The sequence below is a fragment of the Zingiber officinale genome, chromosome 9B, assembly GCF_018446385.1.
Source record: "Zingiber officinale cultivar Zhangliang chromosome 9B, Zo_v1.1, whole genome shotgun sequence".
Classification (NCBI taxonomy): Eukaryota; Viridiplantae; Streptophyta; class Magnoliopsida; order Zingiberales; family Zingiberaceae; genus Zingiber; species Zingiber officinale.
The window spans coordinates 10842777-10913966 of NC_056003.1; the positions used below are offsets into that span (position 1 = coordinate 10842777).

At 40.1% G+C, this 71190-nt stretch overlaps 6 protein-coding genes across 9 annotated transcripts; 2 read left to right on the forward strand and 4 right to left on the reverse strand.

Annotated features, from left to right (window-relative positions):
• Positions 1–4232: 4232 nt before the first annotated feature.
• On the forward strand, positions 4233–5014 carry LOC122024128. The gene has a single exon (XM_042582679.1). The coding sequence runs from the start codon at positions 4283–4285 to the stop codon at positions 4724–4726; it is 444 nt and encodes a 147-aa protein (XP_042438613.1). The 5' UTR covers positions 4233–4282; the 3' UTR covers positions 4727–5014.
• A 4443-nt stretch (positions 5015–9457) lies between these two features.
• On the forward strand, positions 9458–16391 carry LOC122023475 (polyadenylate-binding protein-interacting protein 12-like). Of its 4 annotated transcripts, none has more exons than XM_042581594.1 (11): positions 9458–9632; positions 9729–10172; positions 10250–10357; positions 12367–12411; positions 12482–12554; positions 12638–12750; positions 12825–12884; positions 12976–13023; positions 13153–13221; positions 15981–16042; positions 16120–16391. In XM_042581594.1, exons 2-11 carry the CDS (start codon positions 9747–9749, stop codon positions 16193–16195), a joined length of 1080 nt encoding a protein of 359 aa, XP_042437528.1. In that variant the 5' UTR covers positions 9458–9632; positions 9729–9746; the 3' UTR covers positions 16196–16391. The 4 variants fall into 4 exon arrangements, with proteins under 4 accessions (XP_042437528.1, XP_042437529.1, XP_042437527.1 ...); XM_042581595.1 differs by having other exon boundaries at positions 9458–9615; XM_042581593.1 differs by having other exon boundaries at positions 9458–10172.
• Positions 16392–17956: 1565 nt separating this feature from the next.
• On the reverse strand, positions 17957–18426 carry LOC122023476. Its single transcript, XM_042581598.1, has one exon. The coding sequence runs from the start codon at positions 18309–18311 to the stop codon at positions 18027–18029; it is 285 nt and encodes a 94-aa protein (XP_042437532.1). The 5' UTR covers positions 18312–18426; the 3' UTR covers positions 17957–18026.
• Positions 18427–19249: 823 nt separating this feature from the next.
• LOC122023474 (bZIP transcription factor 29-like) lies at positions 19250–25115 on the reverse strand. Its single transcript, XM_042581592.1, has 4 exons — positions 23901–25115; positions 23668–23800; positions 23503–23587; positions 19250–19772 (listed from the first exon to the last, which is right to left on the reverse strand). The coding sequence occupies exons 1-4, from the start codon at positions 24923–24925 to the stop codon at positions 19525–19527; spliced, it is 1491 nt and encodes a 496-aa protein (XP_042437526.1). The 5' UTR covers positions 24926–25115; the 3' UTR covers positions 19250–19524.
• A 902-nt stretch (positions 25116–26017) lies between these two features.
• Positions 26018–28548, reverse strand: LOC122024821 (UDP-galactose/UDP-glucose transporter 4-like). The gene is made up of 7 exons (XM_042583534.1): positions 28219–28548; positions 27987–28015; positions 27704–27905; positions 27139–27381; positions 26929–27030; positions 26529–26636; positions 26018–26451 (listed from the first exon to the last, which is right to left on the reverse strand). Exons 1-7 carry the CDS (start codon positions 28342–28344, stop codon positions 26227–26229), a joined length of 1035 nt encoding a protein of 344 aa, XP_042439468.1. The 5' UTR covers positions 28345–28548; the 3' UTR covers positions 26018–26226.
• Positions 28549–29320: 772 nt separating this feature from the next.
• On the reverse strand, positions 29321–31925 carry LOC122025651 (60S ribosomal protein L24). Its single transcript, XM_042584488.1, has 5 exons — positions 31830–31925; positions 30809–30884; positions 30439–30540; positions 30223–30371; positions 29321–29640 (listed from the first exon to the last, which is right to left on the reverse strand). The coding sequence occupies exons 1-5, from the start codon at positions 31838–31840 to the stop codon at positions 29487–29489; spliced, it is 492 nt and encodes a 163-aa protein (XP_042440422.1). The 5' UTR covers positions 31841–31925; the 3' UTR covers positions 29321–29486.
• Between the last annotated feature and the right edge of the window lie 39265 nt (positions 31926–71190).

Here is a 71190-nt window from a genome sequence, read left to right on the forward strand (position 1 = left end):
CGAAGGACCATAATTATGGTTCGTACCTCTTCGCAAGCATCCTGGTCACTCTTGATATGCTCCGGACCTCCTCGTGAACATTCGGTTATCCTGACCTGCTTTTGGTCTTGCCCGCGAGCATTCGGTCACCCTAACCTACTCCAATCCTTCTCGTGAATATCCGGTTACCTTGACTTACTCCGAGATTTCTCGTAAACATCCGGTTATCTTAATCTACTCTAAACCTTCCTGCGACTTCATCCAAAGTCACCCCACATGGAATTTGGTCTAGACTATGACTCTGATACCATGTTGTGATCAGATGATATTCACATATCTTCATAATGACATTATATTATCCACTTTAGGCCTAGACCCTCATAACTTTACTCTTGGACTCTTCTTAAAATGTCTCATACCAATAAAGATATCTTATATTCTTTTAAATCCATAATGTTTGCTAAATTTTATCAATGTAAAACTTTGATTGAATCCCAACCGATTATATATTACTTAAGCAAATTAATAGATACTAATATATTTTTCAATAATAAATTTATTTCTTCTTCCTATATAACGACTCTTAAAATATCAAGTAAGATATTCTTCAACTACAAAACAAAAAATGTGAATTATCAACGACTAATCCGGGATGGTTGATTTGGCCGTAAGAAATTTTTTTATCAGCTATCTAAATAAATTAGAAAATTATACATAGAGATCCATCCTGACAATCAACGTTCTTAAGTTTATTATTTATTAAAGAGAAAATTCTCCATAATACATTGTAATTGAATTTCTAACTCCAGATATATAATCTATCATTAAAGGACTTAACTATGATACCCTATCTTCGGGGTATCCTCAAACTAGATTACTTTAGTATTATAGTTGAACTATTATATATATATATATATATATATATATATATATATATATATATATATATATATATATATATATTTATTTATTTATTTATTTATTTATTGTGTTTGATACTTCACCTCCTCAAGTTAACAATATTCATATCACCTCCATCATCTTTTGTGGATCAGATGATTTGAACTGCAGCAAGTTCCATTATGTGATTGCCTAGGGTGGGGTTAGGTGATCTATAGGGAAGTTGCATAACTTGATCTTCTTTAAAAACCACTGTGGACCACTACTCAATTAAATATTTTAAAGTGAGCAGTTGATATCTCTATCTATATATATATAAATAAAGGGGAAGTCTAAAGTCAAAATTCTCATACTGAGAATTAGCACTAAAGCTGAGGCTTGCAAATGAGCTGCATCTACGCAACCCTCCAAGGAAATCTATGTGAATCAACCATAATTAAAGTTGAAGTTAATGTTCGGACATTAGTGCGCGAAGCAACAGGCCGAAGAGAAGAAGTGCATGCCACAGTTTCATAGTTTATTCAACGTAACTAACTTACATACTTGCCTTTAATTTGATGCTCTAAATATAATATCGTTCTTCTTTGACGACTGCGACCTCCGAGTTTGCCCAGTCTTGTAGGCGGTGCCGCCCCACTTCAATCCCACATCATGATAATAGATCTAAACACTACGTTACGAATTGGGAGATCATCAAAAGTAATTTACTTTTCATACAATTAATTTAATTGGACTGCACGTCTGGAGGTAAATAAAGCTAAGAGAGATTGAATATATTGCGTCCAACAGACGTTAGTATGTAATCATCAGCATATATTTATGTATAATGAATAGATATCTCATTTGTGATTCACAGGAACGACTTAGGGTGACAAAGATTTGTCGAGCTGCAGTGATCACCCACCGCAACCAATTATTGATCGAAAATTTCAATCTCAATTATTTTAGTCGACGACATAATTTAGCAACAAGAATTTATTTCTAATGAAATTTAATTTCCGTCGCAAAAATATAATGACGAAATTTTAACTGTGTCGCTAATATTAGCTACGGAAATAAAAATATATTTTCATCGCTAAATTAGTGATAGAATATTTGTTTCTACCGATAATTTAGCGACAAAAAATTTCTTTGCTAATTTACAATAATTTAGCAATAGAATTAATTTCCATCACTGATTTCCGATAAAATTTTGAGAATCTTCTCTATTGGATAGATTTCATCCTATTTAGATACATTCACAATAATGATATATTCATATTCACCAATAACTAATATTTCAATAACAACAACGTTCACATTCAACAACCATACAATCAGATTCATTATAACAAAAAAGCATCGACACACGTACTATCAAATCCATTACCAACCACACAATTAACAAAGCAACATTCAAATTACATGATTCAAAACATCATGCAGGATTCCAAAAATAATATAATTCAAATTAATAATAAATGTCATTGTAACTTCGTTCTGAAAAATAATGTTCTATTTTAATGTTCAATAGCCTTGTAATAGCTCATAGTTGAGCATTACCAAAAAAAATATTTTCTCACACTTCTCTTGCATTATCTTTTAACATGTTATATAGTTTCTGAAGTTCAGATATTGATATTTCATCTATATTTGAATGATCAACTATATTCCTTGCGTCGTAAACCATTGATTATATTACATTATCATTAAATCATGAAGCAACAAAAGATCCAGATGATGAAGCAACAGAAGATCCAATTTACTCAAACAAATAAGGCTCTCCAAAAAAATTGTATTTCTACATTTACAATGATTACACGAACAACATAACTAGTCATTATTCATATAGTTTGGATGATGCTTAGCGAATTCCATAAGCTCTTCAGCTCTATCAAAATATTTTTTAATGATAAATCAATTTTCTAACCTATTATACATCCAAGTATTATTTACATACATTGTAACCTAATGAAAAATAAATTTACAACATTAATAAACGTGTACAACTAAAATATATTTTAGTTGCTAATTCAACGACTGGATACTATTTCGGTCTCAAATTCGAGACAAAATCATATTTTCTTTACTAATTAACGACTTAAATAGAAATATATTTTCTTTGCTAATTCCCTAATTCGGTCATTGATGGTAGGTTTTTCGTAGTGACCATGGTGCAGCGGCGATTTGTATACTGATCAGAAGTAAATGTTGATGGCAGCAAAATTAACTGTATACTGATGATTGATGTGTCTTTGTACGTTTGTTTTGAGATATTTTGCTGCCGCTTGCAGCATTACTAATTTAAGGCATGCATCGTCGATGAGTTCCCTTCAAAATATTTTGGAGATCGATCGATCAACCGACCGTCTGTTGCATGCATTTGGTTTTATGCACAGTTTTCAACAAAGAGAGAGCACGCAAAAACGGAAAAGATGATTACCATATGGCGTGGCTGCTGCCGAGTGATGGTGCTTTAAAATGTGAGTCTTTTTCTGGCTCCACTAGCATGAGTTTCTCTGCCATGCGTGTTGAATTGTGCGCTGACAACGCAACCCCACCACCCACTCAGACTCAATTGAACCGAGAGCCCTACAAATTCACCATGCGGATATACATCTCATGAGGTGAATATGAAACTCCTTGTCATTTTCTTGCTTGGAAGAATTGAAGGGATGATGAACTCTGCAAATTAATGGTGGCAAAAACCAAATTGCTCAGAGTCAGAAGGCAACGTGAGAAAGAGATCGGAAAGTGCATGCGCATCCATTTCCCTTCGATTGCGTATCAGAAATCCTGTGCATGCGCGTGTGGAAAATTAAGAATTTTCTATATCATCTGCCAGTAATTAATTAAAATGCAATTCTATACCAAGTTACAAACAGCTGTTTGATCTGCAGATCGCGAGTTACTTAGATTTAATTTGAACAAGTTTTGTTTGAAGTACCAGAGATGGCACAAGGATGTTTAATTATTTCGGTATGCAAAACATGTTCATGAAATGCTAGCTAATTACTTCAGAAATGGAATGAACAGGTCGGAAAGTTAAACTCTGTGATTGACTAGTTATCCCTAGTGCCTTTGTTCAACCCACTAGCTAGCCAACCATGCATTTCAGTGGCCCCTCCCACTCCAACAATCCAAACCACTAAACTAATAGTGGCAATATTTTGATCTCATTTTTCACCTTTCTCATTGGTTGGCTTTTTAGTGGAAGAAGAAAGCTTGGCCTACAAATTCTCTTTGCCTGTAGAATCTCAAGTCACAAGAAACAAAAGTTTAAGGGTGGGGACGAGTTGAGCACTTTGTCCAGGGTATGCTTGTGAATTGTGGCCGAGAGAGGGTCATTTGGCCAAACTCCCCCTTTTAAATACTGAGATCTCCCTCCTCCTTCCTACCTTTGCAATTAGGCCTCGCATTCAATATGGGGAATTGCATAGTCGTTGAGAAGAAGGAGGTGATCAAGATAATGAGGATAGATGGCCAGATCCTTCAGTACCAATCACCATTGAAGGTCCAGCAGGTGCTGAATGAGTTCCCCGGCCACGCAGTCTCCGATTCACTTCCGGTGATCACATACTTGGATCCGGCTGCTTCCATGAGGCACGGACAGCTCTACTATCTCCTACCACCTGAGAAACAGATCACAGAGGCTGATGGTGCAGTCGGAGTTGTCAGAATCAAGTTGGTTATTACCAAACAGCAACTCAAGGACATGCTAAGCAAGGGAGGAATTGCCGCCGCCGACATGCTATCTATTCTCCGAAGAGAACAGAGCAATAAACATGGTGCTTCGAGTGACAAGGAGAGATCTATAGAGTGGAGGCCTACTTTACAAAGCATACCAGAAGGCAGTGATTTCTGCTAGCTAGGCATAGAGAATAGAGATGTATCTATCTGAATGATATGTTAAGTTTGCAAGTTACAGTGACATATATATACACATGTAATCATAGGGGCTCTCTTTCTCTTCTCTTCTCTTCTTCTCTTTAGCAGAGAAGAGCAAGATAGCCCATGGACGCATGAACTACAATGAATTCTGTTGTACACCATAGTGTTTTCATGTGCAAGTTAACCACTCAACAGTTGATGAAGTGGATAATCATGCACATCCACCAGTTAAGTTGCAGTGATGATGATGAAGTTGGCTAGTGCAGATCTTCTTCGTTCAGAAAGGAAGAAATATGAGTTGACATTTACATAAACCTAACTTAATCCAGAAATTATTTAAAGCATCCAACATCATTAGTCGATATGCTAGTGCTTCAGATATGATCCAGTTTGTCTGGTAAGACTTGTTGTGCAGTGACTGGGATTCCAAGTTTTGTTCAGTGGAGCACTATAAGATGCATGAAAGATACGGGCATGTTCTGTTCCTACTGGTTGTTGTGCAAGATTAACTATACAAAAGAAGTTCCTAGGTGGCAAGGCTAAAGGCCAAACTCTTAACATTTTGCAACTTTTATTGAGTATTTGTGTTTTACAATATTTAATTTCTAGGGCCTATTTTATTGTGTTTTATGCCTAAGAAATCCCAACAAGCCAGCTATTGCAATTCATTTTTGACTTACAACAACTCATGAACCACAAATTCACAAGGAGAAGTTGGTTAGCTTATTTTTAACCTCTTTGGTGCTTTAATATATATATATATATATATATATGGTATGTACCTATTGTGATATTTCTCATGTAATAGCTCTTTTAGTATACATGATCATCCTAGAAAAATTCATTGAAAGAAGTAAAATGAATTTTAAGTTACAAGATATGTTCTTTGTTTGGCTAGGATTATATTGTGGTTAGTTGAAAATCTACTTTGTGGTCTAAAGTTGCACTTTATACTATAGATAGAAACTCAAAATATTATAATTATTATATTTTCTAACTTGTGATATTTCTTTCCTATTTTAATTTGTATTGAGTTTATAAAAGTGTAGTGTCTTTATTATTAAGGAAATTAAATGATGCTCTTAATTAATTAGTAGTCAGATTCAACTATATGGTTTTGATGTGTTTAACAAAGAGTGTAAGTTAGGTTTGATTTATATTTTTCATGTGTGCATTAAGTGTACAAGAACTTAGAATAGTGCATATAGTAGCTTTTAGAGTTAACTCAATATGGTCGGGTTAGTTTCATGTGATCATGCGATCATTGGTTTGATAGCTAAGAGGCGTGGTACAAGGTGGCAAGGGGAAAAGGATGACATGGAGTAATCTCGAAGAGTTTGGTGCATTCGAGGGACTAGAGATCTGGTGAAATAGACCTAGGACAAGAAACATTGAGTAGTTGCTAACTCGATGACTCAAAAATCCATGACTAGGTGGATTTGAAAGGCGAGAAGAATGGAGAGTGATGACATGGAGAAAACTTGTGAAATTTGATGCATGTGGAACTGAAGGCCTGATGAATTGGATTGAAACACAAGGATGAGGTGAAGATCTTGAAACATGAGAGTTTGATAGACTACCTATGTGAGTAAAATATAATCTTGAGGCTTGTTCTTTTGGGCAACATCATTGAGAATAATGTGTTTATTTAAATAAGGGAAGATTATCTAATGGCTTATTTTAAAAGCTTCCAGGAGGAGACTTTTGGTACAAAGTCATACTCTATAGCTCATGTTGGCCTTGGGACTTGACATAGAATTAGAGAGCGGGATGGTCAACAAATAAGACACAGAGTTGAGCTCCAAATATATTTTTTTATGCCATGTATAAAATTTTTCTACTCTCTAAACTATTAAAAAGTCTCCTTATAAAATTCAAATCTCAGCCAGGGGATTAATTTCGAGAGATTAAAAAGTAATTCTCCGGATTACAATACAACGGAAGGACGTCACACTATCATTTATATATTTATAGTTAAATTTCTAATTATATTTTTTTTTCTGAATAAGATGTACAACCATAGAATATTAAATTATTGGTACAATTTGTACTAATAATTTAACTTAAATTTTGATGAATGACAAGTAGATTAAAATTAGATAGTCTAATTGTTTTACCAAGTGTATAAGAGTTGACGAGTTTGAATGACCTGACACCAGGTTGAAATCTAATTAGGTTCATGAGATCTGATAACTGGTAGGAAGTTTAGATAGGTCTGCGGGACCTTATATTTGGCGGGAAGTCCAATTGGGTCCACAGAACCTGACAATCGGCCGAAGTCCAGTTGAGTCCGCGGGACCTAACAACTGGCGGGAAGACCAGGTGGGTCAAAGACAAGTTAAGTGACTCCAGTTGATAAGTAAGAGGTAAACAACTGGAAGAGTGATCCAATGAGGACGCGTCACGCGTTCCCCATTGAGGAAACTGTAGGCGTCAATTCAACTTAGGTCCATTTGGGAAAATTTAAGTTGAGACATTGACTAGATCCTAGCATCGAGGAGATATGATCTAATTACTACTACTATCCTGTTGTATTGTGTTGACTCTGTTTTACAAGATAACTATATATATTTTTAGTTTCCTGGACTAACCTTTTTTTTTTACAGGGAAGAATGCTAAAAAAAAAGAGAGTCTGGGTGCCCGAAAGGGATTCGAGCGCCCAGACCAGCCTCACTCAGATGGACACCAGGCACCCGAGCAGTCCGGGTGCCCGAAGCTAGTCCAGGTGCTCAAACTAGAATTTTTTATTCAGAAGCTGAGTTGGAGCGCATCGACTGACACAACCCACGTCAACGGTCCAAGCGTCCGGAGGGGGTTCGGGCGCTCGGATGTGAATAAAACTTCGCGGATGAAGTTTCGATGAAAGCTCGCTACGTCAGCATGGTTCAGGCACTCGGAGGGATTCCAGACGCCAGGAATGAGCCTATATAAGGGCCTTTGACCAGCAACTTCAGGACAACATTTGCTACGACTTTACTTCTTGCGCACTGCTTTAAAAAGACTCTTACAACGTTGTAACGCTCCACCGACAAGCAGACATCAAGCTTTACTTTGTTTTCTCTATTGTCGGTAACTTTTCATATATAGTTCTTGTACTAAATCTTTTGTAATACATTTTCGAACTGATAATGATTGTCCAACGAAAGCACTCGACGAGTACAGGTCTTGGAGTAGAAGTCGTCGAAAACTCTGAGCCAAGTAAAATTTAGATTTGTTAATCTTATTTTTTATTTTTTTCCGCTGCGTAATTTATTTTAGCTTATGATTTTTGAAGATTGTTAGTCCACCCCTTTAATGATTTTATGATCCAATATGAATTTTTGGGTCGTTTGTATAAATTTTTTTTTATAGGGTTAAACTGGTCGGCCTAGATTTGATATTGCATTATTTATTATTTTTTTAAGAGAAAAAAATAATTTTAAATTTGCACTGCTACTCACCTTAGACTACAAACCTTAAATTTCATACCGTCCAAAAATAATGTCCTTATTCGATTGGAGGTTAATATTAATTGATCGGAAAATCAATTAAATGTGCAGAGGCTTTCATGAATAGAAGTTGCCATTGGGGCAATAATCAGCATAAAATAATTGGTGAGCTAATGGTAATTTATATGTTAATTTGAGGCATTTCTAATTAAGTAAAGGCGGACAAAAAGAAATCATTAAATTGGTGCTCTAGGAGAGCTTTGAGCTCGTGAGACTTAGGATTCTAGATGAATCTTGAATTTATTTATATTTATTTAATACATAAGTTTAATTAATTGAATAAATTTAAATAATTTGTTAATATTTATAAATTACGTTCATCAATAATTAACAACATGTTAAATAAATAAAAAAAAATTAAAATATATAAAAAATTTATATTATCAAATTTAATAACTAATTAAAAATTTTAAAATATAAAAATTTTAAATATTATTTTAAATTTAAATTGAGAAGTTGATAATATACAAAACCCATAACAAATAAATTAAGTCAAATTTAAATAATTATTTAATATTTAATTTATTTTAACTTCGATTTGACTCAATGACTGTATGAAATAAATTTAAAAATTATAAGATTTGGCATGAGTTAGCTCATTTACTTAACAAAGTTTCATTAGTTTTTTTCTTAATCATCCGAGTGGTACGGTTACTTTAAGATCTTCTTCATATTGATATTTAGAATTTTTTTAAACGCTTCTGATATCGAAGAATGAAAATTTTTTATTGTGATCAGATGTTACCATACCTTAATCATTTTTTATATTGATATTTATATTAAAAAATCCCCTTAACTCAGTTTAAAACGCATAAAGCGGTCCCCCATCTTTCCCTCCCTCTGCATGCATGGCCCCAATTCCCGTCCTCCACGTGTCCTTATCGCCATCCGTCCGTCAGTGGGCATCAGGATGCATGCCAGCATCATTAATTCATCAGAGAAAAAGTGAAGCTCTACGATGACTAGTAACGTAAACAACCCGACATTCACCCCCTTCGCAGTGCCGGGTCCCATTGGTAGCCTTGGTCATCGCCACCCACCGTCCGATCAACGGACCTACCTTCCCCTGATTCTCACAGGACCAGAAGCCAAAGCGTAGCGTCGCGTCGCAAGTAGATGTAAGAAAGTCGGTTCTCCTCCGTCCGATCAAGAGGTTTTCGAAATACGAGGTAAATCCTACCGTCCGTAGGCATGTTAAAATAGAAAAAAAAAAGGGGAGGTACGAGACTGGTAGTAGTGGTGGCAGTGGACAGGGAAGAAGCGAGTAGGAGAAGGGTAAGGAGGAGACGGTGAGACGGTGACCATTCCGCTCCTGCTCTGCGCCTCTGCCATCAACCAAAACGGCTTCCCCTTCCCTGCATGGCCACTCCATACTCCGGTGAGCTTACCGTTCAGGTCGCCAGCTACTTTCTATCCCTTCTATATATAGAGCAGGCCGTACCTGCAGCATAAGCGGCGAAGTGGTTGAGCAAAGGGTGGCTTCTTTCTTAGGCCTCGTGAATCGGGATCATGGACATCGTTGATAGATCGAACGGCGTCGATCTGGCGATGGCAGGCAGATCGCCGGATTTCCGCAGGCCCAAGGATCTGGCGGCTTCCTCCTCAGCTGGTTTCTCCACCCTCCGTCCCATCTACGACCACCCCTCCCCAGGTTCCTTCCTTGCGAAGTCACTGCCGCTCGCCCAGCCACATGCCAAAGACGGGCTCTCCGATTCCGCGCCTGCGGGGTCGGAGAGTGAAGGGTTTAAGCAGGACATGCGGGATTTGGCGGAGCTGCTCTCGAAGCTGAACCCGATGGCGGAGGAATTCGTACCGCCGTCCCTTGGTAGGATGGCAAGCGGGTCCGTTGCTACTGGGGGAGGGTTTTTTGGGAATCGGTTTGTGGTGAGTGATGGGATGGCCAATGGCGTCTCTGCTGGGAATAGTGGGAGACGGGTAAGGGTTCCTTCTTTTGTTTGGATCCCTTTCTTTGATTGCCTTACTTACGCATTTGGGTGGTTTATGCCAAGAAGAAGAATGGATATGACCAGGAGAAACGTCGAATGAATAGCCGGACGAGTTTGGCGCAGCGAGAGGAAGTGATCAGGAGGACTGTGTATGTATCCGAAATTGATCATCAGGTATCAAAGATTTTCCACGACCTGAAAGTAATTTGTTTGTGTTTGTGTTTTTTGCTTGCTCAGAAACTTTTTCTACCATCTGAGTATGCTATTAGAGTTTAATTCAGCTGAGCTGTAACTGTCACTGTAAATTACTGCATTGTCTTTTTATGTTTCCCCTGTCCTTATAAGGGTTGTTGAAACTATGACATTTTTTATTGTGGGATAGTAGCATGTTGAAACTATATCTAGGAAATTCCAAGAATGCTAAAATCCGGAAGTGTGTGTGCATATATGTTATCTATAACCATACTTTTCAATTGAGAGCTGAGAATGTTGTTACGTTGTTTGAGTAGTATACTTTAGGCAATCATCAAAATTTATTAATCTTTTAGGAAAGCAAGATAAACTTGAACCATATTTAACATCTGAATTCAACAATTCTTGAGCACTGGTCTGGAACCTCTCCCAACTTCAAAGAGAGAAGGGGTTTTCTAGGTAGTTTTGCCTTTTTATGGTAGTGATGAATTTTGAGATGCTAAAAGATATAATATTATTATTTTGTTGGAGATTTATTTGATTGAAAATGCTTTTTGTTCGCCAAACTTTTGTATTTTTCTCCATGGATTATGTTTGCAGTTGCCTGAACTGTCTAATTAATTTTTGGCATAAAATAAGTGATATTTAAACCTTTTCAAGTTAAACAATTTGTCATTATTTGTGAAAATTTACAAAGAACTATCTCATGTGTCTTCATGAGCACTTGAATGCCAATTTTTTAATAGTAAAAAATATGATATTTTTCTTGTTTTCTTTTGTAATTATGTTGTTTCAATTAATCAAGTAAGTTAGTTGTTCTTACTATGTTATGATTTGGGAGTTGGAGTAGAGGAAGTGTAATGATTGGTGCTAGGTGGCAAACACAAGTGGCAGAGGCAACTGTAGGTAATGGAGTATGATTGTGCATAGTGATTACATGGAAATGATATGGGAGTATGAAAATTTAAGTGTTATTGGCAACTTCTCATCCACCTTCAAGGGTCTTGAAAAGAAGTCTCCTGCTGCACTGGTGAATGATATGGGAGGAATACAATGTACCAGTTAGTGTCGTTTTTTTTTACCTGGGTCTTGTTGGGTTCAAACAATTGAATATGTAGAGAGTTGTACCATTTACTATTTTGTTGGAAGTTACTTTGGCATCTGATCTGGACGATATCCTACCTCATTGGAAATTGCTAGCCCTTGGTTGTCATGTTAAAGGAGTGCATTTTCAAGAAAATAGAAAAATGGATAGCATCATCTCTGTATTTCGCTGAAATACATATCACATTTCAAAATTTAAATAACCTTACATGCCTTTTAACTCTTGAATTCCGTGATTCATTTCATACCTCTATTTAAGATGTATCAAGAAGAGTGCAGTAACTAACAGTGAGCCAAATATTAATGATTCTCCAAATATACCTTTGTCAATTATTATATTTTTATAAGCTCCAGCAGATGTCTATGATGAAGTCCATGAATTTTATCATACAAAACTTCGTGTGTCAGATACATCTAGTATTATTGCAGGTTTGAACCTGGTTAATGGGTAGTTAGGTACTAGAAAAATCTTGACCTTTTCTCTCCCACAAAATAATCCTGATTCTGTATCACGTGTATGATCACTCTTTGTAAATAATAACTGTCTTTTGGTAGTAATGAAATTATCTGCAGAAATGCCCTGAGGATTTACGTGAAATTACCAGCAGTTATGTTTAAGCCGTATATGGAATATACTGCGCTTGTTTTTTAGCTTGTGGTATTCTTTTATTGTTAGGGAAATAAAATTTAGTAGACAAAGTCTAATTTTAAAACATGAAGCTGCAATGTAAAATAATTGGTAAGCGAGTATTATCTTGTAGTATAGTAGTGACAACCATTTTGAGCTTGATGCACTAAAGAGAATAATTGATCTATTGCAGATGAGAGGAGTCTAGTCTTTCTCAAATCTCATAATCTAGCTGCATTAACCTTTTCCTGTTTTCTAGGTCACAGAAGAACAGCTTGCAATACTTTTTATCCATTGTGGGCAGGTGCATTGCCTTTGTTTCTCGTCTCTCAGTGCTTATTGCTTTTTGATTAGTAATCCATGAGCTGTTTCAGGTTGTTGACTGTCGCATGTGTGGGGATCCAAATTCCGTCCTTCGTTTTGCTTTTATAGAGTTCACCGATGAGGGTATACTGTTTCTATTGTTGTTTCTTGAATATAGTGTCTTTCTGAGCATAATGGATCAATGCTTTGGGCTAATTCCAAAACAGAGGGTGCCCGAGCTGCTTTAGATCTCTCAGGAACTGTGTTGGGTTATTATCCAGTACGGGTGCTGCCTTCGAAGACTGCAATTGCACCAGTTAATCCAACATTTTTGCCGAGGGTAGGATAATTTTTAAATTGGAAGATTTATCATTCAGCTGAATATTTTTCTTTACTTGTATTGTTTCTGTACAGTCAAATGATGAACGTGAGATGTGCTCAAGGACTGTGTACTGTACAAATATTGACAAAAAGGTGGAATATAATTAATTATTTAACTCTTAGTTTTCAGTATTTTGATTTCTACCTTTGATTGCATTGTGTGCCTAAGACATCTTTTCTTTAGATTTCTCAAGCAGATCTTAAACTCTTCTTTGAATCTGTATGTGGAGAGGTTGGTTGGCTACTCTTTGGGTCGTCTTTCAACTCTATCATTTATTTTTTCTAACTACTATAAGCTGCAATGCTGATTTTTCAGAAATAAATGATTACACTTTTTAAGCAATTTAATAATATGGCACAGGTGTACCGGCTCAGATTACTTGGCGATTATCATCATTCAACGAGGATTGCTTTTGTTGAATTTGTGATGGTTTGACTCTTCCTGTACTAATATAGAATAAATTTTCATGTTTTAACTCTTTTGCTATTTCTATATAATGAATATTCTTAATGATGATATTGCTCCCAGAATAAGTTTTCATGCTAAAATATGAACGTGCATATCCAATAATCATGTAATGTTTAGCTTAGTCACCTAAATTCCTGCTTATGTATATCTGATACACAAACCTAACATGATGTCATGTGATAACAAAGTTAATTCGATTATCTCTAATCCTCCCCTCTTAAATTCGAGAATATATTTCAACAAAGCCCAGATTGTCACTTACAAACATAAATGGGGTTCCACTGAGTGGCCAGATAAAATAATATTAACAATCTCTTCTTTGCAAGAAGTGAACAATATGTCTATTTTTTTTAATGGATATGGCATCTGTTGAAGTCGCTGTGAATTTCAATATGTTTAGTGTTTCATGAAGGGGAAAGAGACATTTATAGAATAGCTAAAGTGAGAGAAAGAAAAATAAGAGATCTTAGCCAAATAAAATGTATTAAAGATGAATGTAATAGGGTATTAGTAAGCGATGGAGAAATAAAAGAACGGTGGAAGAGGTATTTTCATCAACTTTTTAATGAAGGTTTAGGAGACCAACTTAACTTGGGTAATTTAATTAGGTCAAATGAGCATCGAAATTTTAATTTTTATCGTAGAATTCAAACTTCAGAAGTAAAACAAACTTTAAATGAGAAGTATAATGGAAAAGTCGTTGGACCAGATGATATTCCAAAAGAGGTATGGAAGTGCTTAGGGAAACAAGGTATTGAATGACTTACAAAATTATTTAACATGATATTGAAAACGAAAAAAATGTCTGATCAATGGAGGATAAGTACTCTAGTTCCCTTATATAAGAATAAGGGAGACGTACAAAATTGTGCAAACTATAGGGGTATTAAACTAATGAGTCATACTATGAAACTTTGGAAAAAAGTAATAGAAAAAAGATTAAGGAAGGAGACAACAGTGACAGAAAATCAATTTGGGTTCATGCCTGGAAGGTCGACAATAGAAGCTATACATCTTCTTAGACAATTAATTGAAAAATATCGGGAGCAAAAACAAGATCTACACATGGTATTCATTGACTTAGAAAAAGCGTATGATAGAGTCCCAAGAGAAATTATATGGCGAATTTTAGAAAAGAGAGGTGTTAGCGTAACATATATTGAACTAATTAAGGATATGTATGAGGATGTAACGACCAGAGTAAAGACTTCAGGCGGAGTAACTGAAGCATTTCCAATAAAGATAGGGTTACATCAAGGATCAGCTCTAAGTCCCTATCTTTTTACACTAATTATGGACGAACTCACTGCGCACATTCAAGACACAGTACCGTGGTGCATGTTGTTTGCAGATGATATTATTTTGGTAGATGAGACACGTGAAGGAGTAAATGCTAAGCTAGAATCTTGGAGGGAAACACTAGAAGGGAAAGGTTTTAAGGTTAGTAGATTAAAGACAGAATATATGGAATTTAAGTTTAGCAATATTAGAAGTAATGAAACAATTGTTAAGATAGGAGAGGACGAGTTGCCTGGAACCGAGCGATTTAAATATTTAGGATCATTTTTACAAAATGATGGAGGGATTGAGAGAGATGTCTTACATAGAATACAAGCAGGATGAGTGAAATGGAGGGGAGCGTCGAGTGTTTTATGTGACCGTAAAGTACCTCTTAAACTTAAAGGTAAGTTCTATAAAATCGCAGTTAGACCTGCTATGTTATATGGAGCTGAATGTTGGGCTATGACTCGAGCACACGAGCAGAAGATGAGAGTTGCAGAGATGAGGATGTTAAGGTGGATGTGTGGGTATACGAAGATGGACAAAATAAGAAATGAGAGCATTAGAGAGAAAGTCGGAGTTGCATCTATTGAGGAAAAACTCCGAGAGACACGTTTAAGATGGTACGGACATGTACTTAGACGACCAATAAATGCTCCAGTTAGGCGATGTGAAACTATGATAAACATGCATATCAAACGAGGAAGAGGAAGACAAAAAAAAAACTTGGTTAGCAACAATAAAACAAGATAAAATTTATTTAAATATAGATGATGATATAATAGGAGATAGAGCTCAATGGCTGTAAAAGGATTCATACAGCCGACCCCACCTAGTGGGAAAATGCTTGGTTGTTGTTGTTGTTGTTGTTAGTGTTTCATGAATGCTTTGTTTGGACACTGAACTTCATGCCATATAAACAATTGTTTGAGTTTTTCACAATGCATTCCTTTAGAATTAAGGTTATAAATATATAGTTAGTCTTTTAGTAATCGCTTGAGTTTTGAGACAAGCAGTTAGCTAACCAACTACAACACAACGGCTGATGTTGGACATGATCATCACTTTCCCGATGTCATTTCTTAAACTTCTACATGAATTGAGGAGATACCGCGTGTGGTAATTATGTGGTAGATAAGTATTCTAATTTCTGTAATATTTGCAAACTACTGCTTATTTAAAAAAAAATATTGCCAAAATAAAATATTAAAATTACTATTTAGACGGCATTGGATTGAATAAGCATTACATGATTTGTTTTGGTGCACTTAAGGCCAAGATTGGTGGTGGTTTTGATAAATTCTTCAAATGTATAACAACTTCATTGGAGGTTGCATACTGCTTTAAATTTGCACATGTTAGAGATTTGTAGATTTTTACAATTTGAATTCCATAAATTTCAAATGAAACCTTCTTAACTTAGAATCCTCTCGTTCCAGGCTGAGAGTGCAACTTCAGCACTGAACTGTAGTGGTGTGGTTCTGGGATCCTTGCCCATAAGGTATGATCTTATGTGTCTCTAGCACCTTTATTTCTGTTTGCGCAATGCAACCTGAAACTAAACACCTGTTTTCGCAGGGTAAGCCCCTCTAAGACTCCTGTGCGTCCCCGTACGCCTCGCGCATCCATGCGGTTGAATCTTGGAGTTCCGTGAGATGCATAACTGCAGTCAGTCAGTATATATACAGATTTGCCATATTTGCCTTTTGGTTAATTTGAGAACAATTAGTGTTAGGAATTAGAATGCACAGAGATGGTAACTAGGCTTTGATCTTTACATATGATTGCTAACACAAACTAACTATGATCTATTACTTCCATTTAAATTGGATGCCTAGCGTTTAGATCTATCTATCTTTATAATGTAAAATTGTAGTATGTATTGTACTCAGAGGCTGTGCAGATATAAGAGGTCTAGCAAATCATAGTTATGGAGGTTTCGGGTGAGACATTGCCCTTCTTTAGGTTTGTGACAGGAGCAGGTCGAGCTGACATCAATCTTATTGGATGAGTTGGCCAGACCAGATGGTCTAGATTCGATCGAACTTGATGTGTTAGTTGAGCTGGATTAGCTAGTTGGCTATGTGAACCAGTTGGTCCCATTGAACAACATGATCTAGTATGTCCTGGAATCAGCATAGGCTTGCTTGTTGGTCGTGTAGTTGTTCAATCATTGCTTGACTTATTTTTTTTCAGTGATTTTAGACTATGTTGATATAAAAACTAAAACTTTGTTTATTCATAACCCTACCACTAATAACTCAACAACTCATCTTAATTATATATTTTCTTGATACAAACTCCTTCAATGAAGTTAAAAAAAATTCATCTCTTGTCCACTAGGAATCTGTCCCACAAATCTTCATGACATCTCCAAAAAATCGCTTTGATGGGTTAATTGATATTATATATAAATATATATAATTTGTTAATTTCATCAAATTATGCCCCTAGAACTTCATTTTCCTACACTACACCTTGTTTAAAAAAAACATTTTATTGTTCATGTTCAAGAGATTTGCCTTTAAAAATATGATATTTGTGACTTGGTAATATTTTGAATGTGTGCTTCTTAATCAACAAGTTTTGAATGACAACTTATGATTACTCTAGGTTGAATCTTTTACAATAGAGTCGCGCTAATTTTCAACCCTAACCTTTTGATGCGAAGACTTTTACATTATTGATGATGGATTACAAGATCAATTACGCATCTAATCACGTGAAGACGTACTCCTCTTACAACTACATAATTAATCACATGATTCGAGAAATTCTCCTTGACCTTGACTTAACCAATATTGATTAAGCTTCTAATTAATTCAATTCACCATTTATATTCCAATTTTAATTAATTAAACTATTAATTCTCACAGTCGTATCTACGAGTGACGACACACGGAAGTAACTACATCCATTAATCCCTTTCACAATTAGCTAGTTACTCGATTAAACAATAATAAATTTTAAGTACATGATCATAAATATTATTTATTTGTTATTTAATTATTCTTAAAGATCCAAAAGTAACCTACCTTGGATAATCGAAATAGATTATATGCATTCTACTGGCCAGCTCTATCTCGGGAATGCCACAAGTGGAGAAGATTTTACTTTGCTTCTTCATGAAATTATTAATTCCATTTGTTTCTCAAATCGGCTCTACGAGTTTAAAATACTTGGAGATCTAAGAATTCTTTGTCGTGTTAGGGCTCCTTGCCACTCAAGAGGAAATTGCTATGAATATAATATTCCTAAGAAACATGGACTATTTTAATTAGAATATACAAACCCTTTTCATGTATATCATATGCATTCTTTTTAAAAAAAAAAAACCGAAAATTTGTGAAACTTTTTCAATTTTCCCTTTATGCAAATTTCAAGTTCTAACACTATTATCAAAGAAATCAAAAGAAACATTTCAAAAGAAGATTTAAAAGATGAAGATGATTATATTTAAGCAACAGCTTAATTAATTTTCTGGTTTATTTTTCAGGGTCGTCGGGGAGGACGGAGTCGGAGAAGAGGAGGCTGAACCGCCGGCGGCAGGAGGAGGCAGAGAGGGAGAGGCACACGAAGAGCGGCGTTCCGACCATGATTAAGCCGACCGGCACCATCCACAGCTGCGAGTTGCTGGGGTGGAACACCACGCCCCACCACGCCAAGATACCAACGCCGGCGAGGCCAGTCAGCGCCAAACAGGCATTGGACGCCGCCGGCAAAGACCGATCCTCCTCCGCAGCAGGATCATTCGGGGTATCGCTGGGCATGTTCCGGTGGCCGGAGGAGGGATTGATCGTGGCCTGGGTTGGAGAGGCTCTGCAGATGAATTATTTATAGTGGTTATTTGGGGAAATCATTTTTTAAGATTAGTAATTTTAAATTGGAAATTAAAATATTTGGAAGTAATTTAAGATTTAGCGAAAAGATAAGAATGCATATTTTAGTTTTTGTGATACAAGTTACAATTATTTCAATATGAAAATTCTCTCACAAGAAATTATCATATTTTAAACTATATCACAAGAGAATTTTGAAGAATATGTTTTAAAAAAATATTATGAAAAATTATTATGTGATTGAAATCATGTTGGATCTTTAAAATTCAAATATTTTCCAAGAGTCCTCATATTTCTCTTTAAAATTCAAAATTTTCTCTAAAGGACATTCCAAAGTCGCTAGAATGGCAATATTGTTCAATACAAAATTTAATTAACATAAAGAAAACATTTAAAACTAATATATATATATTACTATTTTATTAAAAATCTTCTCCCTTTACTAACTAACTTCAGTGAAGCCTAAAATGCATTTACGTTAATGTCCTTTTTTCTATTCATACTAAAAATAATTTCAAGATTTATTAGTAATTTCAAAACAATTGATCTAGAGTTCGAGATTCAGCTATAACATATTATTATGAATTTTTCTTATCATTAATTTTCTCTGGTTGTTTTATATAAAAAAATATAATTCTCTTTAGTCCCATATCTTAGAATCGATAACACTATGATCAAAAAAACCTTTATAAATATTTTAGGCTGACGATGTTAAAAAATATACTCTTCTTAATTTTTTTTACTAAGACAAGTATAATATTAAATTAAAATAATTTTTTTCATAAGGAAACCCGTTATAGTAATTGTTGCAACGCGTGTGCACGATCACACTAGTATATATATATAAAAAATTATAGAAACTTTTGCCTTTATACATATAAAATTCAAGCAATGCCAATGATATACAGGACACTTTGCTTTGCTAGGGAAAACAATAGCATGTGCCAAGCAAATTTTTATAGAAACAATCCAAAAGAATAGAGAAAAATCATTGTCAAACTGTTGTAAAGTTTATTGATCTATACTTGAGTGTGATCATGTGTTATTTCGCTTCAATATCATAGTTATTGCCTTATTGGAACCCCCCAAGTAGACGAAACCAGCGCCTTTTCCACGGTCGAGCCGTCAAAGCCTTGATTGATGGCTAGCATTTGCTGGATTCTAGCTTGGCTGCCAAGTTGGTTTGATTTTGTTGTGGCACTGGCAATTGATATGGAGAAACCTGAGGAGTTTGCTGCTTTTGCTCCTGCTGCTGCAGCAGCGACTGCAACTGAAACATTTGAGGACTCAATTGCATTTGTTGGTTCATGTTTTTTGGGGGCGGAGTTTCACTGATCTCTCCGGTGGCAAGTTTTAGACGCTGGACTTCAGCACTCAGTGCCTCGTTCAGGACTGGATAATACATGGCGATCACAAGGAATGGATTAGTTGGATAGCAACATAATAAGAAAACCTAGATAGTAAGAGAACATGATAGTAAGAGTGATCAAAACACCAATACTAGATTGAGAATTGTGTTGGGTCTGGACAACAAACCTTAAAATTTATCCAAAACTTCTCAGATAAATAGGATCCCAAAAAACAACAATTAGCAATTAGAACTAACCGGCCATCAGCTAACAAAATCAAAGTTGTTATTTGCATATAACAAATCAAATTTTATGGGCTAATGTTCGTATCGAATTCATCAAATAGACAACATGTAGAAGGAACCCACTGTATGGGACACCATCATACATCAATTTTTGGTTCAATGATGTTCAGCTGACATTTCAGAATTTAGTTCAGTAATGCACTTGAATATTTAAACAAAACACAGCCTAAGAAGAAGCTTTAGAAATCAAATGATAGACTAAAATAACATCGAAATAAAAAAGAAATCAAAGTTGTTTGTGTCCAAGTTTGATATAACTACAAAAAGGCAGGAATAGAGTAGGTACAAATCCTCCCACAAATAACTCCCTAGTCATTCAACTTTTAGATAAATTTGCCAGACAAATAGAATGGAACATCCTGAACTGATGTTATAACTTTAACTTGTAGTTGTGACTCCGCAAATAAGTTTTAGTCAAAGAAAAACCGAACTTAACTAGAGGATAGAATACAATTACTAAAGGACAGTTCGGTGCACGAAACTCTCGTCAATACGGAGTACCTTGCTTTGCAAGAGGCTGTTTACGAGACTTAAACTCGTGACGTCTAGGTCAGCAACAACTTTACCATTGCACTAAGATCCGCTCCGCTTCATAGAATACAATTACTAAAGTAAATAAAAAATCTCCAAATTAAAGGTGAATTGCCCAAGACAGATTCCTTTTTGACCAAAGCCTAAGACATTGATTTGTCAATTAACTTATAGAGAAACTACTATCTGAGAAGGATAAAACAAATTTAAAGGAAAAGAACAATAAAAAGGGCAGGAAAGATACATTGAAACTTGATCATGCCATGAATCTCAAGAGTGGGAAAAAGAAAACAAAATAAACATATGTTAAACTTCTTTGAAGCTCCTACGATGATCTATGTAAATATAGATCGTAGCCCTTTCTTTGACCTTGAGAAATTCATGCTGACACAGTTAAATCAGCAGGAAAAGAACCAGCCCAACATTCTAATCTAATGGCATTCCATTAAAGGACCAAGAGCAAAAAAAATAAAAATAAAATGGGAAATCGTATATCACATGTGTCCACTTAGTTAATCTGAACCTACTGATGTGAAAAGAAAAGCTTAAAACTTTAAGTTGGACATATATCCTCAACAATAAAGTCGTTCCACCCTACCGTAAAAATATATAGATTTTACTAAAAGAATACAAACTCAAATAACGCAATAAGTATAAATCACGAACTATTCTACATTAACCAACTCGAGCCGAAGTAGAAATCCAAAGAAACCAATGAGGCCAAGGAACTTGGCAAGACTTGTGTCCCAAAAAGATTTAACTGGAAAGCGGGCATGAGCAAGTCCAATCTACTAAATCATGCATCTACCAAAGATAAATTGACTGCATAAATGAAAAAAAGTAGTCATGATTTAAGAGGAAAGGTATTTGTTTTCAAAGTAGCATAGCAAATTGGAATTGCACATTTATTTTCTCAACAAATTCTATAGCATGAAGGAAACAAACAAGAGCAGCCCCATATCACGATGCATAAATTATCACAGAGTATATCTATCCACTATGGCATAGATGAATCTATTACAGAGAACTTGAAAACAACTACACAGAAACATGGGCTTGAACTTAGAAAAATGAATACTATTATAAGCAACTTTATTAAATTGTTAAATATTTCATTTCAAAACTAAAATTAGAGCAAATTTTGAGTCAGCAAATGACAATAGAAAAAAGGAAAAATAGAAGAAAAAAAAGTAATATACAGGCACACTGAACAGATTGTCCTCACCAGAGAAAAGCGCATACACTATAATCCATACAGAAAACAAGAAACCCATGTAGATTATTTCAAGATATCTAGAAACCAATTTGTTCAGAACCAAATCATTAGTACTCAAAACCAAAACATTCACCTTTTTTGTTCTTGAATACTAACCTTACTGCAAATGAGTTTCCAAATTATTACTTATGGCTACAGCAGCAAGTATGTGAGCATCAATAGTCTGGAGGGATAGTTCTTTGCGACTATGATTAAGAAGATAGGTAACTTATTTCATAGAATTTTTACCATAAAATGGAATGAATATGTTTGGAAATGTGACGAACAGACTGTAATACCCAAAAAAAAAACACGACTAAATTGTATAGTCATTACTCCATCATCAAACTTCTAGTTCTTATTCATGTCAAAACATGGACGAGATATCCAAATGATAAGTAGATAAAACTCAAGACAAGACCATCATTGAGCATTTCCTCTCCAAGTGAATTATAGTTATTACTCCATCTAACTTCTAGGTTCTTATTCGTGTCAAAACATGGGCCAGATATCCAATAATAAGCAGATAAAACTCAAGACAAGACCATTAGAAATCAGATCCTCTGTCCCAAGATTCCCGTGTCCTTGTGTCCCCTCGCCGATCAGACGGTCATGACATCCTCATAATGTGCACTGCATCCTTGAGATGTGATCTAACCCGTCCAATTGGCGAGGGGACATGAAGACATGGAAATCTTGGGACAGAGGATCTGATTTCAGACCATCATTGAGCATTTCTCTCCAAGTGAACTCACTCATGAAGAGGGGGGAAAATGATAACGAACACAATGGGAGTTGATGTTGGTTTGGCGACAGGAAGAACCATACTCATGTACTGAAACAATTAAAAAAAATACACAGGTCTCAGCACCAAAAAAACATGTTAATCATATTTTGTCGTATATGAAGCAGCAATTTAGATAATCAATCACCCCACATGACACAGAGAATAAGTACCTAATCGAGGAATACAACATGGGAAAACTATTGGTAAATTTTTGTGTCCATGCTTGATGATGGTATTAAAATATTTAATTGGTTCAAGCCAATAAAAACTGAAATGTGAATTATTGTCAAATGCAGAAATCATTTTGTAGCCAGCTAAAATTAGACATACATTATTGGGTGATATAGATAATGATACATTCAATTGTACAGACCACAGAACTTGCATTAATAGATAGTGCCCATCAGTCCATCTCATCCCAACCAGAAACAAACATATTCCAGATAGAAGATGTGTCTTTTGAGTACTATGCAGATGGCATATGCCAGCTTTGGATTTTGGGTCAATGAAATCACCATCAGCCCATGCAAATTTGAGATTTTTTGCAGATTCTATTGAAAAGATTCTCTTAGAATGCTTAGAATTTAAAGATTATAGGTTAATTGAGTGTCATAAGTGTTCTGGAAGCAAAAAAATCACAATTTAGAATTACAGAATCACTGTCTAATTTGCCATTGAGGAAAAAAACAAGAGAAAAACAGACTTTAATGTATCTATAATGCACATGATTTCATTCAATAGGAAACATAGATGAAAGTGATATCACAACCACTACATGAGCCTCTAATTCTACGTTGATGGAAAGGTTTTTTTCCTAATAATTTTGTCTTCCCTCGTGATTTACTTTCACATGGAATGAAACGTTGAAGCAAAAATAGTTTGACATAAAAGTTACCATTTTTCAGATGTGCTTGTTGCTCCATGGCTTGAAGACGTAATTTCAACTCATTGTTTTGACTTGCAAGTCCAGCCAAGTCCCTCTGCAAGCAGATGGTACTACAACCCATCAAGCATTTTAGAACATATACAGATGTTTATCAAGAAGTACTAGAAACCAAACCTGTAGAATGATCAATTGTGCTGATAACTTAGTGGCATCGTTTTGCAAGATGTGCACCTTATGCTCCAATTCTGAAATATAATGCATTTTCCGCTCCTTCGAGCGAGCAGCTGAAAGGCGATTGGCCAAAATTCTGAAATTCAAAGCATAGAAGTTGGTAAAAATTCTGAAAATCAGCAAATGAGTTTAGATAGTTAAGCTCAAAACTAGAACTTTGAGCTATAGAAAAGCACCTCTTCACTTTTTTAGGATCTGCTAAAGCAATCTCTGCAAGTTTCTCATCTGCCATAATCTTCTTCATCTCAATGCTGTTAAACTCGCCATTACCCAACTCCAAATTGAACGTGTTCATTGTCTTGTCCATCGAATCACCACGTGATAGTTGCCCCATATGATTTCCAGACGAGGTGGGAAACTTGGGCGACTCATCCCCAAACTGTAGCATGGAGAAACTCCTTCGATGCCGGAAACTAATTGGCGTCAGATCCCCTGCGGCGCTTCTCAAGTTCCCTTCCTTCCTCTCCCTGCTGCAACCTCCATCACCGCAGTTCTCGTTGACGCTGCTCTCCGCCTCATTCTCGCTGCTGTCAGCCCCGCTCGTCCTCGTTCCGCTCATCCTGCTGCACTCCACCAGATCCTCGTGCTTCTCCTCCGTTCCGGAAGAGTTCAACGTGTCCAAGCTGTCCATGTAAGCAATGATCAAATCGTCCACAGCTGCTATTTCGGATTTGCAGCGGTCGCCTACGCGGACTACCTCCGCGATGCCGTTGTCTACTAGCTTCGGGGAGGGCATAGGCCGGAGCGCCGGGTGCGAAGGTAAGGGGAGGCCGAAGGCTACATCACTGTGGGAGCGGCGGTGCGCGCTGCGAGGCGGCAGGCCATCACGCGGTGCCGGGGTACGAGAAGCAGGCGTCCTGTCGTCGATTAGCATGGAGTCCACTATCAAGGACCGAGGCGGAGGAGTACGGGTAGCCAGGTGGGGCAATGAATCAAAGCCAAGGGGTTGGGAAAGAGACCGTGAGTGAAATGGGAGCGCCACCGTTGAGGAGGAGGTCGGAGAAGGAAGGATCGGCGGAATGCCTGGCCTTTTGGACGAGTCGACGGCTTCTAGGCTGAAGCAGGGAGCAAAGTGGCGAAACTGCTGAGTGAAATTGGGTGGATCCAATGGACTGGGAGGCAGAGATGACGATGTAACGGCGGAGGAGGAGGCTGAGGAATGGTGGAGGAGTTGCGTCAATTCGGTGCGCCTCTCCTCCATGTCTCCTTTTTACAGTTCTCGCGGTTTCTTTTGCAGTCGGACGAGGAAGAGAAGGAGGAAGGAATATATACAATGGTGGTAGAAGGAGAATCCGACAAGAGGACGGCCGGCGGGCGGCGGAGGAGAGGCCCAGTCCACGGCGGAAGAGCCAAAGTGACAGAGGGAAGGAAACAAAGTGGAGAGAGCGCAGTTCTACTTTTTTGTCGTCGCTTTTATCGCTGCGCGAGTCGTGTCCCCTCCCGATTTCTCCCGTGCGCAATCTTCCACGACACGGTCCGGTTAACTCAACTGGAACCCACCAAAAAACCTCACGCCCAACGCCATCAGCTGCTTCCCGCTGGTGGAAAAATCCGTATCCTGATCTTAACTAAGCAGCGACTCCGTGCCCACGATCCCCTCGCCTTTTGTTCCGTGCGCAGAAGCTCCGCGGGGCACCGCCTGCGTGTGCCGCTTCTTAAAGAAACAATAAAACATACCCCACTAGACTCACCCACCCCACGTACACTCCCAGGTCCCACATTTATTCGCCTCATATTCGACATACCTGATCTGGTTAATGCCGGGTTCCACATTTATAACCCAGGTAACAACGGGAGTAAGAGTTAATCCAGTTGGCGCCTTTACCGCACGCGCAACTTACGGCCCGTGCAAAATAAACCCGGCCCGACCGGTGAAAACCATTTCATTTCATTATTTATTGTGAATACTACCATCTATTAAATAATAAATGCAAAATAGTAATGGTTTTGATCATAATGATTCCTTGCTTTTATTTTTCATTGAGGATTTCTATTTATTATATTTCCAATTTCAGCATTTGAATTTTCTCAAAGTGTCGATTTCAGATCTTTACTTCAGTATTTTGCCAATAAACTGAATTGATTTTATCATCAATTTATACAGTCTTTTTTAAACATACATTGCTCACTTAAACATGTTCGCTAACCATCAAAATCCCTCAGTAAAAACACTCTCTTCTCCCTGATTTATGCAATCAATTAAAAGTAGACAACGAGATGGTCGCGCATTGTATTCTTCCACAACTAAACTGAAGAGATGTAAAGATCCTTCTTATCATTCCTCTATGCATGATTGATTCAAATAAAGAATATAAAAAAACACTTTGTGCCAATCTCAACTATCTAGAATTAGTTGGCGAAGGACTTGAAGCCTAACCAAAAAATCAACGAGGAACAAATCGAAAGAAACATCTTATGCAATGCTTCAAACTAGTGAAATCTTCATATGGGGGTCGACACTATAAGTGCATATAAGCAACATTTTGTGCCTACCTTCACAGTTCATACTAGTGAACTCACTTCGGCATCTTTCTCGGAATCCTCCAGCGGGTACTGCTGCTGCTTCTGTTTCTGTTTCGACGAAACCGGATCTTTGCATTGGGGAATCAGCTTCAAAATGATTCCCATGGAGATCAACAGAAGTCCAGTAGCATGCTGCTCTGTCAAAGGTTTTGTGAATATTATGTAAGACAGCAGAAGTGTGACGGCCTTTCTTGCTGTAGTCACCTAAGAAACACATCAATTTTACGCGATTAAGTTTTTCCAATATCAACGAGGAGAAGCTGCTGAGTGATCAGACATACCAAGGCAGTTGTTGCAGCACCAAATATCGCGACGAGTGATAACACCGATACTTGACCAATGAAAGTTGCCATGGCTTCGAAGACTAACACCGCATAAACATACAGATGCTGCACTCAGAGATGGGAATAAAAACAATCGCAACTCAAATGACAGATTCTTTTCAAGTAATTTGAAGTAATACAGAACATATTAACTTATGTCTTTTTCGTGTTAAGCTGAATGATCCTTCCAACTTACGCTTCATGTTTTTTCGAGCTTTAGTTAATAATATGGAAATTACAGAACTCCATCAAAGAACCTACTAGATGAACTAAGATTTCACATGCACAATGCAACAGCACATGATTTAATCTAACTAATAGCGAAAAGGATTCAAATTGTGGATGCCGAACACCTCACCTTATTGCAAGAGTTCCAGGCCTTGAAGAGTTCCCCAGTTAAAAGCATCGGTGGAATCAGTAATGGGAGTCCCACCACAGTTGAGCAGAAGAGCATCTCCATCTATCACATATTTGAAAGAAACCAATTCAGGTCAGAAAGGCAAATTTTAGCAGATACCAAGAAATACCTCATTAATACAGGATACAAGAGCATAGAATATGGAGTCACCTGAGTGGTTTCTGGATTCATGGTAAATATAGCCTCCTGCAAGTTGCCCACAAATGAGTCCATCACAAGGGCACTGCTGACCATCACCACTCCTATCACACTAAAGTTGGGAGACGTCTGGGCATCAGCCAAGGTGAAGAGGATGAGGCCTGCAACAAGAAGCACTGCTGAGATGTATTCTTGCGCTGGATATTTGCGTCTAAGACCTGGAATGAAGGCGCCCATTACCATAACCGGCAACACCTGAGACGCACCACAAGACTTGTTCATAGATCGTACTTTCAGTTTCACAATGAATACATCTTCTACTCCAACAAGTTATCTTATGCTAATGAACAAGAAAAGCAATGTCGTTAAACTCGAAAGCATGTCGAACTAATTTAACTATGGACTCCAATGGAAACCATATGTTTTCAAATTCTAATAGTATCGGATGCAGGTAGTTGACATAAATCAAATTTCAATGGCATCAGCATCAAACATTCAGACCATTAAACAGACAAACACTACAATTGCATCAAATCTGAAGGATAATCAAACAGCCGAAAGAAGTATGAAAACAGACCTTGGTAGATTTAAACATCAGCTGTGCTGGGTAATTCAAGAAGGCCAGGGACCCTTTGGTTAATCCATGCGAGCCCATAAGAACAGTGGACAACTTAACATAAGTCTTCCATGGATTCGCCATCTGAGTCGTGGTGAAGCCTTGCAGGTGAATTAGGGCAAGATACACAAATCCTTGCACAAACGTGAAGTACCAACCGTAGCTGCAAGTAAATAGTAGAGAATCAATTTAAGAAACTTAATCAAGATCAGGAGTAAACTGAAATGGCTACTGAGAACGATACCTGAATTGCAATCGATTGTAAACATATTCCTGAAACAAATAAACAAGGAAGAATTGAGCAAAATTTAGCACAAATTTGGTTGGGTGAGGTAAGCGATCTCAATAAGATCAGATTATATTCATGAAAAAAGAATCGAAGTAGCGGAATAAGAATCGCATTAGAAAGAGAAGAGATTGCATGTAGTAGAAAAAACCTTGGACAGCACCCGATTCATGAAAAGAAATCGAAGTACCTCACAAACGCCATTAACAAGGTACCCGAAGAAGAAACCAGAGGAACACAGAAGGAACTGCTGCCACTTCGGCCTCCCGGTCAATGAGATCCCAAACAAAGACCTAGTTTGCTCTTCTCCCTTCATCTCTCTTCCGAAGACTTGGAGAACAGAGTAGCAAATGGCAGCAACACAGCGCTTCCCGCCTTCAAGAACACCAAAATAAGATCGAAAACACGAAGGAAGAGAAGAATCGCGCCGCTTTTTCCACCGTAAAGAACCGGCGATCCAATCCGAATGGCGTTCTTCTTCTCTCCTCGCCTCTCCTCTCTGTCCTGTTCAATGCATTTAAGGAAGAGAGCGAGCTTTCGGTTCATGGAAAATAACCAAAAAAGGAAAATATAAAAAAGGAAAAATGAGCACGATATTTGCTATTTACGAACGGTTGCGATCGGATGGGGCAGGGGATCGACGGCTGCATCAAAACACCGCCGCATCGTTTCTCTCTGGAATCTGAACCGTCCACGTCGTGTTCGACGGACGGCATTTACTGCGAGATATCGTAACTCTTTCCCCCGTAACAGGGGCATGTCTCGCACGGGAGATGAGACACGTGTGGAGCGGCGCGGCATTTGTCACGTTAAGACGTTAACCCACTTTCTCCCCCCTGGTATTGTTTCCTAGGGTCCCGTGTTTTTGTCCAGTAATGCAGAGGTATGAATGGAAGCGATTTTGTAAATTTGTCCCGGTAATGTTGCATGTTCGCTGGTGTCGGAAATTGAGTTTTATTTAATTAATGTAGAATTAATTTGGGTTCATTAAATGGAAATGGAAATTAAATGTGTCATTAACGGCAACTATGAGCTTATAGCAGGGTTACAAGTCGCCAGCTACGCAGTCAACGGCCAAGTCCTCAAGCTCACCGGCCGTGAGTCGCAGCCTAACAATAGGCAGGGCTTGTTGGCAGTTCATGCGCTCAACACCAAACATGAAGGAAGCTTGCGAGCATGCCATGAGCTTGCGACCAGTTGTTAGACTAAGAGGTAGAAGAAAAGGGCGGTGCACGAGAGCCGGTTGGGAGAAAGGTGCGACTGGTGCTCAAGTTGGAAGATTGTCTAACAGATTGAACTTTGAAACTTCAAGCCTTGAATACGACCAATCCAAAAATCAAACTTTTAAGGTCAATTAGCTCGCTTAATAGTGAAAAAAAATATGCAATAATGTTGCACTGACAAGATCTGTTAAACTAAATTGGCAGCAGGGTGGACAGTTCGATAAGCGAGTAGGAATCAACGTTTTCCTCCACCACCTCCGAGCTTAGGTCCTTTCGAAGCTTGACCTCTTGGTGCACTTCTTGTCTGCGTCTTCTGTGTCTTTGCAGCCAATTCAACCTTCTTTGCGTTCTTCTCATCTTTAGTTTTCTTGATTCGCTCTTTGATTTCGCTGCAAAATTATCACATACACAGCATATTGTTTTAACAGTTGCATAAACGAACAAACCTTTGAAAGTTCATACCGATCAAAGATTTATCCAAAAATATTTCATTAGTTTGCTAATTATAATGCATTCATACAGTTGAACTCTAACATGGAACAAAAAAGTTCTTATATTTCAAATGGCAAAATCGGACAGTTGCTAGTTTTTAGTAAAATTTTGGGCTAAAATATGAACTGTAAAATCTAACATGCAGTCTCTGATTTCCTCATATATAATGCTTTTAATAACTAGCTAATTGACTTTAAATCATAGTTGTCAAAATGACGCTAAGTTACTAAGTTCAAACTTGTTCGAGTGCATTCCTTAGTAACATTATGCCAATTCACTTATTTTTAGGGTATCCAGGAAAGGTTATGTCAGTAACTATGAAAACAGTACTAGTTTAGGCCTCTGCAAGTATGCATAAAATTTAAAAAAGCTACTATAACTAAACATCAATTAAAAAAGTGTAATTAAGATTTCTGACAGTAAGAAACGAACAGCCAACAAGAACTTAGTAGAAGAAGATAGTAACAAGGTCTGCATACCGCAACGCAGCTTCCCTTGCAGCATTTCGTACCTCTGGCTTCTCAGACCTCTTCTTCTGAATTACCTCTAGAGTAGCACCAACAATAGACCTAGAATAAGGCTTTTTTGTGGTCCGGCGCTTCTTCTTCACAGCTTCAGCATGAATATCCTAAAATGTAGAAATAAGTGATCAGCTTCTTTTAAGCATCATACAAACATAAAATATATTAAATCACCTTCTTATGCTGCTTTCGGTACATTGCTGTCCAGCAGAGCTTTGCAGGCTTAAGTCGGTTGTGAAAGTACCTCTTGCATTTTGAATTGGAAAAAAGAAAGACCTGCAGTAACAAGTAGATAAACGTTGGAAAACAATTTCATTATCCTTCACGTGGGAGCTAATTAGTAATTTTAAATTCAGCATTCACAGCCATACTTAAGTAGGATTTTTTTTCATACTGGATTCAGGCAATAAACCCAGCCTAATTGTTAGGCAAGGAAGTTGATAATCAAAGAAGATTTATCCATTTAGAATGTTGCAGAGGTGACTTATATTATGTTGCATGGATGATGATGAACAACTACATAATAATGATACAAGTGGTTCACCTGAGAATCTGAACGCACGAAACGAATACCCTTTCCAGGATATATCTTGGCACCACTGAAGCGGCAGAGCTCAGTTCTGTGCATAAATCAGAGAGAAAAAACCATGAGTATGTCAGCAAGTTTCACATAATAGGAACAACCAGATGCTACATCTTATGAAGGCACAAACAAGAAACATAAACACAGTCAAAAAATGCTAGATATCATCTGTTGTAAGGTGCAATTAGATCACTAAAACTAACGAGTAATCCTTCTCTAACATAACAATTTTTTCCGAGTACCTTTTGAAAGAGTTGAGGAATTGAAAATCTTAAAGTACCTCAATTCTGGAAAATTACAAGGGCCTAAATGAACAGAAGTACCATGAGCAGAAAATAAGAGGAACATATTTTCTCTTATCCGTGCAAATATTGTTCTATTTCATTCTTTTCGATTAGATAATATACTGTTTCTTTGCTTATAATTCAAGCACTATGCATCTTCCATCGGGATCCAGAAGAAAACTAACATGATATAGCAATTCATAACTCTAATACATGTTTCAACATAAAAGTATCTGCCTCACATTCCTACTATCAACGCAACTAAAATGTAAAAACAGTCAAAGGAAGAAGTTTTAAACTTTCATGAACTCTTCCTTGTCATCAGAATAATACATTTTGTTCAAACATCACGAATTACGAGGGAAGTGCTATCCTTTCGTGTTAGAGCGTCGTCCATTTCCTCACGCATACATGCAAGTCAGAGACTCTAGAATTTTTTTATACTCGAAATGCCGCTACAACAATGAAAAGCTGGATAATGCAATGCTAACGCTTCTTATATTAATCAAATCAACCAACAAGAGCTCAAATGCTACCAAAAAAAAGGTTGCATCTCAAAGATCTAATAAAAGCCTTCCGAAACGAATCAAAAAAGCAATACTTTTGACGACTCCCATAAACCAGATCACGCTAGCTCAGAAAAAAAAAAAGAAACCGTATACTGTAATCGAAAAGAGTAAGAGAAGAAAGAATCGTACTTAAGAACCATGGCTGCCGCGGCTCTGCTGCCCCCCGCTCACAAGACGGAAACCCTAATGAGACCCATTTATAGTAAACTTAGGACCAAGCCGAGTAGAGAGTTTTAGCGCCTCTGTGCTAAATTTACTAGAATGCCATTGTGGACCTTGGGCCGTTGGACCTCTTGCCGGCCCAATCTAATGATTAAAAAAAGGATTTTAGAGTATTTTCTATTAATTTCCCTAACAAATATAAATTAAAAGATTTTTTTTTATTTAAGAGGGGTTATGATAATAAGTAGATGTTTAAGAGTAAAGCTATTTGCTCGAACTAATATATATCTAATTAGTAAAATTTGTAAAGAATTTTGAAGAATCTATCTAGTCTTTTTTTTTTTTAATTAGTGTCTTATAATTTAACATTTTTTTATATATTTATAATGGTGCATATTCAAGTAAGATAACTTAAGATAATATTGCAAATCATGTTAAATGGAATCATAAAGTGACATAATAGAATCATTAAATTAGTTTACATAATTAATCTCAGACAATATAAGTTTGGATCTCTAATGATAATGCAATAGTTTTTCAATGGCTTCTCCAATCTCTTGAGCAGTAACAGCTTGAGGAGGAGGTGGGCGAGGATTGCGAAGGCAGTCTGTAAACCTTTGAGCAAAATCAGCAGCCGATTGGAAGCGAAAGAAAATGAGAGCAATTTGTCCAAGGACTCCGCCTGTGAGTGTCAGTATCGAAAGAGGTTCCATTGTAAATGTAATGAAAATGTATGTCTTTAGGATAGTCTATCGGAAAGAAAAGTAATGAATCTTGTGTGATTGTAAAGAGGATGCCCAAGTGCTGCTCTTATAGTGTTATAAAAGGCTAAAAGAGAAAGGAAGAAGCTAATTTTAAGCAATTATGTAAGAACAAACTTGTTTGATTAGATTGTAGATATCAACTAAAATTGTAAGAAAATAGGAGTTAGTTAAGAGATTTCCCCCCGTTTTTAGTCTATTAATAATTAATTATCACATCACTTTCTATAAAATCATATTGATGGGCAAGAATATGATTAGTAGCCCAAGTCAGTCCATTCACCCCTCACTCTTATACAACCAAAATTGTCAAATAGATCGGTTCATGGTGAGATGGGATAAACCAATCCGTCAAAAATCCATCATCTGATGAGATGGGCACGAAATCTCTAACCTAACTCAATATGAGTTACAGTTATATGGTCAACCCATTAAAAAAATATAAATATAATAAAATATATAGAAAAATTTATAAATTCATACCATTGAATTTGATCATTTCAAAACTAAATATTTTTCAAAATTTAATAAAATTTCTAATTTTTAATTTTAACTTTCACTATAAAATATATATAATCATAAATCCATATATTATAATCCAATTTTAAAATTTATTTTTCCATCTCAATCCTTAGGCCAACGTGTGTAGTAGAAAAGTCCTTCTGAGAGACTTTAGCAAAGATCAAAGCTGAGACTTGAAGTCGAAATGTTGAACTCGAGATAATCTAAAGCGTATAATCACTTTTCTTAAAGAGTTTATTGCCCCTACTATTTTGCTAGACCGAGTTATAATGGGCAATCTCTTCTAAATTACAATAGATTCTCAAACAATAAAATAACAAGTTCTTTAGTTGTTTGCACAAGAATAGAGAATGATTGTAATTAGTTTAACATGATCAAGAACACTTATTTATAGAGTTCTTTCAATTAGCCATGAAAGGATACAATCATTCATTAGTCATGTTGGTTCACAAAAGGACACAACCATTCATAATACAATCATTGGTCACAAAGGGATACAATTGTTCATATGTTAAACATTGTTTACAATGAAAATCGTTGATCATAAAAGGATGCAACTTTTCAAAATGCAAACTAAACCTCAACATTCTCCCACTTAGTTTGCAATGTAACTCCAAACTAACACTTACTAATATCATACATAAAAGAAAGTGACTTTCATCTTAAACTCTCTTATAGGGTAAATAAGTCACAAGTCAATGGCAAATGATTGGTGACTCATTGCTTAAACTAATATTCAATCATGCCATAAACTTATCACACATATGAACCATCAAACACATTCTCTTATTCACACACTTTTAAGCATGTTTACTGGCTATGTGCTCATCCTAGTTTCATAATCATTTACAAAACTTTACCCCATAAGTTTATTAAATGCGACACCACTTCTTATAATTATATAGGTGGATATTGTCTCAAGTCTTATTAATTAACCTAATAAAACACTTCTGATATAATTCCATTAAGAACCTAAATTCAACATACTCACTTAAGAGTAACAAAATATGCACCTTGAACTTAGAATCATATACATGGACTAGGTGCTCACAATCATTTAATAACTTGTTTTTACCCTTTAAACCTCTCAATCTAGGATGTACTAGAAGGAGGTTGGGTTCTCATCATTAAATAACTTTAGATTAGGGGTTTCAATCCTATTCTGGGTGTTGTCAAACTCACCAAATCTCTTGCTAGAGGTTTGGTAAACAGATCCGCTAAATTCTTATGTGTTCTAACAAACACAATAGAGACAACATCATTATTAAGCATTTCTCTAATAAATGCATGTCTCAAACTAATATGTCTAGATTTTTCATTATACATTTTGTTCAATGCTCTAAGCATAGTAACTTCACTGTCACAATACATGGTTATAGACGACATTAGCTTAGGCCAAAAATCTATATCAAGTAATAGATCTCTCAATCACTCGGCTTCTTTACAAGTTGAGGCTAACGCTACAAACTGAGATTCTATTGTGGAATGAGTTATTAGTATTTGTTTCTTTGAGACCCAAGAAACAACTCCACCACCAAGTAAAAAGACAAAATCACTGGTAGGTTTTTGATCACTTATGCTAGTGATCCAATAGCATCCGAAAATTCCTCTAGAACATAAGGAAAACTATTACAGAAAAGGTTTAAATCTCTTGTCCGTTTGAGATAACCAAATACTCTAGTTATTGCTTTCCAATGTTCTTTACTTGAGTTCTTTATATATCTAGCTATAGCAAGTCTACACATCACATAAGATATAGCAGGTCTTGTACAACTCATAGCATACATGAGACTTCCAACGACACTAGCATACTCAAGTTGTGCTACTAGATTACCATCATTATCACAAATTTTGAGGTTTGGATCAAAATGTGTACTTTCTTCTTTCACATTCAAATGTTGACATTTCTTTAAAATCTTATCAACATAGTGAGTTTGAGAAAGAGCAAAACCCCCACTATATCTATTAACTTTTATTCCTAAGATAGTATCAACTTCACCAAGAGCTTTCATTTTAAACTTAGAAGATAGATACTCCTTAGTTTTAACTATGCCCTTTGTAGTGTCGTTACAATCAGCATATCATCAACATAGAGACAAATTACAATTATACTTTTACTAGTAAATTTAGAGTAAATGCACTTATCTGCATTATTATATCTAAAACCATTAGAAAGTAGAATACTCTTAAACTTTTCATGCCACTATTTTGGGAGTCGTTTTAGACCATACAAAGATTTAACTAGTTTACACACTTTAGTCTCATTTTTGGGAAGCACAAAGCCTTCTGGTTGATCCATATACACCTTTTCATCTAAATCACTATTTAGTAATGCTGTTTTCATATCCATTTGGTGAACATGAAGGTTCAAGATGGAAGCTAAAGCTAAAATTACTCTTATTGAGGTTATTCTAGCTACAAGTGCATATGTATCAAAGTAATCAATTCTTTTCTTTTGTCTAAACCCTTTAGCTACTAACTTAGCTTTGTAGGTGAGAATGGTTCCATTGGTAACTAGTTTCTTTTAAAACACCCACTTGCAACAAATAGGCTTAGAGCCTTGTGGTAGATTAACTAGAACCCAAGTACCATTAGATAGTATTGAGTCCATTTCATTATTTATAGCCTCTTTCCAAAAAGCAGCATCCATAGAGTCCATGACTTCTTTATAGGTCATAGGATCTTCCTCTACACTAAACAAAAATAGAATTTTGTTTAGTAGAGAATCCCTAGTACCTTCCGCAAGAAACACACTATTTTATGATCATATAAAATCGAAAGAAAGATGTCATTCTTTCTTTATCTTTGACTTCTTCTAGGTTCACTAGAGGTGTCAATTTAATTGGTTCTTGACTCACTAGAAGCTTTTCCATAAAAAGAATTTGATGCACTAGCCGGGGTCATTCCCACTTTTAAGTCCTTAAGAAATTGACTTTCTGAAAATTACACATCTCTTGATTCCACTATGACATTGTTCTCAATGTCAAGTAATCTATATGCCTTTGAATTTTCAACATAGCCTACTAGCACACTTTTAAGTGCTCTAGGTCTTAATTTTGTTCTTTTGTTATCTAGAACTCTATAGTAAGTCACACATCCCCAAACCCTTAAGTATGATAGGTTTGGTTTTCATCCTTTCCATAACTCATAAAGACACATTTTAGTCTTTAAGGAAGGAACTCTGTTTTAGACATGACAAGTAGCCAACAAGGCCTCACCCCACAAATTAGTTAGCAATTCTGAACTTAATAACATGGCATTAAACATATCAATTAAAGTTCTATTCTTTCTTTCAGCTAAGCCATTTTGTTGTGGTGTGTATGGTGCACTAGTTTGGTGCACTATACCATTTCCTTCATAAAATTTTGAGAATTCATTTGAAAGATATTCACCTCCTCTATCACTTCTCAAAATTTTAAGCTTTTGGTTTATTTGGTTTTCGGCAAGAGCTTTATAGGTCTTAAAAAGGTTAAATGCTTCATCCTTTGATTTCATCAAGTACACATATGTAAATCTTGAAAAATCATCTATCAATGTAATGAAGTATTTATTACCTCCTCTTGTTAGTAAACCATTAAGTTCGCATACATCTGAATGAATTAACTCAAGAACTTGATTTATTTTTTCAACTTTAGGAAAAGACAATCTAATTATTTTTGCTTGTATGCATGTTTCACACTTATTTGATGTTCTATGATCACTATAGTTGATTAGCCCATTTTTAGACATAAATTTTAACACTTTATGACTAACATGTCATAATCTACCATGCCATAGATAATAAGAAGAATCAAGTGTTGGAGCAATCTAGGTGCCCTAGATTTTGATGTTTGGGCAAAGATTTAAGTTAGATTTATTGTTGTATTTGATATGCATTGTGAGTGTGCAAGATATAGGTACAATAAGGAAATCCAAGTGTGATCTTGGCAAAGAAGAAAAATCCAAGTGTGAGTCTTGGCAGCGTAAGTCCAAGCATATAGTCTTGACAATGTAAATCCAAGTGTGACTTGACAATGGATGAAGTCCTGCAGGCGCTGCCTCTTGACAAATGAAGACTCGACAATAATGACAAGGTCGATGGAAGCTCTAGAAGACAAGACGTAAAGGATGGAAGGCATTCGAGAGACGCGAGACTGATGGAGGAGGCTAGAAGGCTAGCTTTAGGTTGTGCGGATAAAGACGAGTGCATGAGAGATTGTACTCAGGGTAAAATCCTAGGTATAGGATTTCACTGTAGCAGTCATTGTATCACTACTGTAGCAATTACTATAGTAGTATTGTAGTAGTCGACTAGTATTTTCATTAGTCGACTAGTGCAGTCGACTGGGAGCTAACAGAATACCTCTATTCGTTTAGCTAATGTGGAGCAATCGACTGGTACTTTTATCAATCGACTGGTATCGAGCTATTGGAATGTAACGGTCAAATTTTCACAGAGGGTAGTCGACTGACATATTTACTAGTCGACTGGTAGACGAAGTTTTCCAACCCGTGGCATATATAACCACGGCCTGGGAGCTTGGTTAAGGTTGACGAAATAGAGGTGGTTAACCCTTATTAATAGTCTTCCAAGCGCCCTAGCTTCTCAAAAGTTCTTGTTGTTAGTTAGAGCCCTAGAGCCAATCATTTGATGATTGTATGGACTCATGTATATCATATTCTTGTATATTAATAAAGGCATTTGTTTGGTTATTATACTTATTTATATTAGTGCCAAATAGACTAAGTATAATAGCGTCCTTGAGTAGAAGGTTCATACCTATATCAATCGATTAGTTGAATCGATAGTGAGATGATATAGGGAACACTACTCTAAATCATTCCTAGTCGAGTATTAGCATTCAGGGACAATGTTAATACAATAAGACTAGCATGTAGGTCAGCTCGATGACTTGATCTCACAAGTCATGGATATAGAGATATCAAGCTGACACATGGGTATGCATTTGAGAATGTATACTGAATGACCCGCCATGAGAAAGTATCATGGATCGTTATATGAGTGTCATATACTTTCTCATGTGGCTATTAGTATGACTATTAGTCCTTAGACCTGAAGTCACCATGGATCCCTACATAAGGAGTTATGTACTTTAGTTTCGTCAAACGTCACCCGTAACTGGGTGGACTATAAAGGCGATTACTGGGTATATAACGAATTATGTAGAGGGATGTGAGTGATGTAGATGGAATCTATCCCTCCCATATGACGGGAGCGACATCGGTATTCTTGATAGAGTGAGACCACTAAGTGCATGACCATGCCCAAATGAGTCAACATTAGATGTTGAGCTCATTTGATCGAGTGAGTCTACTTGGAGTTCAAGATTTAGATTGATTAGAGGATGACACGGTCTATGCCTCATATTGATCAATCTAGATGTCTAGGATAGAAGGACACTTGTCATTATTTTGTGAGTAGTCACAATTGGTAGTCACAAGGTGATGTCGGATCTCGACATTCTTGTAACTTGGGTAGTAATGATGTGTTGCTAGATACCGCTCATTACTTATGCTCCTAAATGGGTTTAGGGCATTGCCAACGTTACAAGAACCTATAGGGTCACACACTTAGGACAATTAGGTGGAGATTAGGTTCATATGATGAACCAAGAGGATTAGATTCATTTGATGAATCAAATTGGATTAAGAGTAATCCTAATTGGGCTAACTTGAGTTCGACTCAAGTTGGTTCATGTGTTAAATGAGTCTAATTTAGATTTTGACTCATTGAATCAATTTAATTTAATGAATTAGATTCATTATATTAAGTTGGCTCGAATCAAATGGTTGGATTAGATCCACCATGGTAGAGATTGAGTCAAGTTTGACTTGACTTGAGAAGGAAGACCAAAGGTCAATTTTGACTTGACCTTTTGCCACCTCATTGGTGAGTTGGCATTAGGTGGACCAATAATGATGTTCCACATCATCATGGGTGCCACCTCATGGAAGTGACAAAGCCACTCTCTTAATGGTTTCATATTAATTACAATTAATACAATTAATGTGATTTTATGGTTTCATATTAATTGCAATTAATGCAATTAATGTGAATTTTGAAATGTGGCCGGCCACTTTGTTTTGGGTGAAGAAATTCATTTTTCATTCACTTGTGTGCATCTTCCTCCTTCTCCCTCTCAAGCTCTCCCTCTCCCTCTCCTCCCTTGGCCGAACCACATAGGTGCTAGCACACCTTGGTTTTTGGTCATTTCCATCTAGTGTGTCCGTGTGGATACTTCTAGAGGACCGGCGCTTGACGGTCTTGAGATCCGGCATCATTTGGACGAGCGGGAACGCGAAGGGCATCGCATCAAAGGTATAAATGGTTTATCCTTATGTAGATCTACTGTAGATTAAAGTTTTTCAAACTCGTACTCGTATTTTCGTTCGGTTTTACCTTGCACGAGATCCGTGGCTTGGGCGATTCGGGGTTTCCGCGACGCGAAAAGCGATTTTCACAGTGGTATCGAGCCACGTGCAAGGCTTGTGCTTTTATTTTTATTTTATGAAAAATAAAACCTTTTGTGATTTTCTGTAAAATTAGTTTTTATGATTTTATGGGTAATTTTTCCGTAGAAGCGAAGCACAAGTGTCTCGGCACTTGTAGGCCTATCGGAAAGATCTTTCAAAACCGGCTTCGTTTTGCCCCAAATCCTTTTGGGACAGCGAGCTTGGGTGCCATTAGATCGCAAAGGAGCAACTCACGATGGTTAGATCGTGGGTAGGGGTACTGCCCCTAACCCCGCAAGGGGATTTGCTCCGCGATTGCACTCGAAATCGCTAAAAACGAACCCGCCGGAAAGATTTTTCCGAAACGGCAATATCTCGACCCAAATCGTTTTGGGACAGCGGGTTTAGGCGCTGTTGGATCGCAAAGGAACCCTCGCGATGGTTAGATCGCGGGTAGGGGCGATGCCCCTGGGCCCCCCAAGGGGATCCGTTCCGCGATTGCGCCCAAAACCGCTAAACGGGACCGCCGGGAAATTTTATTCGTAAAATTGTAAAAATTAATTTTAAAATTATAGAAAATTATGAAAATATATAATTTTGAATTATATATATTAATTTGTGATAGTCATGGCCCAAAGCCCAATATGATTGGTTGTGTTGTAATTCATAATACGGCCTGCGTTATGTGTTTGCGAGTGTTGTATTATATTCGCGACCTGCGTGTCGTGCCTTCTCATATTTTCTTGTTGTAAATTAGATTTAGACTCGAATGTAACTCGAGTTTCAAATTGTAATGTACAAATTGGAGCGGTGGAGGGTCCACATGAGACGGAGTTCCGAGGCGGGCACGAGCAACACAAGGTGGTCAAAGGGAGGCGCTTGGAGAAGCTGTTGACCCTAGGTTGACCAATCGATCTTCTCATTGGCTTGAGAAGATCGTAGTAGGGCCATGACTAAATCACAAATAGATTAATTAATTAATTATTATGTATTTGATGCATGTTTAATAATTAATTAATTAATTAGTGCCTTAACGATTAGATCAGATCTAAGTCGTGCACATGATGCACCCTTGCGATTAGATTAGATCTAAGTCATGCACAAGATGCATTCTTCTCGATTAGATTAGATCTAGATCGAACCAACTCTAAAATGCCTAACCGTGCCGTGATATCTATCACTACCTCGATCACATGTATTGTTGAATCTGCCAAAGCAGAGCAATACATATTATCTTGGTAGGGTACGGAGGGACAATCTTGGTCCCGTCTATCAACGCATGGGTGAATACAAACTCAATTAGATTGAGTATTCATAGTTACTCGGTTGGATCGAGTCAACTATAGGCATTCTTCCAATAGTTGGAAAGATAGGTCAATATCACATCTATATTAACTCTCGGGCGTATTAGCCAAAGCTAACTCGAGTTTTAATATAAATGCGGATATTGATTCTATAAACAAGAGTTGCATAGAGATGTAATTGGTAATCGTTACCTACCGATCATACTAAGCCTTGGGCGTATTAGCCAAAGCTAACTCAAGGGTTAGTATGATGTGGATCTTGTCCCACAGAATTATAGAATTCAATGGGAGCATCATTTAATTAAAAGGCCTAATTAAATGATTTTTAAGAATATGATATTTATTTCTGCAAATTTTCTGTTGTAGATAACCATGACGTCAAACACGAATTCCTTCTCCCTGCGATCTGTCCTTGAGAAGGACAAGCTCAACGGAGCGAATTTCCTGGACTGGTACAGGAACTTGAGAATAGTTCTCACCTAGGAGCGTAAGCTGTACGTTCTGGAGCAGCCCATTCCGGAGGCTCCTCCTGCCAATGCCCCGCGAGCCGACAAAGATGCTTACAAGAAGCATCAAGACGACGCATTAGATGTGTCCTGTCTTATGCTCGCAACCATGAACTCTGAGCTTCAGAAGCAACATGAGTTGATGAACGCTTACGATATGGTTGAACATCTTTGTCACCTATATCAAGGACAAGCAAGGCACTGGAAGAGGAACTCTAAAGAATACCTGGAAGATCTTAAGAAGAAGAGAAATAAGATTTCTACTTCAGGTATAAATGTTATAGAAGTCAACCTCTCTATTTCTTCATCGTGGGTATTAGATACCGGATGTGCTTCGCACATTTGTACTAATGTACAAGCGCTGAGGAATAGCAGGGCATTGACGAAGGGTGAGATAGACCTACGAGTAGGCAATGGAGCACGAGTTGCTGCTATTGTTGTAGGAACTTATCATCTATCTCTTCCCTCTGGGCTTGTACTAGAATTAGATGATTGTTGTTATGTGCCTGCCTTGACTAAGAACATAATTTCTGTTTCTTGTTTGGACAAGAAAGGATTTTCGTTTATAATAAAGAACAAATGTTGTTCCGTCTATTTAAACGATATGTTCTATTGTAGTGCACCTCTGATAAACGGACTCTATATTCTAGATCTAGAGAGCCCTATCTATAACGTAAATACCAAGAGATTCAAGTCAAATGACATGAACCAAACATACCTCTGGCACTGTCGCTTAGGTCATATAAATGACAAGCGCTTATCCCAGCTCCATAAGGATGGTTTGCTGGACTCATTTGATTTTGAATCATATGAGATATGCGAGTCATGCCTACGAGGCAAGATGACCAAGACGCCCTTTAGTGGGCATAGCGAGAGAGCAACTGATTTGTTAGGACTCATACATAGTGATGTATGTGGCCCTTTCAATGTTGCTGCTAGAGGCGGTTATAGGTACTTCATCACATTTACTGATGATTTCAGTAGATACGGTTATGTGTACTTGATGACACATAAGTCTGAATCCTTTGAAAAGTTCAAAGAATTCAAGAATGAAGTACAGAACCAGCTTGGCAAGAGTATTAAGATACTTCGATCAGATCGAGGTGGTGAATACTTAAGCCATGAGTTTCGTGACTACTTAGCTGAGTGTGGGATTTTATCTCAACTCACTCCTCCTGGAACACCACAGTGGAATGGTGTATCCGAAAGGAGGAATCGTACCTTATTAGATATGGTGCGATCTATGATGAGTCACACGGATCTTCCGGCATATCTATGGGGATATGCTCTAGAGCGGCTTTCATACTCAACCGAGTTCCATCAAAGGTCGTGATAAAGACACCATATAGGATATGGATGGGAGAGATGCCCGGTGTCTTTCATGAGGATTTGGGGTTGTGAGGCTTACGTTCGACGTCAAGTCTCGACAAGTTAGGACCCAAATCGACAAGTGCTATTTCATCGGATAGCCCAAGGAAACTAAGGGATATTACTTCTACATTCCCAGTCAGCACAAGGCAGTTGTGGCAAAGACTGGGGTCTTTCTAGAAAGGGACTTTGTTTCTAGAAAGACTAGTGGGAGCGCGTTCGATCTTGAAGAAGTTCAAGATGCGAACAATAGCACTGATGCCTCGATGGAAATTGAACTGGAACCACAAAGTGTTGTGGATGATGTTGTTCCACAAGGAGTTGAGGAACAACAACCGGTTCAAGTAGACATACCTCTTCGCAGGTCTGATAGGGTACGTCGTCAGCCTGAGAGATACTCATTTCTCTTGTCTGACCATGATGACGTTATGCTCATAGAGGATGAGCCTACCACCTATCAGGAAGCTGTGATGAGACCAGATTCCGAGAAATGGCTAGAAGCCATGAGATCCGAGATGGAATCCATGTACACCAACCAAGTATGGACTTTGGTTGATCCACCTGAAGGGGTAAAACCCATTGGGTGCAAGTGGGTCTTTAAGAGAAAGACTGACATGGATGGACTTATCTATAAGGGTCGCTTGGTAGCTAAAGGTTTCAAGCAGATTGATGGTATTGACTATGATGAAACCTTTTCTCCAGTGGCGATGTTTAACTCCATTCGGATCATGCTTGCTATTGCAGCCTACCATGACTATGAGATATGGCAGATGGATGTCAAAACCGCATTTCTGAATGGAAACCTACTCGAGGATGTGTACATGACACAACCTGAGGGTTTTATAGATCCACAGCATACTAGTAGAGTATGCAAGCTGCATAGGTCCATTTATGGACTAAAGCAAGCTTCTCGGAGCTGGAATCTTCGATTCGATGATGCGATCAAACAGTTTGGTTTCATCAAGAACGAAGATGAGCCTTGTGTCTACAAGAAGGTTGTAGGGGACATAGTTGTCTTCCTCATATTATATGTGGATGACATACTACTCATTGGGAAGGACATCCCTATGCTTCAGTCTGTCAAGACCTGGCTAGGGAGTTGCTTCTCAATGAAGGACTTAGGTGAGGCATCCCGCATTCTAGGGATACAGATCTATAGAGATAGATCTAAGAGATTGCTTGACCTAAGTCAGAGTACATATATTGACAAGGTACTCCTTCGGTTTGCCATGCAGAACTCTAAGAAGGGATTTCTGCCGATGGCACAGAGGAAGCATGATGGTCACACTAGGTCTTTAGGCCTTAGAGCCTATACTGATTGGCACTAGTGCTAGTGGGAGATTGTTAGTTAGAGCCCTAGAGCCAATCATTTGATGATTGTATGGACTCATGTATATCATATTCTTGTATATTAATAAAGGCATTTGTTTGGTTATTATACTTATTTATATTAGTGCCAAATAGACTAAGTATAATAGCGTCCTTGAGTAGAAGGTTCATACCTATATCAATCGATTAGTTGAATCGATAGTGAGATGATATAGGGAACACTACTCTAAATCATTCCTAGTCGAGTATTAGCATTCAGGGACAATGTTAATACAATAAGACTAGCATGTAGGTCAGCTCGATGACTTGATCTCACAAGTCATGGATATAGAGATATCAAGCTGACACATGGGTATGCATTAGAGAATGTATATTGAATGACCCGCCATGAGAAAGTATCATGGATCGTTATATGAGTGTCATATACTTTCTCATGTGGCTATTAGTATGACTATTAGTCCTTAGACCTGAAGTCACCATGGATCCCTACATAAGGAGTTATGTACTTTAGTTTCGTCAAACGTCACCCGTAACTAGGTGGACTATAAAGGCGATTACTGGGTATATAACGAATTATGTAGAGGGATGTGAGTGATGTAGATGGAATCTATCCCTCCCATATGACGGGAGCGACATCGGTATTCTTGATAGAGTGAGACCACTAAGTGCATGGCCATGCCCAAATGAGTCAACATTAGATGTTGAGCTCATTTGATCGAGTGAGTCTACTTGGAGTTCAAGATTTAGATTGATTAGAGGATGACACGGTCTATGCCTCATATTGATCAATCTAGATGTCTAGGATAGAAGGACACTTGTCATTATTTTGTAAGTAGTCACAATTGGTAGTCACAAGGTGATGTCGGATCTCGACATTCTTGTAACTTGGGTAGTAATGATGTGTTGCTAGATACCGCTCATTACTTATGCTCCTAAATGGGTTTAGGGCATTGCCAACATTACAAGAACCTATAGGGTCTCACACATAGGACAATTAGGTGGAGATTAGGTTCATATGATGAACCAAGAGGATTAGATTCATTTGATGAATCAAATTGGATTAAGAGTAATCCTAATTGGGCTAACTTGAGTTCGACTCAAGTTGGTTCATGTGTTAAATGAGTCTAATTTAGATTTTGACTCATTGAATCAATTTAATTTAATGAATTAGATTCATTATATTAAGTTGGCTCGAATCAAATGGTTGGATTAGATCCACCATGGTAGAGATTGAGTCAAGTTTGACTTGACTTGAGAAGGAAGACCAAAGGTCAATTTTGACTTGACCTTTTGCCACCTCATTGGTGAGTTGGCATTAGGTGGACCAATAATGATGTTCCACATCATCATGTGTGCCACCTCATGGAAGTGACAAAGCCACTCTCTTAATGGTTTCATATTAATTGCAATTAATGCAATTAATGTGATTTTATGGTTTCATATTAATTGCAATTAATGCAATTAATGTGAATTTTGAAATGTGGCCGGCCACTTTGTTTTGGGTGAAGAAATTCATTTTTCATTCACTTGTGTGCATCTTCCTCCTTCTCCCTCTCAAGCTCTCCCTCTCCCTCTCCTCCCTTGGCCGAACCACATAGGTGCTAGCACACCTTGGTTTTTGGTCATTTCCATCTAGTGTGTCCATGTGGATACTTCTAGAGGACCGGCGCTTGACGGTCTTGAGATCCGGCATCATTTGGACGAGCGGGAACGCGAAGGGCATCGCATCAAAGGTATAAATGGTTTATCCTTATGTAGATCTACTGTAGATTAAAGTTTTTCAAACTCGTACTCGTATTTTCGTTCGGTTTTACCTTGCACGAGATCCGTGGCTTGGGCGATTCGGGGTTTCCGCGACGCGAAAAGCGGTTTTCGCGGCTCGAAAAACCCAACACTTGTGAGAGTTGTGGTGAGGTTTCTTCACCCACAAGGAGCAACGTGACCTAATCGGAAGCTTTACCAGTCGACTTGCATCGACCTGTTGGAATATAATGGTCAAATTTCCACAGAGGGCAGCTGACTGACATATTTACCAGTAGACTGGTAGGCGAGGTTTTCCAACCCGTGACCTATATAACCAAGGCTTGAGAGTTTGGTTAAGGTTGACGAAATAGAGATGGTTAACCCCTATTAGTAGTCTTCCAAGTACCCTAGCTTCTAAAGAGTTCTTGTTGTTGGATCGTGAAAGTCGATAGGGGGGGTGGGGTGAATATCGATCGAAAAATTATCGTAGCGAGTACATAGTGGAAAAGAAAGAGAACAATGCTAACAAGAACCAATTTACTTGGTTCGGAGCCTTGGTCGACTCCTACTCCAAGGCCCGCACTCGTCGAGTGCTTTCGTTGGGCAATCACTAATAATTCGCAAATAGGTTTACAAAGTTGAGTACAAGACCTATAAAAAAATGAACAATACTGACAACAATAAATAGAACTTGAGCCGCAAGTTGTCGGAGAAGTAGCATCGCAGGAGCACAGCGCAGTAGAGCAGATGTCATTGTTGTTCTTTGCTTCAGGACTCACCCTCCAGATATAGGAGGCTCCAGGCGCCTGGACAATGACGTCGTCGGACCAATCAACGCGCTCCAAGCTGTCAGGGATAGAATTTGCCTTCTGAGTGCCCGGACCAGTTCCAAGCGGTTGGATCCCTTCTGGGCACCCGAACCACCTTTTTCTAGAAAGTCATACTCTTGCAAGAAAGGGTTAGTCCGAGGTAAAATAATAGTTAAATTACCCTACAAAACAGAAGTTAGCACAATAGAAAAATAGTAATTAGATTCCGTCTCCCCGAGCCCGGAATTTAGTCACGATCTCAACTTAGATTTTTGAAATGAATCTAAGTTGGATCAACGCCAAGTTCCCTACCCAGGAACGCGCCGTCACAGTCACTCTACTCCAGTGACTTACCTTAACTCACCTGCCAGACGTCCGATCAACCCGTCGTCCCATCTGGACTTCGTGCCAACTATCAGGTCAGCCTATTGACCTAGCTGGATTTCGTGTCAGACATCTGATCAGCCCGTCAACCAGTCTGGGCTTCTCTTGCAACACTGAGTTAGCACAATAAATGAAACAATACAATAAACTTAGGGTTACCTCCCTAGGGTTGTCTAATTTCACTCACCAGGACTTTCATTGTCTAGCTTCACTCACTAGGACTTCCTCCACCTAGCTTCATTCTCTAGGGTCTGACTTCACTTACCAGGACTTCCCCCACCTAGCTTCACTCACTAGGGTCTGACTTCACTCACCAGAACTTCCACTACCTCGCTTCACTCACTAGGGTCTGACTTCACTTACTGAGACTTCCACTACCTAGCTTCACTCACTAGGGCCCGACTTCACTCATAGGGACTTCCACCACCTAGCTTCACTCACTAGGGTCTGGCTTCACTCACTAGGACTTCCACTTTGCCTAACCTTTGGTTAGGACTTATCTTTGCTAGTCATCTAGTCCTGACTAGACTTCTCTCTCCCAAACATCAAGTCCTGTTTAGGTCAACCCTTAGTCAAATTGATCAAATTTAGATATATTGTCAAACATCGAAACCCTAGAGGTCAATTGCACCAACACTTATGAGAGTTGTGGTGAGGTTTCTCCACCCACAAGGAGCAACGTGAGCTAGTCGGAAGTTTGTCAGGGAGTCATCCATCGACGGATCGAGATCGTCCACATTACGGACAGTCGTGGAGTAAGAGCTTTATCTCTGAACCACGTTAAACGAGCGTGTTGAGTTTGGTTTGCTTTCTTGTCTTGTCTTTTAGAATAACTTTCTTTATATTGTTTGTATTTCCGTTATGCACTAATATTGTAAGAAGAAAGCAATAGACTTGGGGTGATGTCTATTGAACCCCCCTTCTAGCTGGTCATCCGATCCTCAACATCAAGCATATAAATAGTGATCCTGTCCGAGCACTGAATCAACGGACGTTGGGCACGTGGCGCTCTCCTCGTTGCTGACGCAGATCTCCGCCCGGTTGTACGGCGCTCCGGCGAACCTACAAAGAAGTCGGGCCGGGATGGGGTTCCCAGCGACGACCCTCCGACGCTCAAGTCAGGCAAGTGGACAACAAAGAAGTGACTCCCAATATCATAGAATGCGTACCTCCGATGAAGGGTGAGACCCTTTATATAGGGCTGGGAAGGGGCTCACGCACACACATCGAGACGAATACGTGTCCTCAACCCATACTTCAATATGGGCTTGTCAGAAAAGCTTCCTGACCCCTTACTGCTACAGTCCGAGCACGTCTTTGATGGGACAGCGGACTCCTGTCATAAGATCCTGCGTATGGCCTGCTCCTCGAACATACCCGTTGTCAGAGGATGTTTCCTTGTCCTGTTGTCTCTTCTTACTCCGTGCTGAGTGTCCGGCCGGTCGGCAGTCCCCTTGCGTCTGGCCGGTCATGTGTGCTGGTCCACTTAGGATATTCCCGGTAGTGTGCTCTGTGGAGACTGTTCGCAGTGTTGTTACCTTATGCCTTCGGCCGAGTGGGCTACCCGCTCGGCCGTACAATCCTGTTCAATAAGCGTCGGAACCCTGACTCCTCGCCGGGTGCCTTTGACTCCGATGAGACCCCGTTCGGCCGACCGGTCTCCTCTTCTCCTGTCGGCCGTTCGGCCCTTTGACTTCCACGTGGCGTTGACTTCCCTCAGAGGCGGGTCCTTGTTCTTACCGCTGGATCACTTGCCTCCCCTTCAAGTCTAGTCGAAGGAGGCGATTAGTCCGACTGACTGGACCATCAGTTGGGCCGAGTGGCGTACTGAAACTACTATCCGCTCGAAAACAAGGGGCAGCCAAAACGTCAGTCAACGCCAATATTACTCAGCATCTCTTCAACTTTTCCGCCAATCTCCATCATTAAGGTCTAGCACACGCTCATTAAATGCGCTCCAGTGGTTGAATGCCATGTGGCAGTGCTGCCGTCATCGTACGGCGGTGGCGTGATGTTCTGATGGGATCGAGGCGGTTCGAAATGAACGGCGCGATTCGTGCTCCGATTCTCGCGACCTGGATCCAACGGCGGAGGCCGCTCGGGCTTCGCCCTATAAAATCTTCGCTTTCTCCCCTTCACCGCATCTACGTCTGCACGAGTTCACTGCTTCCTCTTGCGTTCCAGACTCCCGGCGATCTCACGCTTCTGTTTCCGGCGATCTCCGGTGCTCTTCCCTCGATCTTCTTCTTCATTGTAAAGTTCTTCTCCTTTCTCTCTTTGGTTCTAGCATTTTCTTTGCACTTCTTTCCCAAGTTTTCTTCCTCGGGGTACTGTTTCGTTGCCATCTTCTTCCTTTTATCCTTTCATTTTCTTTCAATTTCGTCCGTTCAGACCATGGCCCAATCCTCTCAACCCGAAGACCAAACCCTTGGCCCATGGTATACTACCATGGAGTTGCGCTTCGATCGACGTGACGTCGATCTTTTGATAGAAAATTTTGACATCCCTTCTGATTTCGAAGTCATTTTACCCGGTTCCTCCGCTCGGCCTCATAAACCGTCGCGCGGAGCCTTTTGTGTTTTTCGCGACCAGTTCACAGCCGGTCTGCGATTTCCCATCCATCCTTTCATCGTTGACGTCTGCAACTTTTTCGGCATTCCGCTCGGAAGCCTAGTCCCCAATACCTTCCGCCTTTTATGCGGCGTCGTTGTCCTGTTCAGAATCCATAATATCCCCCTCCGACCGGAGGTTTTCTACTATTTTTATTACCCTAAACAGTCCGAGCTGGACACCTATATGTTCCAGGCTGAATTATAATGATGACAACGCCGAGCGGCGGAACATGGAGTTAGATTTGGTTGACGAGGAGCGGGCCAAGGCGTCCGTCCGGCTAATGGCGTACCGGCAGAGAATGAAGCAAAATTACAACCAGCGCGTGATCCCTAGAGCATTCCAAGTTGGCGACCTTGTCTAGAAGAAAGTAAAGTAGGTCGGAGACGTCGGCAAGCTGGAGGCTCCTTGGGCGGGCCCCTTCAAAGTCATCGAAAAGCTCCGCTCGGGTGCTTATTATTTGGAGGATGAAGACGGTCGGCGGCTAGAGCGACCATGGAGCGCGAATAATCTCCAGCCGTACCGAGCTGGGTGAGAGGTGCGCTGATGTAATTTTATATATGTTTTGGTCGCCTATGTCCTTGTAATGCAGGAAGCAGAAATAATTAAAGGATGACAAGTAGCTTCACCGAACGACAGTGTCAAAATTAGCCTTGATGGCCGTCGAGCTCCGACGTTAATCCGGCGGTAAGAACAGGGACCCCCCCCTCTGAGGGAAGTCAACGGCACGTGGAAGTCAAAGGGCCGAACGGCCGACCGGAGAAGAGGAGACCAGTCGGCCGAACGGGGTCTCATCGGAGTCAAAGGCATCCGGCGAGGAGTCAGGGTTCCGACGCTCATTGAACAGGATTGTACGGCCGAGCGGGTAGCCCACTCGGCCGAAGACATAAGGTAGCAACACTGCGAACAGTCTCCACAGAGCACACTACCGGGAATATCCTAAGTGGACCAGCACACATGACCGGCCGGACACAAGGGGACTGCCGACCGGCCGGACACTCGGCACGGAGTAAGAAGAGACAACAGGACAAGGAAACATCCTCTGACAGCGGGTATGTTCAAGGAGCAGGCCATACGCATGATCTTATGACAGGAGTCCGCTGTCCCATCAAAGACGTGCTCGGACTGTAGCAGTAAGGGGTCAGGTAAGCTTTTCTGACAAGCCCATATTGAAGTATGGGCTGAGGACACGTATTCGCCTCGATGTGTGTGCGTGAGCCCCTTCCGAGCCCTATATAAAGGGTCTCACCCTTCATCGGAGGTACGCATTCTACGATATTGGGAGCCACTTCTTTGTTGTCCACTTGCCTGACTTGAGCGTCGGAGGGTCGTCGCCGGGAACCCCATCCCGACCCGACTTCTTTGCAGGTTCGCCGGGAGTCTGGAGCAGAAAGTGAAGGAGCTGATGGACCAACTGGCCAAAGAGAAGGTTGCCCGAACGGACGAGGTGGCAAAGCTCGAGGCGGCTTTACAAGAGCACAAGGCAGCCGTCGATGCTTCCCGAGCGGCCTTTAAAGAATACCAGGAGGCCGAACCAAGTCGAGTCGCTGCCCTGCAATAGAAATACATCCGTTCGGCCGAATTTTCGGAGAAGGTCTGCGAGCGGATGTACATGGCCTTCGAGCTTGCCATGAATGCCACGACGGAATACTTGAAGTCCAAGGGGCAACTTCCCGACTCCGCAGTCATCCCGGCTAAGGACCAGGCGACACTTCTCAACGGCATCCCGACGACGCTTTATGATTATTTGGAGTAGTTTGTATGTAATCCAGCCACCCGGCTCAAAAACTATCACTTTTTGTAACTAGGCCATTCGTGTTAGGATCGATGATCGCGGCTAGAGAGGGGGGTGTGAATAGCCGCCCCAAATCTTCGCGTTTCTTTCTACAATTAGGGTTAGCGCAGCGGAAATAACTAAATAGAAACGCAAAAAGGAAAGATCAAACCTCAAACTCGAACTCGACGATGTAACGAGGTTCGGAGATGAAACTCCTACTCCTCGGCGTGTCCGTAAGGTGGACGAAGCCTATCAATCCGTCGATGGATGAGTCCCCGGAGAACCGGCTAATATAAACTCCTTATGGGTGGAGAAACCTCGCCACAATGTTTTGCAAAAGCAATACAGGAGTAGAAAGCAGTAAGAAGCAAAATACAATACAAATGTATGAAACACCTTCGCTTACTTGCCTTCTGTTCGACTGGATGAAGCAGCAGCTTCAAGCGACGCCTACAACAGCAGGAACCTAACCGAAAGGAAGCTCACGCGAAGCTTAGACGAGAGCTCAGCAAAGCTCTAGAGAAGAAACCAGGAAGAACTTGCAGAAGCAAGAAGAAACAGAGAGGAGGAAGAAGAAGCACTATATCTGTAGAAGCCCTCGATCTCCTTTTATATATCCTGCGAAGAAGAAGCACATAAACTAGCCGTTGTGTCGCAACGGCTAGGGCCTGGACCGATCAGGCACACTCCTGATCGGTCCAGACCTTCTCTGATTGGTCTTGGGGACCGATCAGGCTAAGCCTGGACCGATCAGGCTAAGCCTGGACCGATCAGGCTATGTCCTGATCGGTCCAGGAAGACCCTGATCGGTCCTGGGGACCGATCAACCTTTCTCCTTCTTCTCTTCTGTTTGCTTCCTGATCGGTCTTCAGACCGATCAGATAATCCACAGAAGCATTTTGTTTGGTTACTGATCGGTCACCAAACCGATCAGCCGTATCACTGGATCGGTCCCCAGATCGATCCAGAGCTTGGTTTTTCCCAAACCAAGTCCCAAGCCTTCCAAACCAACATCCGGTCAACCTTGACCTATTGGTACATCATGCTTAGCATCCGGTCACTCCCTTGACCTGCTAAGACTCCCCACCAAGTGTCCGGTCAATCCCTTTGACCCACTTGGACTTTTCTCTTCGTGTCAAGTATCCGGTTACTCCCTTGACCTACTTGACCTTTTCAACACCAGATGTCCGATCACCCTTGATCCATCTGGATTTTCCCTTGCCCGGCTTCACTCACCAGGACTTTCACCTAGCTTCACTCACTAGGGTTTTCACCTGGCTTCACTCACCAGGATTTCCAATCTGTCCGGCTTCACTCACCAGGACTTCCCAACTGCCTGGCTTCACTCACCAGGACTTCCCAACTGCCTAACTTCACTCACTAGGACTTTCCCGTCTGCCTGGCTTCACTCACCAGGTCTTTCCACATCCGGTCCAGAGAATGAGCTACCGAGCCCTCTCTGACCACAGTTCGGAGAACGAGCTACCGAGCCCTCTCCGACTTCCATCCGGTCCAGAGAACAAGCTACCGAGCCCTCTCCGACTTCCCATGTGCCAAGCTTCCATACTTGGACTTCTCCGTGCCAAGTCTCCATACTTGGACTTTTCCCGTGCCAAGCTCCCTGCTTGGACTTTTCACCAGATGTCTGGTCAACTCACCTCGGGTCAACCAGGTCAACCTTGACCACGGGTTGCACCCACAATCTCCCAAGCTTGTATCCTTGTCAAACATCAAGATACAACTTTTCTGTTCACATCAAACATTGTCAAACATAACTCGTCAAACATCAAAACACAACTCGAGTCAAGTCAACTCGAGTCTGGTCAACCAGGTCAACCTTGACCTAAGGTTGCACCAACAATTCGGCCTTATTTTCTATAATGCTATGACTTTCCCTTTGCTAATCCATATGCGTGTTGTCCGCTCGGCTCGGTAACTACCGTTTATATTCGCCTACTTCTCCTCGTAATTCTCCCTTCATCCCACCTTTCTTGTGTTCAAAAGGGGTTTTTACGAAGTATTTCGCGTGGATAGTCTGCTCGGATGAATGTATACTTTTTCGCAACTGAAATTTACGCTAGCTGTTCGCCGAGTACCTTTGGTTACCTGGCCGATCGGCGACTTTATTGTCTTGTCCGACGCAACTCAATTTTTAATGTCGGAGCTCGACGGTCTTCCGGCCGGAGGATTTATAGACGCCGGCTCGTCTCTCGATTTTTAACGTCGGAGCTCGACGGTCTTCCGCTCGGATGATTTATAGACGCCGGCTCGTCTCTCGATTTTTAACGTCGGAGCTCGACGGTCTTCCGGTTCGGATGACGATGCCTTCTACTTGGCTCATTTTCTGATTTTTTACTCCTGCATTTCGATTTACAGCCGGACGGTTTATACACCCTTTACATTGGCGCACTTTTAACCCCGCCCGGTAAGGCTGGAGGTCGTTAGCCTCCAGGGTTTATAGTTGCGTCCGCTTGTCTCTCGATTTTTAACGTCGGAGCTCGACGGTCTTCCGCTCGGAGGGTTTATAGATGCCGGCTCGTCTCTTGATTTTTAACGTCGGAGCTCGACGGTCTTCCGCTCGGAGGGTTTATAGATGCCGGCTCGTCTCTTGATTTTTAACGTCGGAGCTCGACGGTCTTCCGCTCGGAGGGTTTATAGACGCCGGCTCGTCTCTCGATTTTTAACGTCGGAGCTCGACGACCTTCCGCTCGGGAGATTTATAGACGCCGGCTCGTCTCTCGATTTTTAACGTCGGAGCTCGACGACCATTAAGGCTAATTTTGACACTGCCATTCGGCGAAGCTATTTGCCATCCTTTAATTATTTCTACTTCCTGCATTACAAGGACATAGACGACCAAAACATATATAAAATTACATCAGCGTACCTCTCACCCAGCTCGGTACGGCTGGAGATGATTCGCGCTCCATGGTTGCTCTAGCCGTCGACCGTCTTCATCCTCCAAATAATAAGCACGCGAGCGGAGCTTTTCGATGACTTTGAAGGGGCCCGCCCAAGGAGCCATGCCAGGCGTCTTATGGGCCATCCGAACGACCCCAAAGGAAGGAACGAGCGTCACACCTTTCCATTTGGTGTATGGCGGCGAAGCGGTTATTCCTGTCGAAGTGGGCGTCGAGTCCGTCCGGATCCAGAATTATGATGCCGACGTCGCCGACCGGCTTTACTTTCCAGACAAGGTCGCCAACTTGGAATGCTTTAGGGATCACGCGCCGGTTGTAATTCTTCTTCATTCTCTGCCGGTACGCCATTAGCCGGACGGACGCCTTGGCCCGCTCCTCGTGAACCAAATCTAGCTCCATGTTCCGCTGCTCGGCGTTGTCATCATCATAATTCTGGCTCCAGTCGGACTCGACGTCCGCTTCGACAGGAATAACCGCTTCGCCACCATACACCAAATGGAAAGGCGTGACGCCCGTTCCTTCCTTTGGGGTCGTTCGGATGGCCCATAAGACGCCTGACACTTCATCCACCCAGCTTCCTCCCAAATGGTCGAGCCGGGTGCGCAGAATGCGAAGAATTTCCCGGTTGGCTACTTCGGCTTGACCATTGCTTTGGGGATACGCCACGGACGTGAAGTGTTGCTCGATGTCGTAGCTTTTGCACCAATCTTTGAGCAACTTTCCTGTGAACTGCCGTCCGTTATCGGAAACAAGTCGACGGGGGATGCCGAACCGGCAAATGATGTGTTGCCATATAAACTTTTTGACCATCTGCTCGGTGATCCTGGCTAGTAGCTCGACCTCCACCCACTTGGAAAAATAGTCGACAGCCACCAGTAGAAACTTCCGCTAACCGGTCGCCATAGGAAATGGACCCACAATATCCATTCCCCATTGGTCGAACAGACAGGACACGGTAGCTGCTTTCATTTCCTCCGCCGGTCGGTGGGAGAAGTTGTGATACTTCTGGCAGGAAAGGCACGTCGCGAAGGTCCGAGCGGCGTCTGCTTGCAAGGTTGGCCAGAAGTATCCGGCCAGCAGGATCTTCTTAGCCAACGATCGTCCGCCCGGATGCCCCCCGCACGATCCTTGATGCACTTCTTGGAGGATGTACGCCGCGTCTTCCAAGCTCACACATTTTAAAAGCGGACAGGAGAAAGCCTTCTTGTAGAGTTGGTCTCCGATGAGCGTGAACCGACCGACTCTTCTCCTTAGTTGCTGGGCTGCTTCCCGATCGGATGGTGTTGCCCCTGATCGAAGAAACTCCATGATGGCAGTTCTCCAGTCGCTCGGAAACTCGAGGCCCTCCATCCGATCGACGTGCGCCACCAAAGATACTTGCTCAATTGGCTGCTGGATGACGACCGACGTTATTGAACTTGCGAGTTTGGCCAACTCATCTGCCGCCTGATTTTCCGCTCGGGGTTTCTTCTGGATAATGACTTCTCTGAAATTGGCTTTAAGCTTTTCGAAGGCTTCAGCGTAGAGTTTGAGCCGAGCGTTGTTAATCTCAAAAGTACCATAGAGCTGATGAGCGGCCAACTGAGAGTCTGAATGCAGCGTCACCCGTCCGGCCCCCATATGTCGGGCGGCCTGTAAGCCTGCTATAAGGGCCTCATACTCTGCTTCGTTATTTGTAGCTCTATAATCCAGTCGGACGGATAAGTGCATTCGTTCTTCTTGTGGAGAGAGCAACAATACCCCAATTCCACTGCCAAGCCGAGTAGATGATCCATCCACAAATATCTTCCACATGGCTTCGGGCTCTGGCCTTTGTACTTCGGTGACAAAATCTACTAAGGATTGTGCCTTTATCGTCGAACGGGGCTGGTATTGAATGTAAAATTCGCTCAACTCCGTTGTCCATTTGATAAGCCGTTTGGACGCTTCTGGATTCAACAGTACTCTCCCCAAGGGGCTATTTGTCCGGACGATGATAGTATGCACCAAGAAATAGGGACGGAGGCGCCGAGCGGCGAGGACCAACGCAAAAGCCAGCTTCTCGAGCTCAGTGTAGCGAGATTCAGCATCTTTTAAAATGTGGCTTAGAAAATATACAGGTTCTTCTCCGCTCGCCCTTACTAGTGCCGAGCCGACTGCTTGCTCAGTTGAAGATAAATAGATATAAAGTGGCTCACCCACAGCTGGCTTGGCTAGCACGGGCAGAGAGTTCAGATATGCCTTCAGCTCTTTGAATGCCCGATCACATTCTTCAGCCCAATGAAACTTGGTGGCCTTGCGCAAAATTTTGAAAAACGGGAGACTCCGATCAGCCGTCTTCGAGATGAATCTGGACAATGCTGTTATCCAACCGGTCAAGCGCTGCACTTCCCTCATATTTCTTGGGAGAGACATATCTTGTAGTGCTTTCACTTTGCTGGGATTTGCCTTGATGCCCCGCTCGGTCACTATGTATCCCAAGAAACGCCCGCCTTTTGCTCCGAACAGACACTTCTGAGGGTTCAGCTTAACTCCATACCTCCTCAGCGTTCGGAAAGTCTCCTCCATGTCTTTAAAGAGATCGGCTGCTCGGACCGACTTGATGAGAATGTCATCCACATATACTTCCAAATTTCGCCCGATCTGCTCCTTGAACACTTTGTTCATCAAGCGCTGGTAAGTTGCTCCCGCATTCTTCAGTCCGAACAGCATCACATTGTAGCAGTACGTGCCGTCAGCTGTAACGAAGCTAACATTCTCTTGATCTTCTCGGGTGAGCGGCACTTGATGGTAGCCCAGATAAGCGTCGAGCATGCATATCAACTCGCAGCCGGCTGTGGAGTCCACCAGTTGATCGATCCGGGGCAGGGGATAAAAATCCTTTGGGCACGCCTTGTTAAGATCCCGGAAATCGATGCACACTCTCCACTTATTGCCCGGCTTGGAGACTAATACTACGTTCGCTAGCCAACTCGGGAACTGGACCTCGCGTATATGGCCGGCTTCTAGGAGCTTCTCAACCTCCGCTCGGATGATGGTATTCTGCTCAGCGCTGAAATCCCTTTTTCTTTGCTTCACCGGTCGAGCGTCCAGTCGGACGTGGAGCTCATGCTGCGCTATACTCGGCGGAATTCCCGGCAGCTCATGTGTCGACCAGACGAAGACATCACAGTTTCTCTGGAGGCATTGGATCACTTCCTCTTTTTGGCTCGCCTCTAGATCGGCCGCAATGAAAGTAGTGGCCTCCGGTCGGGTCGGGTGAATCTGCACTTCCTCTTTTTCTTCATACACCAAAGAGGATGATTTCTCGGTTATGGCGTTTACCTCGATCTGGGGCGCTTTTCGAGCGGAATTGGCCTCTGCCCGTACCATCTCGACGTAGCATCGCCGAGCTGCCAGTTGATCTCCTCGTACTTCTCCCACTTTGTCTTCGACCGGGAACTTGATCTTCTGGTGGAAAGTGGAGACGGCCGCTCGGAATTCACTGAGAGCCGGTCGTCCCAATATTACGTTGTATGCTGACGGAGAGTCCACCACGACGAAGTTTACAGTCCGCGTCCTTCTGAGCGGCTCCTCTCCCAGCGAAATTGCCAATCGGACTTGTCCAACCGGCAGAACTTTGTTGCCCGTAAACCCATAGAGCGGGGTTGTCATGGGCAGCAGCTCGGCTCGATCAATTTGTAGTTGGTCGAAGGCCTTTTTGAATATGATGTTGACCGAGCTGATGGATCGAAAGCGCTAGAGGGGGGTGAATAGCGCTCGTGGCTATTTCGTTTTTCGAAATCGTAAAAGCTTATTCAGAAATAACGCAGCGGAAAGTAAATAAAGTGGACACGAAGGATTTACTTCGTTCGGAGCCTGTGACGACTCCTACTCAAAGGCCCGCGATCCTTGATCGCTTCCGGTGGACAACAACTATAATTTGTAAAAGCTATTACAAGCTAAGTACAATTTAAGCAGAAAAGAATATTGTACCGACAATAAAAAGACTAAAACTGAAGCTCCGGGTTGTCGTTGCAGCACTTCTGAGTCGAGACGTTAGCAGCTTGTCGCACGGAGAATGCTTAGAAGATTGTATCTTTTAAAGCTGCACCTCAACCCTCCTTTTATATGAGGTTCCGGGCGCCTGGGTCCTTTCCGGGCGCCTGGAGTGTGACGTGGCCAGCCAACCAGGTTGCTCCACGTCGCGAAGTCGCTCAGGGGATAAAAGTTGGTCCCGGGCGCCCTGACCTCCTTTTTCCAGGAGCCGCTTCTCCTGCAAAACAAGGTTAGTCTGAGCAATTGCATACCCTGCAAGACAATGTTAGAATCTGATAATTCACAAGTGAAAAAGAGCTGACAGTCTTCGGACTGTCCGAGTCTGACTTCGGATTTCCAACCGGAAACCCTAGGTCGACCCGACGCCTACTGTTCCCTCTACGGGGAACGCGTCCTCACTTACTCCACTCAGGAGATTTACCTGATGTCAGTCCGGTCCTCCAGACCGACTGGACTTTTCGCCTAGGGTTACCCCCCCTAGGACCTAGGGTTACCGCCCCCTAGGGTTTTTCTCCACCTAGGGTTACCGCCCCTAGGACCTAAGGTTACCGCCCCTTAGGGTTTTCCTCCACCTAGGGTTACCGCCCCCTAGGACCTAAGGTTACCACCCCTTAGGGTTTTTCACCTGCCTAACCGCAGCTAGGACTTTCCTGAAACACTCATTCAAACATGTTAGATCACACACTAACTTAACTTTGAATCCTTTGCCATTATCAAAACTAAGGTTCGATCGTCGGATGCTTCCCGCACCAACAATCTCCCGCTTTTTAATAATGGCAACCGAAATTCAATGTTAAGTAAAAAATATGCAGTTATGTATAAGCACAAGAAACAAGATAAGCGTGATAGCAAGATAAGCATAAACATAGCTCCCCCTTAATATAAGTTATTCTCTTTGAATTTTTTACTAATAGCCATAGCTCCCCCTTAATACAAGCTCCCTTTAAAATATTTTCTTTGAATTTCTCTACTCTCCCCCTTTTCCATATATCAAAAATAAGCTAGTTTTGAAAAACTTAACTTTTCAAGACAGAATTTAGCAGCAAACATTTTAACTTAGGCAAGGAGCAAGTGAAAGGCAACACCTTAGAATTGATTTTGCTTGAAGAGATATAGCAAAAAGGAGCTCTTTTTAACTTAGTGTATTTTGAGGAGTTTCCAAAAATTTTCACAGAAAAATTTTCAAAACACAATTTTCTGTTGGATCGAGACCACGCTAGAGGGGGGGGTGAATAGCGTTTGTGGCTATTTCTTTCGATTCGTAAAATAAACGAGTAAAAACGCAGCGGAATAAAGAAATAACAAACACAGAGAGACAGGAAGATTTACTTCGTTCGGAGCCTAAGGCGACTCCTACTCGAAGGCCCGCGATCCTTGATCGCTTTCCGTGGGCAACAACTATAAGCACGATAAAACTATTACAGATTAACTACAATTTAAAGCAGTAAACAGATTATACCGACAACAAAAGACTAAATCGAAGCTCCGGGTTGTCGAGGTGTCGTTGCAGCACTTTCTGGATCGAGTCGTTAGCAGCTTGTCGCAGGGAGATTACTTAGATTATTGTGTGTTCTTGAAGCTGCACCTTGACCCTTCTTTTATATGATGTTCCGGGCGCCTGGATCCCTTCCGGGCCCCTGGAGTGTGACGTGGCCAGCCAACCAGGATGCTGCACGTGTCAACTTGACGCGGGATAAACTTTGGCTCCGGGCGCCCAGCAGGTTCCTCACCTGCAAACAAAGGTTAGTCCGAGCAAAATCCCCTGCAAGACAGAAAAACATCGTAAAGAAGAATTGACAGTCTTCGGACTGTCCGAGTCTGACTTCGGATTTCCAACCGAAAATCCTAGGTCGACCCGACGCCTACTGTTCCCTCTACGGGGAACGCGTCCTCACCTACTCCACTCAGGAGATTTACCTGTTGCCAGTTGATCCTCTAGATCGACTGGACTTTTGCTCAGCACTCGATGCTTCCGGACTTTCTGCTGGACATCCGCTTCTCGGCTAGTCCAGACTTTCACCTGGTTCGCGACACCAGGACTTTCCACCTAGGGTTACCACCCCCTAGGACTTTTGCCTGAAGCCATCGACCTGCCAAGACTTTCCGCATAGGGTTACCACCCCCTATGACCTAGGGTTACCACCCCCTAGGGTTTTTCCCTTTGCCTAACCCAGCTAGGACTTTCCTGAAATACTCATTCAACCATGTTAGATTACAACAACCCTTAACTTTGAATCCTTTGCCATTATCAAAACTCAGGTTCGATCGTCGGATGCTTCCCGCACCAACAATCTCCCCCTTTTTGATTATGGCAACCCAGATTCAAAGTTAAGTGAAAAAACAAATGCATAAGTATATTAAGCAAGCTTAAGTATCTAAATTCAAATGAACGCCTAACTTAAGCTAACACTTAAACTTTTTGTGAAGCTCCCCCTTAATACAGGGTTTCCTTTTTCTTTAGAATTTCTCTACTTTGAATTTCTCTACTCTCCCCCTTTGCCATATATCAAAAATGAGCTAGTTTTGAAAAACTTAATTTTCATGACACAATTAAAAACATTTTAACTTAGGCAAGAAAAGTGAAGGACAACACCTTAGAATTTATTTTGTTTGAATAGACATAGAAAAACATGAGCTCTTTTTGAGTCTATAGAGTTTATAGAAAAACATTGGTTTCCAAAATTTTCATAGAAAAATTTTCAAAATACAAGTTTCAACTTCAGAGATTTTCAAATAAATTTGCAAGGAAAAATAATTTTTAAAGCTTTAACAGAAAATTTTCAAAGAAGAAGATATTTGAAAGTTAAGTTTGGAGAAAATTTTGATAAAACTGTTTAAGGAATGTTTTTGAGTAAGGAATGTTTTTGAGATAAATTTCAGGAATACTTAAGGCAAAGGAGAAGAGATAACCTTAATTTAGTTTTAGTAAGGTTTCAGTGTTCTAAAGTCCAAGCATGAGTCAAGATTTGGTTTTGATCAGGTATCAGAGCCCTTAAGTACAAACATGCTTAAACTTTAATATTGCCTCCACCAACTGTCTAACCATTTAGCTACTTGCTGATTGCCTAGAGGGCAACAGTGTTCACCTGGTTAGTCAAGTCAAGTCAATTGATCCAGTTAGATTTGACTAAGGCTGGAAGACTTGATTTGATTACTGTTAATTATGTATTTAATGCCCAGACTCATATTGATGCATAGAAATAAGCATTCTTGAGTCCAGGCTGTACCCTATGCATCTCACACCGTTCTATGTTTTACAAACACAATCAAGGTAAACCTAGGTGTTTGTGAGATGCTCTGGCTGAGTCCTGGAGGAATATGATTTCTAAGGGTACAATCCTAGACTAAATCCAACTTTTGAAAGTCTAGTAAAGTGGGGATTTTGGTAAATCAATTTTGCCTAGAAGTTATAAAAAAACAAGTAAAGAATATAAAGTTATAGTATCTATTCTACCCAACACATGCCTATTTGTCTTCTAAGTGAGCTGAACTCAAGTTCAGGTAAGGGTTTTGTGAAAATGTCAGCTAGGTTTGATTTTGACTCAACATAGTTGAGTATAATATCACCCTTAGCTACATGATCCCTTACAAAATGATGCTTCACCTCTATATGTTTAGTTCTTGAGTGATGAATTGGGTTTTTTGTTAGATTTATTGAACTTATATTATCAATTGAAAATTTTGTTTTATGATATTCTAGCTGATAGTCTTTAAAAGTATGCATCATCCATAGCAATTGAGATGCGCATTCACCTAAGGCTATATATTCAGCTTCAGTGGTAGATAAAGCAACACAATGTTGCTTTCTACTTGACCAACTTACAAGGCATTGCCCTAGAAATTGACGATTGCCACTTGTGCTTTTTCTATCTAACTTGCATCCAGCGTAATCTGAGTCAGAATAGCCATGAAGGTCAAGAGTGCAAGTTCTAGGGTACCAGAGTCCTATATTTAGAGTACCTTTAATGTACCTAAGTATTCTTTTAACATAGGTTAAGTGTGACTCTTTAGAATTTTATCTTACCTAGGCTAAGTTAACAATAATTGGTCATATTGTTGCAATTGTTTTAGAAAAGTGTTTTAAAGTTTTTATTATTATTATTATTATTATTATTATAAATTTAACTTGATTAACACTGTTTAGGTTGGAGATATTTGAATTAATTTGATTTTGAAGGATGTTTAACTTAACTTTAAGTAAGATTTAAAATTTAGTTTGCTTAGTCATCTCACCCGATCTAAATTGTCAATCAGGGAATCCTATAATTGATGTGAGATGATTTATTGTTGAATTCAAAGGTCTGGTTTAACTTTGTATTAGATTCAGGTTTAGCTTTGGGTTCAACAAGTAAGCATTCTTTGGATAAATTTCTGGGCTATGGTGAGTCACACGGAGCTCATTAAAGTAACCATGCTTTCGAGGTTTTCCAAATAGTCCTACCCACTGAACTTAATACTAACCCTTGGTCTAACTAGTTAGGATCCATTTTAAGGGTAGCTTCGGTCAGTTCCACTTGGCCAAATGCACCAGGTCGAAGCCATATCTTCCTAGACATGCGATGCCCAAGCTTCCCTAACGTACTATCATCCAAAAAATTTCACCAGTACCGTGGGTCAAGTTAAACCTAGGCCCATTTTACCTAACCTCAATTACCCTGCCGGGTGGTCTACTCTTGGTTACCCTTATCGGGTATATTAAGTTTGGAGGTGCCAGATAATCTGGAGCCTTCATTTTAATTTGATTTAATTATTTAATTTCGAATTTTGAATTTCATTTTTGAATTTATAATTTAATTTCAAATTTTGAGTTTCATTTTTTAATTTATAATTTAATTTCGAATTTTAAGTTTCATTTTTTAATTTAATTTCGAATTTTGAGTTTCATTTTTGAATTTATAATTTAATTTCGAATTTTGAATTTCATTTTTGAATTTATAATTTAATTTCGAATTTTGAATTTAATTTTTGAATTTATAATTTAATTTCGAATTTTGAATTTCATTTTTGAATTTATAATTTAATTTCGAATTTTGAATTTAATTTTTGAATTTACAATTTAATTTCGAATTTTGAATTTATAATTTAATTTCGAATTTTGAATTTAATTTTTGAATTTAATTTTTGAATTTATAATTTAATTTCGAATTTTGAATTTATAATTTAATTTCAAATTTTGAATTTCATTTTTGAATTTATAATTTAATTTCGAATTTTGAATTTAATTTTTGAATTTATAATTTAATTTCGAATTTTGAATTTAATTTTTGAATTTATAATTTAATTTCGAATTTTGAATTTAATTTTTGAATTTATAATTTAATTTCGAATTATTGTTTTTCTTTTTGCTCCCCCTGGATCACGACCTCGATATGGTCTATCGAGGTAATGTATTTGATCCTTCGGGACCCAGTATTGACCAAGTCCAACTTGATTGATCAATTTGGACTTGGGGACCCATGCTTGGGCTGTGTTATTACTTTGTTTGTTTATTAAGGATAAGTAAGATTTATATTTACTTTTATATCCTAGCCCAGTTCTATTGTAAATGGCCCTTTGTGTCCCAAGAATTAAGTCCAAGTTCTTGAAGCCCAAAGAAAATCGTTCTAAAGTAGTTTTTAAATCTCTAACCTGATTTTTTAGACTTGAATTTTCTTCCTCAAGTTTATGAACTTGAGTTGGAAATTCAGTCTGACTCTGGTCAAGTAAGATTTTAGTGTCAGCCACTTCTTTAAGGATAGATACTTCCTTTAGAAGTGACTTAACTTTCAGGTTTGACTTAGCTAATTTGCGCAATAAATAACTAACTAAAATGTTTAACCGGGAGTTACTTACAGCGGGGTCTGGTCCTTCGGAAACGGATACGGATCCGTGGCTTTGCTCGGACTCCGCCTCGGACTCGCTCTCGCTTCCCGATTCGACGATTTGGTCCCGGGCCATTAATGCGAGTAGACTCGTCTGTTCGAGCTCGTCGTCGTCGTCCTCCGATGAAGATTCGTCCCATGTTGCCTTAAGGACCTTTTTCCTTCTTTGCTTTTTGACCTCCTTCAGGTTAGGGCAGTTGGATTTGATGTTTGGTTACACCGTAGCATGTAACTTCAAACTTCATCTTTGAGTTCGTGAACCTTCCTTCGCTTTTATTGCCTTTTTAGATCTCTTTGTTGAAGCCCTTCGTTTTTTACGAGGTTTACCAGCTCGGTTGTAATTTCAATGTCTTCATCGTCTCGAGTCCGGTTCAACCTCCGACTCCTGCCCGCTCTTCGTCGTGATCTCGCCCTGTTCGACTTGTACCGCAACCAACGCAATACCTTTCTCGGTTGGTCAGTATTAGTCTGCTCATGAAGTTCAAATTCACAAAATAATTCTTCTAATTTTATTGAAGACAAGTCCTTGAAACTTTGTAGGCATCTACCATTGATGCCCACAATGTGTTCCTTGGAAATGAGTTTAAAACATACCTTATGACGTCCCGATTCTCTATCTTCTGTCCGATTCCGTGAAGAGAATTGAGGATGTCTTGGATTCTCGCATGTAGAGAACTTGCCGTCTCGCCTTCCTGCATCTTTAGATTATATAATTTATTAAGTAAAAGATCTCTTTTACTTACCTTGGTGTCGTTAGTGCCTTCGTGGAGTTCGACTAGCTTTTCCCAGAGCTCCTTTGCGGAAGAGAACGGGCCGACTCTGTTGAGTTCTTCTTTGGTAAGGCCGCACTGGAGGGTGCAGGTAGCTTTGGCGTCGGCTTCCACCTTTTTGATTAGAGAGGCGTCCCACTTCTCGCAGGGGGTTGGTTTGCCGTCGTCATCGGAAGGTAGCTGAAGTCCCGTCTTAATGATCATCCATGTTTCGAACTGAATCTTCAGATACGTCTCCATTCTTCCCTTCCAATAACCGAAATCATCTCCGGAGAATAGTGGGGGACGAACAGTACTGAACCCCTCTTGTTGAGCCATTTGTAATATGCAACAAAGACAACAAAAATATATGTTCCAAGACTACGTCTTGGATTAGTAGTGCGGGAATAAAGAATAGTAATAATAACGAGCTCGAGTGGTGTTGCACCAACTTCGGGCAAAAGCCGATTCGATAAAAGAATTAGAATAAAGCTTTAAGGCTAAATTCTAATTGACTCCGAAAAATATAAAATCGAAAGAAAAATTTGTTTTGAAAGGTGGTTGCACCAATTCAAAACGACCCCGCTCTGATACCAATTGTTGGATCGAGACCACGCTAGAGGGGGGGGGTGAATAGCGTTTGTGGCTATTTCTTTCGATTCGTAAAACAAACGAGTAAAAACGCAGCGGAATAAAGAAATAACAAATACAGAGAGACAGGAAGATTTACTTCGTTCGGAGCCTAAGGCGACTCCTACTCGAAGGCCCGCGATCCTTGATCGCTTTCCGTGGGCAACAACTATAAGCACGATAAAACTATTACAGATTAACTACAATTTAAAGCAGTAAACAGATTATACCGACAACAAAAGACTAAATCGAAGCTCCGGGTTGTCGAGGTGTCGTTGCAGCACTTTTTGGATCGAGTCGTTAGCAGCTTGTCGCAGGGAGATTACTTAGATTATTGTGTGTTCTTGAAGCTGCACCTTGACCCTTCTTTTATATGATGTTCCGGGCGCCTGGATCCCTTCCGGGCGCCTGGAGTGTGACGTGGCCAACCAACCAGGATGCTGCACGTGTCAACTTCGCGCAGGGGATAAACTTTGGTCCCAGGCGCCCGGACTTGTTCCGAGCGCCCGGACCTCCGGGCGCCCGGACCTCCGGGCGCCCGGACAGCCTTTTTCCAGTAGGTTCCTCACCTGCAAACAAAGGTTAGTCCGAGCAAAATCCCCTGCAAGACAGTGTTAGAATAAGACAAAACATCGTAAACAAGAATTGACAGTCTTTGGACTGTCCGAGTCTGACTTCGGATTTCCAACCGGAAATCCTAGGTCGACCCGACGCCTACTGTTCCCTCTACGGGGAACGCGTCCTCACCTACTCCACTCAGGAGATCCTCCAGATCGACTGGACTTTTGCTCAGCACTCGATGCTTCCGGACTTTCTGCTGGACATCCGCTTCTCGGCTAGTCCAGACTTTCACCTGGTTCGTGACACCAGGACTTTCCACCTAGGGTTACCACCCCCTAGGACTTTTGCCTGAAGCCATCGACCTACCAAGACTTTCCGCATAGGGTTACCACCCCCTATGACCTAGGGTTACCACCCCCTAGGGTTTTTCCCTTTGCCTAACCGCAGCTAGGACTTTCCTGAAATACTCATTCAACCATGTTAGATTACAACAACCCTTAACTTTGAATCCTTTGCCATTATCAAAACTCAGGTTCGATCGTCGGATGCTTCCCGCACCAACATTTTCAACTTCAGAAATTTTTCGTAAAAATATTCAGGTTTTTTAAAAAAAAATTTCCAAGGAAAATTTTCAACTTAAAGAAGTTAATTGCAGCTTAACAAAAAAATTTCAAACTTTAAAGAATCTTCGAACTTAAGAAATTTTTTTTAACTTAACGAATTTTCGAAAAAGTTTCAGCTTAAATAATTTTCTAACAAAATTCCAAAAAAAAAATTCAAAATAGAGGACACTTGAAAGTTTTAAATTTGGAGAAGTTTTTGAAAAGTTGTTTAAGGCATGTTTTTGAAATGAATTTCAAGAATACTTAAGGCAAAGGAGAAGCGATAACCTTAATGTTTAATAGCTTGCCATTTTGTTTTAGTAAGGTATCAGAGCCCTAAAGACCAAGCATGAGTCAAGATTTGTTTTGATCAGGTATCAGATCCCTTAAGTACAGACATGCTTAAACTTATTATTTCCTTTACCAACTGTCTAACCGTTTAGCTACTTGTTGATTGCCTAGAGGGCAACAGTGTTCACTTGGTTAGTCAAGTCAAGTCAAGTCAATTGATCCAGTTAGATTTGACTAAGGCTGGAAGACTTGATTTGATTACTGTTAATCACGTATTTAACGCCCAGACTCATATTGATGCACAGAAATAAGCATTCTTGAGTCCAGGCTGTACCCTATGCATCTCACACCATTCTATGTTTTACAAACACAATCAAGGTAGACCTAGGTGTTTGTGAGATGCTCTGGCTAAGTCCTGGGGGAACATGATTTCTAGGGGAAAAGCCTAGGCTAAGTCCAAATTTAGAAAGTCTAGTAAAGTAGGGATTTTTTTTTTAAAAAAAATTTTGCCTAGAATTTTTGAAACGTAATTTTAAAACAGTTTTTGAAACACCTTGGTCTATTAAATTACGGCAGAATCAATCAAGTCTGAAGTAATAGTCAACATAGATAAAGGTGCTGCTATATGCTGTCATAATGTCAACATAGATAAAGGTGCTGCTACATGCTGTCATAATGTCAACATAGATAAAGGTGCTGCTACATGCTGTCATAATGGAGCTACAGTCGAGCTACTGAGATGATGAGGGTGGTGGTCCAGAACCCAGCGACCGGAGTAGTGTCAGGAGCTCAGTGTGACGAGCCCGATCATCCTCTCGTAGATCTCGGCGCAGATCGGAGATCTCCTGCCGTACGTCACGTCGTAAGTCGGAGACCTCCTGTCGTACCTCTCGTCGTAGATCAGAGACCTCTCGTCGTATGTCTCGATGAAACTCGGAGCTCTCGTGCTGGAGGCTCGACATAGCCCTCTCTAGTCCAGATACTCGATCGGCTAGAGTGCGGGGAGCTGGGCGTGGTGCTCGAGCTGGTGGGCTGTAGCCTCCTCCTGCAAATAGTCGCAACCTCCTCCTCCGCGCTTCCTCCTCCGCCGGTGTGCTCCCTGCTGGCCAGACACCCCATCGCCTATGTGATACTAGCTAGGAGAAGTCAGCCCTCAAAAGTGGCACCTCTGGTGACATCAATGTGCAAGGAGGACATGTAAGCTGTCAGAATGTGACAGTAGGGCATATGTATCCGTCCGCTGGTTTCGTATCCAGCCGCGTAGATAATAGTTGAAAAGATGTGTAGGCTGAAGTCTATGTCTAACCTATGACACAGGGCATAAAGAAGAAAGGAGTGGAATGGACGCATTACCGCAACGTCGCGGGTGGTTAGTGGTAGAATGCAACACACTAGGACTCTATAAAGGGCGTAGTCCTGGACTCTAAGGGTAACTGACCTAAACTGGGTCACAGTGGGATCACGCTGGTCCTAAAAAAAATATGAATAAATTGTATCAAGGGTAATATGTGAGTAGGGATTTTCAAAAGGTAGCTCCCTGGGAGGATAGCACAAAAAGGTGCAGGGTGACTCTCGTAAACCTAGAAACTCACGAATGGTAGTGGGGGATAGTGAGATATCCGTCCCAGCTGCCCTAGTGGTATAGGTAAAGTCGTCTATTTTTACTAGGTTGTTGTAGAATTCGGCACACAAACTTATGTTTATCGAGCTGGTACACTCAACAAGGTTCCGCAAGCTATAGTGGTTTATAGCCTCGACGGCTGGAACACAAGAGCGTAGAAAGAACGCTCTATCTATACATTTGGTTCTAATGGCCATGTAAACCGTTGACTCAAACTTAAGCCTAAGTTCGTCGGTGGGAAACCTAGGGTCAATGCTAGGTGTAGAGGGCCCAGCACCAGATTTAGAACGCTTCCTAAATTTCAAACGAATATTATACTAAAAATAAACAAGCATTATAAGTTTTGGAATAAGATTTAAGAAGGGATAGAAATTTTACCGAGGAGCCATTGTAAGAAATTTTAGAACTGACGACCTCGGTTGAGTCGCGACTTCGTATCAACCGCGGAAAATTTTAATTTTGAAAGTCTTCGCAGTGAAGCTAAAAAGCTTAAGGAGGTCATGTTAGGCCGGGCGCCCGGGTCCTCTGCGGGCGCCCGGGTTCGTAAACCGGGGGCGCCTGCCCCTGGTTTTTGACCCTTGTTTTGGGCGGTTTTTTTATTTTTTTTATTTTTTTTATTTTTTTTATTTTTAAGAGTTTAATTTTAAGAATAAATTTCTAAGTTACTTAATTTTGAAAAAAAATTACGTTAATTAATTTGGAAGAAATTTTAATTTGCTTAGTCATCTCACCCGATGTATGTTTTCAATCAGGGGATCCTATCATTTTGTGAGATGAATTAGTTCAATTTATAGAGTTTTGTTTAACTTTATGTTAGATTCGGGTTTAGCTTTGGGTTCAACAAGTAAGCGTTCTTTGGATAAACTTCTGGGCTATGATGAGTCACAAGGAACTCATTAAAGTAACCATGCCTTCGAGGTTTCCCAAATAGTCCTACCCATTGAGCTTAATACTAAACTTTGGTCTAACTAGTTAGGATCCATTTAAGGGTAGCTTCGGTCAGTTCCACTTGGCCAAATGCACCAGGTTGAAGCCATATCTTCCTAGACATGCGATGCCCAAGCTTCCCTAACGTACTATCATCCAAAAACTTCACCAATACTGTGGGTCAAGTTAAACCTCACCCTTTTAATCTATCCTTACTTACCCTGTCGGGTAATTTACTCTAGCTTCTCCCACATTTCGGGTAGATAGGTTTCGGAGTTGCCAGCTATTCTGGACCCTCCTTCTATTTTGAATTAATTTTGAATAATTGATTTTGAATTTTGAATTTTGAGTTTGAATTTTAATAATTTCAAATTTTTTAATTTTGAATTTTAGTAATTAATTTCTAATTTTGAATTTTGAATTTTGAGTTTTAGTAATTAATTTTGAATTTTGAGTTTTAGATTAATTTTGAATTTTGAATTTTGAGTTTTAAATTAATTTTTAATTTTTAATTTTGAGTTTTAGATTAATTACGAATTTTGAATTTTGAGTTTTAGATTAATTTCGAATTTTGAATTTTGAGTTTTAGATTAATTTCGAATTTTGAATTTTGAGTTTTAGTAATTAATTTCGAATTTTGAGTTTTAATAATTAATTTTGAATTTTGAATTTTGAGTTTTAGATTAATTACGAATTTTGAGTTTTAGATTAATTTCGAATTTTGAATTTTGAGTTTTAAATTAATTTCGAATTTTGAATTTTGAGTTTTAGTAATTAATTTCGAATTTTTATTGTTTTAGCTCCCCCTGGATCATAGCCTCGATAAGGTCTATTGAGGTAATGTATTTGATCCTTAGGGACCCAATAATGTCCAAGTCCTACTTGATTGATCAGGTTGGACTTGACAACCCAAGCTTGGACCGATTTACTATTTGGTTTGTTTATTAAGGATAGGTAAGATTTATATTTCTTTTTATATCCTAGTCCAGTTCGATTGTAGATTGCCCTTTGTGTTCCAAGAATCAAGTCAAGATTCTTGGATCCCAAGGAAAATCGTTCTAGGGTTGTTTTCAAATCCTTTACCTGACTTTTCAGATTGGAATTCTCTTCCTCAAGTTTTTGAACTTGAGTTGAGGTTCCAGTCTGAACTTGATCAGTTAAGGATTCGTTGTTAGGCGTTTCTTTAAGAAGTGTTACCTCTTTTAGAAGCGATTTGATTCGAATCTTGGACTTAGCTACTTTATGCATTAAATAATTAATTAAGCTATATAAACGAATTTTACTTACAGAGGGGTTCGGTCCTTCGGAAACGGATGCGGATCCGTGGCTTCTCTCGGACTCGGCTTCCGATTCGTCCTCACTTCCGGATCCGTTGGTGTAGTCCCGGGCTGTCAAGGCGAGAAAGTTCGTCTGTTCTAGTTCTTCGTCGTCGGATTCCTCGGAAGAAGACTCGTCCCATGTTGCCTTCAATGCCTTCTTTCTTTTGGGTTTCTTTGGATCCTTCTGGTTCGGGCAATTTGCCTTGATGTGACCCTTCTGATTGCACCCGTAGCAGGTCACTTCGAATTTAACCTTCGAGCTT

Coding starts and splice junctions, on each gene's coding strand:
- LOC122024821 (XM_042583534.1), bottom strand. CDS start 28,344: ATGAAGGGAGAAGAGCAAACTAGGTCTTTGTTTGGGATCTCATTGACC. Junction 27,906..27,986: donor TACAATCGATTGCAATTCAG/GTATCGTTCTCA, acceptor ATTTACTTGCAG/CTACGGTTGGTACTTCACGT. Junction 26,637..26,928: donor CCTGGAACTCTTGCAATAAG/GTGAGGTGTTCG, acceptor CTCTGAGTGCAG/CATCTGTATGTTTATGCGGT.
- LOC122025651 (XM_042584488.1), bottom strand. Junction 30,541..30,808: donor TCGTGCGTTCAGATTCTCAG/GTGAACCACTTG, acceptor TTGTTACTGCAG/GTCTTTCTTTTTTCCAATTC. Junction 29,641..30,222: donor GCAAGGGAAGCTGCGTTGCG/GTATGCAGACCT, acceptor ATAATTTTGCAG/CGAAATCAAAGAGCGAATCA.
- LOC122023476 (XM_042581598.1), bottom strand. CDS start 18,311: ATGCCCAGCGATACCCCGAATGATCCTGCTGCGGAGGAGGATCGGTCT.
- LOC122023475 (XM_042581593.1), top strand. CDS start 9,747: ATGGACATCGTTGATAGATCGAACGGCGTCGATCTGGCGATGGCAGGC. Junction 12,751..12,824: donor ATCCAACATTTTTGCCGAGG/GTAGGATAATTT, acceptor GTTTCTGTACAG/TCAAATGATGAACGTGAGAT. Junction 16,043..16,119: donor CTGGGATCCTTGCCCATAAG/GTATGATCTTAT, acceptor CTGTTTTCGCAG/GGTAAGCCCCTCTAAGACTC.
- LOC122023474 (XM_042581592.1), bottom strand. CDS start 24,925: ATGGAGGAGAGGCGCACCGAATTGACGCAACTCCTCCACCATTCCTCA. Junction 23,801..23,900: donor GATCCTAAAAAAGTGAAGAG/GTGCTTTTCTAT, acceptor TTTGAATTTCAG/AATTTTGGCCAATCGCCTTT. Junction 19,773..23,502: donor ACAAGCACATCTGAAAAATG/GTAACTTTTATG, acceptor TGTATTATCCAG/TCCTGAACGAGGCACTGAGT.
- LOC122024128 (XM_042582679.1), top strand. CDS start 4,283: ATGGGGAATTGCATAGTCGTTGAGAAGAAGGAGGTGATCAAGATAATG.